The following is a 72089-nucleotide window of genomic DNA, read 5'->3' as shown; positions in this document are numbered from 1 at the left end:
TAATATATTAGTAAGAATACTTGCCTCTCCATATTTGTATTATTTGTATAACTGATGATTACCTACTCATAACATCTTTTTCATTTTTTACTTCGGAATTTAAATAATGAACATTAAAAAATGATTGTTATTCAACATAATTATTTTTCTTGAGTGACATACAGGAATTAAATTGTTTAATTAGACTTTAATATCACCAATTCTATATAAGTAATTGTTAACGGTAAAAAAATATGAGTATTCTATATTTCATAAAAAAACACCTATGTAAAAGATAAATGTGCCTTTATGTAAAAGATAAGTAACAATTACAATTGAGATAAATAATATTATAAGTCGAAAATTGCAATTGCAATCAAAATTCGGTTTTTGGCCGAAACTCAAGTTTGCGGCGAATAAGTTAAATTTTGCGGGAAAATGGAAATTGTGCGACAATTCATTTGTCCATCTACGTCGTAGAATGTCTGTAACTCGGAGATAGCGTGTCGACAGCCAATAGACGTAATAAATGTGATCAGATAACCACTAACGGCTGTTTTCAACTTCGGAACAAATATTAAAGTAGCGATTATGTCTACAATTGAGAAGTAGCATAATAAAGTTAATTATTATGAGCTGCGGCTGTACGTATTTGAGAACTGGTTATTCCGTTTCCATATAAAATAATCTTTACACAAGTAGATATTACTTTTTAGGCAGATAATGCCAAATTTCATGTCACTTTGTCCTTCTGAAATCTGTATATGAAATTTCGCTACTTGTTTTCTGATTCCATTCACTGCTTGAAGTAATCTCAAAAAAAAATTTTTAAAGATGACCTGTTTTTTTGCTCCATACGATTGCCGTATGTGATACGAATACCGTAAATCTGAATACACACAGGCGGATGCAACAAGACCCATACCCAAAAAAATTATACCTACTCAAAAACCTACTACAATTAATTCTGACAACTTAGATGGTTACAACTATGGCATAATTAATGGCAAAAGAAAAAATACAGTGTATATTCATGTATACTGTAATATTAAGAAGTAAAAAGTATGCACATTACCCCAATGCACTCTTGATAATTATAAAGCTGTACCGGATCGTATATTGCTGCTCTTAGTAAGCAATTGAGACGCAGGATCAGGAAGTAATCGTCTGTATACTTGATTGCTTTCAAATGGGACTCCAGTATTGGAAAACGACGCTCCAACATAAACAGCGAAAATAAGTTCTGCAAGATCATTTAGGAGTGAAGCGAGCATTCAGTTCAATTTTATAATGGGTTGCTACTTGGTATACTTTAATGGCAGTGATAGCCTAATGGTTAAGAAACTCGGTGTCTTGATTGAGAAGTCCGAGGTTCAAAGCACGGCACGCACCTTTGATTTTTCAAAGTCATTTATGTGCGTATTATAAATTAATAATCACTTGCGGTGAAGGGAAACATCGTGAGGAAACCTGCATACCTGAGAAACCTTTCAAAAAATGTTTTCAAAGTTATGTGAAGTCTACCAATTCGCACTTGGCCAGCGCGGTGTACTATGGCCTAATCCTTCTCATTTTGAGAGGAGATCCGTGCCCAGAAGTGGGACAGTGAATTTGAGACTGTATTGTATTAAAGAGACAATCTGCTATACAGTTAGAATAATTACCTCAATCGAAATAAAATATTTCTTTAGAGAGTGTGTAAGAAAATATTCATTACAAAAAGTCTTGAATATACCATATTTATTAACCATTCACAACAACCAATAGGCTGAATACTATAGGCTCAAGATTCTATTCATACGAGTTAAGCTGTAAGCTTCGATATTAATAGCAGAAAATAGGAAATAAATGTTTTCAATAGAAAAAAGAACATGCGATCCAACGGAGATATTATCCACACACTTGATTGCTTGCTAACAAACTCCAACATAGATATGAAAACATAGATATGAATAGGGTATATTATTTATATGAATAATGTTGAAGTATGATTATTGCCTATAGATTATAAATAATTGATTACATCTTACATCAATGTAATTTAAAATATATTATATAGATTTTTGTACTCAGTGTAGATATTTATGTTTCTGTTTTTTTTGTGTGTTTATAACGCATCCTAGAGAGGTTATGAGAATGTAAGCACTATATTTTATTTTATTTTCATTTATCTTACAACAAAATGTACAAACATTTCTTTTTAAACACCAGTTACCTAATTTTAAATGTTATATCCTTAACACTTAAAACAACAGAGCTATAAAATTTAATTTGCATTCGAATTCTGAGAGCGAAATTGAAGAGCCTCTGTTACCTTTGTCTTTGCTCCAAACAGCCTATCGACACCGCCATACAAAGCCTTTGTTTAAATAAATACATAAATGCAACAGCTGACGATGGCGTAAAAACAAATTAATACGAGTATGTCCTTGTGCTCTTTCGTCGTCGACTTTACTGTCCCACTGCTGGGCACAGGTCTCGTCAAAGTGAGGGGGATTTAGGTCATAGTCCACTGTGCTACTCAAACCCGAATTGGTAGACATCACACACCTTTTAGAAGATTTTTTAAAACTTTCTGGAGGAGAAATTTCCTAATGATGTGTTCTTACGCCATTATTGCAACTGATAATTCATTTGTAACAGGCATACAACTTTAAAAATTCAAAGTGTGTGCCTGTAGTTTGAACGAAGCAATACTTAATCACTAAACAAACAGAAAGCTGTCATAAAATAAATAAAAAACATAACTTTTCAGACATTGTGACGTTTAAGTTTTTCAGATAATATATTACATGATCAGATAGGCTCTATCATTCATGTCTTGCAAATGATTTATAGCTCATACAAACACATCTATCATGTTGGTGAGCTATTAACAATTAGTATTATATGCGAGGACCCAAGTTGTGTCTTGGATGCCATTAATCTATGTTAAGTGGTTAACAATAATTGATTTTATTTCAATTTTAATCTCATTCTAGAGTTTAAACGACGTCAGGATCAGTTTTAATAATGATATTACTTATGTTGTAAATTTGGAAGATAAATATTTAGTTTTTAAATAAATGTCAATACCGCACGCTGGCATAGTCCACAGAGGACTATGGCCTCAATCCTTCTCAACGTGTGCTCAAGAGTGGGACAGAAATGGGTCAGATAATTTCCCTCTTAACCGTCACCGTAGACTAATTCTTCTCATTCCAAGAAAAATCTACGCAAAGCAATGGAATAGTACTCAATGTATTAAATTAATTTTGAATCTCACAGAAAATAGTTCAAACGTGTCGTTAAACAAACTAAGTGATTATTTGACTGATAAAACGGTGTAGTCTGAAGTAGTTCCAGCTCCACATGTACCATTAGGTTAAGTTTAACATTGTAAAAAACATTTTTTTTAAATGTGTGTTATGGAGTTTCTTTCGCCGCTTCTTCTCCATAACGAAAAACCTTGTGAAGTGGTGGTAGTTGTATTGACATTCAAAAAGTGTTTCGTAAATAACCTATTTTGATTTAAAAAAAATGATTTGATTTGATTTTGTATATTGATGATGATGATACTTCCATCTGTTATTAAAGAAATTATAGAACTAAATGTCCAACAAATAGAGCCCTTTGAATTACTAACACAAGTAGTTGCTAACAAAAGACAAAGCCTCATATATCAAAGAAGATGCACCGAGATAAATAACACTAGTTTATGATACTGAGACACTGTGTATCATCCCGCCACATTCGCCGTCATTTACCATATTGCTCGCTGTGCATAATCACTCATATTTTATACATCGTGTTTTATACGCGACGTATTCGAACTTCAGGGAATAAATTTCGTTATTAATTTACTTGTACGAGACATATTCTGATATATTAACGAAATTAAGGCGGCAAATGAGCATACAATATACGATATGAAATAATCTGGATGCGTAAAAATTTTACTTTTATCCGAAATTACAGAAATTTCTTAATATAGTTTTTTGGGTTCCGTACCTAAAGAATAAAAACTGAACCCTATTACTAAGCATCCGCTGTCTATCCATCTCTCAGCCTGTCACAGGGCTCCATGTCTTGAACCATAATAAATACCTTTAAGATTTTTACAGGGTATTTATAAGGGTGGCCGCTATAACAACAAATAATTTAATTTTTATTAAAAAAAATAAAGATATACCTTAAGTATAAGATATTTGCTTTTACCAGTACATTATTCTCTTCAACTAGTCCTAATGAAAATAATTGTTACACAATTATTTCACCTCTCTTCAAATGCTAAGTGTCCCAATCATTACTGGTACTCGAAACAAAAGTATATTTTTACCAAAGTATTGATCAAATTTACTATTTTCATTTCCTTATAGGTACTACCTGTCTATTGATCGTATCGTAAAAAGCGAAATAAAATAAATCACCGGATTTTTTCAATGTAAACTCCACTTGCCTTTAAAGCGAGCACTCTAGCTTTCGTTCCCACCTTTTCACTTAAAAGTTAAAAACTTTGAACTAATTACTTAATCCGTAGTCCGTTGATTAAGATGCTCCGGAATACTTTTAATGTAACCGAAGCGAGGTAAGCTTCAAAGGAAGGAATAATTTGACTTAATATTTTGAATTTTCAGTAAGAGATAGCTTAGTGGTTAGGAATGCTGCCTCTCATTCGATTGGTCTGAGGTACAAATTCCAGACACGCAAGTCTGACTTTTCAAAGAGATGTGTGTTTTAAAAATTGGTTGAAAGCAAAAATCGTAAAGAAACCTGCAGGCCTACGAGTTCTAAAATATTTTTAAAGGTGTGTAAAGTCTACCATTTCGCACTTGGTCAGTACGGTGGCTTAACTTCCTCTCTAAGAGGAGAAGGAAAAGGGTAGTAATGGGTTGACGACAACAACGAATATTTCGCCAAAATATTGCTTTAATTGTTTATCTCAGATATTTGAATAATGAGGGAGACTCCGAGATTGCCAAAAGCATCACAAACATTTAATTAAATTCAGTTAACTACAGTTAACTACGGATTAAGTCAATTATAAACATAATTAGTATATTAGGTTATGTTTGGCGATCATTAGTTTCACTTGTGTATAAGTGTGCATAGATTTTTTTCCCCGCTAGTTTATTTACAAGGCTATAATTATGATAACAAAATAGAAGTTATTTTTTTACTAAAAGATGAATTAATGAAACTCCGCTTTTCGGTCAATTTCACGCTCAGCTTTGGTACAAATATTTTATTTGGAAGAAATGTATTGAAATATCAATTTAGTAACAGGGCCGGTGATAACCCGCGTGGCGTTGCGGTCCCCACAACGGTTTCACGCAATGGGTTGCGGGTTCGATTCCCGGTCAGACTGAACGATTAATTTAGATTTCTGTACTGTTTATGGGCGTTTGCCGTTTGCAATTCAAAAATCCTTTTTTTTGTTAACGAGGGGAAAACCTTCAAAAGGTAAGGTTCAAAAGGTAAGGTGGTTATGTTGGATATTTAGCATCACTAAAACCCCCCGGTGGCCGTCCTCGGCGCTGCGTAGAGGACTCCGGGATCTCCAATGGAACGCAACTGGAGTCCTCTTGGCGCGTTGCCCCGTCGGGCTTCGCCCAGGTGAGGTTGATGCTCACCACACCGTCTGGTGTGCACGACAGTATGGGACCACACGTCCATCCCGGGGTTGCTGGCCGGGCGGTTAGAGCTCCCACTCTGGCCGTCCGCAACCCCGGAAGCCCCCTTTTAGTCGCCTTTTACGACAGGCAGGGGATACCGTAGCCCTGTTCTGGTCCCGGAACTACAGGGACTTCAAAAATCCTAGTGTGGGTTTAGCTCACACTATTACTCGTAGGAATGTATAAAGCTTTATTTATTAGTTTAGCTTTAACATTTGAGAAAATTTCAAGATATTTCACTTTGTCACGATACAAGCGCATTGCGCAAATATTCAAATTTTCCGACAACAGCGAAACAAACCACGTGCATTAGGTATATATAGAAACTTGTATAAAAATACTTACTCCTAAGTTCTGTAGGCAAGTTATTTCGTAAACTGAACATTGTCTTTGTTCCTATTCAACACATAAAACGACAGTAGTTTTCTAAGAAAATAATTGAATTACCTTCCGTAAATAAGATTAAAGGCTTCGCTTTCTCTAAGTAGTTAGTCTAACTTAAGTATTGTTAAGTTGTCTTTACTTTAATTGGTAACGACTAGTATTTTATTATGATAAACTTAGTAATCTAAGAATATTTTAGTAAATAAGGAGCCGTGGGACTAATCTGTGAGGGTCGTGCTCGTTTTAACACCCAACATAAATTTTACGTGAGATATAAGGTGTGGACGTTGTCGCTAACGCTAATTAATTAAAGGAAGGAATAAGATAAATGGAGAAATATAATAAAGAGTAGAATGAAGAACACCTTTTGTTTCTCACAGTAATATAATTATCATCGCAAAAAAATTCTAAGTCTATGAATATGGTCTTTATGAACAGATGTGCATGAAAATGTATCTTCTCTTCCTTGCTTGGTAGCCTGACTACCATTGGCTACAATCATGAACAACTGGTAGCTGTAGGCAGGTTACGGTGTGACAAAAGTAGCTTGGCGACTATTTAGTAGTTTATGCATCTATACAGGTGAGTAGATAATCGACATAAATTAAAACCGTATTGCTTATTGTTCGCATACAAATTTTACGCCCGGGCGATTGCTCAGTGGCTTAAACAACAAGACAGTAGCCTACGTAACAATTATCCACGCTTAAGTAACTCATGAACTGATGATGAATGAGAAGATGGATTAGGGTATTCCACCTTCTTTGCCGTATTAGACTGGCTTGGTTATGTGTTCAGAAATAGTAATATCTTTACCGACATTTCGTTACTTACACTAATCATACAAACTATTTCAGGAACCCCATCTGCATGCTGAAAGACGAAACAGATTTATTAAAATATTTTTATTCATAGCATATTATTTTCTTTTCATTTCATTCATTCATACATTCGCATATTGTGATTACTTTATTACTTATTTTTTCTAAAGATTCATTAATTAGGTAACTGTGAGGTATAAGTAACCTTACCCTGAAGTACTAAATAGTATAGATATGTTTAAAACCGCTTTAAGCGTAGACTATGTTTAGTATACTTGTCTTGTATTTGGTTGCCACTAGGTCAAGATCTATGCAGTTGTAGCTATAAAGAACGCGCCAAAACACCTCTTATAACTTGGCATACATTGATATTCGTATAAAGCAAAAGCCTTGTTTGACGTCTTAATAAATTATAACCACAAATCAAAATTATAGATAAACATGATAGAATAGTGAATGTAACAAACAAATGAAACAAAATGTAGTATATATTGTATTAATTCAAATCGGAAAAATAAAAATGTACTTCATTAATGAATGTTCGTTTGTTATCACTAAGGGCATATACATAAGTACACAGTGTATAATCATTACTATTTTTTTAATAAATAAGGTTAAAGTTTATAAAAAAGTAACAAAATAGGTGATTTTATAATAAGCCGACGTCTATGCCAGCATTGAAAATATTTTAGCATCCAACAACAACAACAGATCGGCATATTATAGCCGTAGATGCCATTATCCCGCAAAATTAGACATTAAAAACTCAATTTCCGGACAAGTGGCCAATTTTGAATCCAATTCACAGCTAATTAGACTGTTAAGTACAGAGGTTGGAGTCGCTGCTAAAGGGAATGGTCGTGGTAACGGGTAAACGCCGGCCTTATGACTCAAACATCCTTTTCTATGGCGTCCTAGTGACTTCAGTTTTTAATTTTGATGTTTTGTTAGAAGGAAGGGTTACTTAAATATAAACAATATTAAAAAGTATTACCGTTTATTTATGAAAGCAGTGATAGCCTAGTGGTTAAGAAACTGAGCCTCTCGATCGAGGGGTTGCTGTTGTTCGAGCTGTTGGACCTTCACCACTTTTCTAAAAAATAGAAGTAGCACACTTTACATATACTTGAACAGGGGTAATCGCAGTTTAACTAAAAAAAAAATAAGGAATAGGCTCGTAATAAAGCCCTAAATAAAATTGCAATCATAAATTGGTACTCCTTCACATCGTTCAACTGCTCCTTAGCACTTAATAAGTCATATTTGACCATATAATTCAAATCAAAACACAGAATTTAAGATAAACAGGAGAATTTTAGGAATGTTTTTGAGACGTCATTTAAAAACCAGATGAGAACACACCTCGGCGCGTCACTCTCAATATTCAAACATCCGTTCCAATAAAAACGGTAGCCATATTTTCGAAAATATTCGCTCAAATTATATATTCTTCCTTTTAACTTGGCTACATTTGCGCTAAAAGCATTTCGGAGCTTCTTAATCAACGGACTACGAATATTAATTTGATTAGCTAAGAGTTTTTATAACTTTTTAAAAAGTGGAAATGAGATAAGCTCTCTGAGGGTGCGAAAGCTGTAAAAGAAACTTGGGCTTTTGACTTAAAGACGCCATATCTACGTACTTTATTAATGTTGTTGGCTAAGAAATGCGAAAAAGATACGAAATGTAGAATATTCATAGCGGTATCTTATTATTAATAATGCTCTTGAACGTGATTTACATTTCTTATATAAAATGTTCACTTTCTTTAGTTTTTAAACGAAATGTATCGTTTTTGTCAGCATTTATTTATTACACGATAACAAAGGTCTCACCATTTTAAAAAATAAACCATTTTTTCAATTCAAACCGTTCGCTGTCCTTATTTTCAAAACATTCACAAAACAACTTACGAAAACAGTACGAACGTTCCAAACCTACTCTGATATTGAACAGGGTTGCACATGTGAGCAAAAAATAAAGGAAAATACGCCGAGAACTGAAATTGAGAAACGTATTGATGCATACTAGCCTAGTGTTATGAATTTCGGCCTCCGGTCAGATATTCGGGATGAAATCCAAAGATAACATTGCTTTTGCTAGATTTTGTATACGATTAAACGAGTATGCAATTTGCTGTAGTATACTTATGTAATGTAAGACATACACACTATAATCTACCGGACAGTTATCTGCGTAGGTTTGCCTGCACAGTACCCTTAGTATGAGGTTTTACGTTTTTCCAAAAATGACGCTTTTTGGATTTATTTACGTATTTGCCCATACATTTCCAATCAGCGCCTCTAGCAAACTGTATCAGATCTGATTGGAAATGTATGGGAAATATGTAAACAAATACAAAAACAGTTATTTTTGTAAAAACTCATGCTAAGGGTCAACCGCACGTCGGTAGCTTGTATAGGGACGTTCCGATGTACCATACGGGGTTCAGTTCTGTAGCGATGGCATCAATTGAAGAAGATAACGCGCCTTACGGTGGCATAAGAGAGAATTGATTTTGGTCTTAGGCCAGTAGCCTACACAGATTCAAAAAAACTGCACAGGTCTATTCGCACAAGCAGATGAACCTGTGCAGGCGTACATGAATATGTAGACCTCCCCAGGGTACCACAGTGTGTATGGCAGGCACAAGATGGTCTCATAAGTAATTCAACAGACATCCACACAATATCATAAATCGCAATCATTTGCCTACTTGAAACTGGTAATTATTCGCTTTACCAATAACACACCATGTTATTAAAGGTACTAAAAGTCTACTAGACCTTACTTACTGACTCCTTTTATTAACTCTTCGAATCAACTATATCCAACGGTGGAATCGGGATGCTATTTTGTCAAATTGGTCTATTATCTCGAAAGCTGAATCAGCGCTGAAATATAATATTCAAATTCTTAGAGTTGACAGTGTTGTTTTAACCTCCTGGGATCTTTCGTCATATATATATTACATAGAAAAGAAAAAAATGTAACAGCACCATCTGTCAATATTTAGGAGATCTTTTAGTTTTATTCAATAGATAACATGTTGGTCCACCATTTAAAACTGTGATTAGCTGATAGGATGATACTATTTTATTGCATTGTGAATTTTAACCAAACGATGGCGTCACGGTCGGAAACAAGTAGTAAGTGAATTTGAGATTTTTGTTCAAATATCGATGTTTTTATAAAAAATATGTATTTTTATCGTTTATAATAAATCATTTTTACTAAATATGAGTCTGCAATGCTTGTAGGTTACATTAAAAATTATGAAATATCGGATGAAAGTTTTATGTCATACTGGTACCACATGAGTTCCCAATTACTACTGTGAATGGGAGAGTCCCAGTGTAATACTCATATGACATAAACATTTTTCTTTCTCGAACTTCATATTTTAATGTTATTCTTGTTTGTTATTACGAGCTTACGCAATTACGGAATATCCGCTATGCTAGACGACTCAAAGCTAGACTTAACTGATGAAGATGACCTAGAAGACGTAACATTACAATGTCATGATGGCAACAATGACTCGTATTCTGGTTTCTCGAATTAGAATTCGAATTCGGTTTATTGAAGTAGAAAGTTGTGCAGGTTTTGATATTTTTATCGGGTCCTCAATTATAATTAATGGAAGGGGCCATCCTAGAGCCTTAAGGATTTACTTTGGGTGAATCGGCAGTCCGCAAAATTTGCGAAATACTTATATAAGATTAACATTTTTATTGTGTTCATTATTTCACTAATACAAAATTGGAAGACTTTTTGAAAGGAGGTTTTCATATAACGATAACTATTCAACTAAAACAGATTTGCAAAGACCTGCGAGTTTTCTAATGAAAAAAGTGACGGGAATATCGAAATCATTAGCTAGGATAAATAGTTCTCACATGGTGGTTGGACAACAAACACACTGGACTGTGTCATTACACTGAATCTGACAGTAATTCGAGTTCGATTGGCAGTTCGAAGACGAAGACATATTAATAGAAGGCTAAAATAAAACCCATGTCAACCGAAAGTTTCCGTTATCATAAAGTACATAATTTAGTCCATTACTCCAACGTTCCAAATAAATGCAGAAAACCAAAATACAGCAACTACAAGAGCATATTGTATTAAATGCAATATATATTTCAATAAAACATAATTGTTTCTTATAATTTAAAAAAAAAAAAAATTAATCACCAATTTATACTTTTTGTAACCATATTTTGTGTTCAGTTATCAATTGTGTCATAATAAGAACGTACCGCAAATTTATTAAATAGTATTATTTTTACTTTAAAAAAATATTTATATAATCTGTGTACTGTGACTTTATAACGGAACATATTTTAAGTTTATTTGATGACTGTGATATATGTTAGAAAAAATATACAAGACAACAGACTGTTAAGTTTACTGCTGAATGTGATTGTGAGAATCATTTTTTTAAATTGAGTGTGACTGTTTAAAATTATAGATTAAGATATAATTGTACACAACACAGACAGTATTTTTTTACAATACATTTCTCATATTACCAAAATTTTACATTAATATATATGATTAATGTTCTATGTCATATATATATGACACAAATAATAGTTGTAATTGGGAACTCACGTGTTATATATTTGACATTGAGAAAATCCATATTTTCCGACTTACATTTTTTGTTATATTTTTTCCTGTAATTCTGTTACCTATTGTATTGGTCAGGATAAATTTAATTCAAATTCCTAACAACTTTTTTTCCTGGGTCCCAGGAGGTTAAGCTGCTCTTTCAAGAATGGAGTTAAGATGAACTGTTTTGGATGAGAAATTCTAACATCCGATGTATGTATACATATAGATATTTTGTATGGGATTACTGGTCCGAGCTTCGCATTTCACTGGATTCGATAGACAAATTCACTTGTCACTTCACGTTGTCTCCAGAATCGAATCGTAGGTAATGCATCTAGATCGTTTGGAAGGTAGTAGAACCAGTAAAATTTGACACTAGAAATACCACCACCTCACCTATTAAAGTGAAGCAATCCTTACGTTTTAGTAAAATCATGTAGGTTCTGGCTGACTTAAATTTGAGGTGATCAATGATCATCTTGTCCTCTAAAGTACGAAAAACGTATTAAACTTCAACTAGAACCCCTTTCCTTTAATCATGCAATTTGTCCACCCACAGTAGTGATCACTTACTATTAGCGAGACAGCATTCTTGTTCGCTATTTCTATCACAACAATAATTTTGGAATTTCTATTGGTATTATACAAAATAACACTACTGTTATGAAGATGATGAAATGCTTGCAGGCGCATGATCTGGAGAAATGTACGACCGCCATAGCAATATGTCACGGAGCAGTTGTATGTCAGCATGGTACAATGCACATAATACATCGCATATTATTCGAGTGTACCATGCTGACGTCACAGATACGTTGCATGTATCCTCCGGAATGTTTTGATATATGTGAGGTTTCATGTCAACAGTGATAACTTATTTTGTAGCAGAAACTATGTAACTTGTTCTGTACCCTTACCACGATTTTTATGTTTTGAAAAATATGACTGTTTTGGTATTTGTTTACGTGTTTGCCCATATCATTTCCAATCAGCGCCCCTGGCGGATTGTATCAGAACTATAGTGTCAGTAACGTAACATGAAATGTCTAAATTGACAAAATGGCGCTTTATGTTTTGTCTCTCTCTTTGCGAACATATGAGGCAGACAAAAAGACTTGAGCACTTACTTATTGTTACGTTTACTCAGTCTACAGAAGCAAACGGAACAGAATATTGGATTGAGTAAACGTAACGTAAAATTATGAGATTTTTTGAAAACTCATGGTAAGGGTACTGTTTCTAACAACTCCATTGGATTTATATATACCCTTTCTAGACTTACATTCTCACAACGGATTTCCTCTGGGATGAGTGATAAATAATACAATAGAAAGTTTTCAACTAAAAATTAAGTATTTAATAGTTATTAATTGTATACTTTCATGTGTAACATCGGTTTCATATTTTGTGTCGCCGACATTATACGTTATTATGCGACTTTTTACAATCTTCATGTGTGTGTGTGTTATTATAGTACATTGTAATACTTACGTGTATTGTAAAATTTTACTTAATATTAATGCATCAAAATGATATATCTTAAACCTATTTTCTTTTACTTTTCACAAAAATCGAAAAGATATAAACCTAAATGGATAGAAATTAATAATAATTTATAAACAGACTATTACCATAAATAGTAAATGCTAATAAGTAATTACGGTACTAAATTGGTTACTTAATTAGTTTCTATCAATTATTTATCATTTCAATTAAGTACCGTCCGCATTTCTCACTTTGGAAATCAATTAGAAATGAATGAAAATGTTAATAAGTACCTATTAATATTTTATATTTTTTTTAAAGACTTGGAGTAGGACTTTTAGCAATTATAACTAAATAAATAATTGAATAATACATTTCTTTTCGTAAAGATCCAAAATTATTTTACAAGGCTATTATAACAAGACCCTTAATTTAATAATAGAACCCGAGAGAATAGTCTAAAACTAAAAGAGGTTGTAGTTTGTTATACACTGAGTCTGTGTAGAAAACTAAATATTATTTAGTTATAGTTATATCGGTGGATGCCTAGTGGTTTGAAACTCAGGGGTCGGAGGTTCGAATCCTAGGCAATGATTTGTTACTAGTTTCGGGTTGAACGTTTTCTTACTTTAGGTTATTTTAATTCGGCTCTTAACAATTGGCTTACATTTGATCCACTTATTCACCTACTACTCTTATGAATGGAAAAATATTAATGCAGTTACAACTTATATATGTACATAAATTTCAAGCGTAATATTATCCCAGTAGATTTTTCGGAAGTCGCAATGAATATCAAAAAGGGTAATGAAAAATAATATTCACGGAGCGTGAACTATTTGAATCCCAGCCCGACTTAAATAGTGAGCCGGAGAGTCGCGAGCCGAACCGTAAACCCGCTTTTAGGGCTCGTACACACGAACGTACGTACGTACGCAGCGTCGAGGATGGCCATCGGGGGGTTTTAGTGCGGTAAGAATCCCATATAACCCTGCGTCGTTCCCACTACACCGGGTACCTTTTGAGGTTTCCCCTTCGTAAACAAAAAAAAGGACTCGTACACAAAACTGCGATGCGACGTCGCAACGTAAAAATCTGCGAGCTCCCTCGACGTATCGCAAGAACTTGTAAATTAATTCGCATCGCATTCGTTTCGTCACACTTGTTCACGCTATTATTTGTTCGCTCTGAGACAGCGGGGAAGACACAGACCTATATTATTGGGTAGGAAGACGTATACTTTAATGTAAAAAAATGACAGAGTGCTACGTTGATTTTTTTATATTACTGATTGAGGAGCGCCCTGTTTTTTGGAAATCCAAACATAAAATAAATGATATATGATAATTGGATAAACCCAGAGTCTTCTTTGTTATTCTTTCCTGTATCTCCTAAGCAATATCAAAAGTGCACACTTCTTAAAATACGTTCAGTACGGTTGACAGTCGTCGAAGGAATCAGAGTAGCATTACCATGAGTTGGCATAGAAACGCCACTATAGAAATGGTAAATAGAAAACTATTGTCATTTTGCGAGTGAATAACATAACTACTATCGTTACGGTATTTCTTGACAACGTCTGTCAAATTAATGACTCATGGGACCGAATTTGTATGGCAATAGATCATAATGACATTCGCTAGCGATTTGATTTCGATAGGTTTTTTACGTATCGAGTTACGTCACTACGGATTTTAGTTCTACGAGTAACCACCAGAGGCGCTGTACAATTTTTCATACATTTATTTTACGCAGTCGCTAGCGAGTAATACTTTTGTAAACTCATGGTAGTCCTACTGAGACGCCTTGCCGCACGAAATCGTGTCGCGTTGCGAATTCGCATAGCGTCGCATCACAGTTTTGTGTACGAGCCCTAAGGCTTAGCACGCACTACATTTAAACGCATGCGTTTAACCGCATGTCTGAAACCGCAAAAAATGTAACATTGCTTTCTATACAAGTGCACGCACTAGTGACGTTGTTTGTGACTGATTTAAAAAAATTAAATTGTCACACTCCGATCGCGGCGTATCAAGCGCATTTTTTTGTGTCCCATAGTATGGTGGCGCACGCATTGCGTTTAACCGCATTCGGTTTTCATTTCTGGCTCGATGGACGAGTGATAAAACTGACACAACACAAGCTCGCCAGAAATCCATGATGGCACTGAATTAAAATTAAGCCAAAAGCCAGGCGCAGTGCGTGTTCGTATGCGTTTTTGCGTTTTCAGATTCTATTTTGCTCGCATTTAACCGCAGTGCGTGCTATGCCTTAAATAGTGAAGCGGAGTGTCGCGAGCCGAACCGTAAACCCGCTTTTAGGTAAATAAACCGCAGGTCTCCGTCGGCACTTAGACCGCCTAGCCTACAGCCCTCTGTGAATACGTAATGAGCGGCCTTTTATAATTAAAATTACTGTTTATGAAAAAATACGTACGATTCCTTAAATAGAAGCGGTAGAACGTCAAAAACCTTTCCGCGGAATTGAGGTTGAAAACACGTATTCATGTTTTTAGAAGCACGGAAACGGCCAAGTGAGCACCGGGCTCGTGAAATCAGTGCACGTGTAAGAAACCTTTACCACCCATTTGAACTTGTACTCGTACTGTATTTTTTAAGCACCACGAAAAGTGATTATACCGTAGTCGTAATTTTTATTCAGATACTAGGCTACAATATATTTTCAAAATAATTTATAATATGATCATAAAATTCTTTCATTATTATGCTTTAATCATTTACGAGCCCAAAGATAATATTATTTTTAAATTTTAGTATTATTCCATATAGACATTTAAAAATGTTATCAAATAGAACAGGGGTTCCCAAAGTGTGCGCCGCGGCGCCCTGGTGCGCCGTAGAAAGTAAAGAGGGGCGCCGTGAGTCGATCCTCTAATCATTGGACACCAAAAATATTTGGCGTTTTGGTCATCGATTCAAAATGAATATCCAAATTTAACATCCAAAGCATTAAAAAATTTCATTCCGTTTGCAATATCATATCTATGTGAAGCTGGGTTTTCAGGTGTAGCAGTGATAAAGAACAAATATCGCTAAGGATCAATGTGGAGCAAGAAATTAGAGTAGCAGTGTCAAGTGATATTCCCCGCTTTGAAAAACTGTGCGGAGATCACTTAGCTCACCCTTCACATTGACTTGACTGAATAAATATCGTATTTTATTTATCACCCTCAAGTCTTTCTTGTTGTTTTCCGTTTAAATTATTTTATAATAACGTATTGTACAATTTCATATTGTGGTGTTTTAAATTAGTTTCGATCAACCTAAGGTAACTACTATTATTGTAGTTACCTATTTCTTTCGACTGTCTTCTTCAAATAGTTAGCTAGAACAGGGCACAGGGCGCCGTGAAAGAATATTAAACTTGTAACTGCGCCGCGGGTTACAAAAGATTGGGAACCCCTGAAATAGAATATTACGCTGTCTACGCCGTAGAGTGGCTACAACCTTGTCGCTACGGCGTAGTACGACCGCAGTATCTAGACACTAGGCTACGATAATAGTCCCTGTAGTTCCGGGACCAGAATAGGGCTACGGTATCTCCTGCCTGTCGTAAGAGGCGACTAAAAGGGGCTTCCGGGGTTGCGGGTCGTAAGAGTGGGAGCTCGAACCGCCCGGACAGCGACCCCGGGAAGGACGGCGGTATGTGTGGTCGCATACCGTTGTGCACACCAGACGGTGTGGCGAGCGTCACGCTCACCTGGGAGGAGCCCGATGGGGCAACGCGCTAAGAGGACTCCGGTTGCGTTCCTCTGGAGATCCCGGAGTCCTCTACGCAGCGCAGAGGACGGCCACCGGGGGGGTTTTGATGCGGTAAGAATCCCACATGGCCCCGTGCCGCTCCCACGGCACAGGGTGCCTTTTGAAGGTTTCCCCCTCGTAACAAAATAAAATAAAAAGGCTACGATAATAACATAATTATAGTCGATGTCATTTAGATGATAATTATTTTAATACGAATTTAATTGTTACACGAATGGACAGCTGATGGCTTCTATACTGATATCCAATGTATGAAATGATATAATTGAACAATTATGATAAGCTCATAGTTGCGTGTTCTCTACGAAATTTATATGGAAAGTAGTAATTATCGCCGTCACGCGAACTGTTAATTATTTCGCTACACGCACACACATCTCTTTATAAAACTTTTGTCACTTGCGTTTAACCTTGATTTTGTGTGTATACGCGCCCAAAAATAAAATAAATATAACATTTTGATTTTTTAAATTTATGCGATTCGTCATATAAATCTACTTACATCAAATTAATTACGGAAGCTAAATTTAAAACAATAAAACTAAAAAAGGGTTCCATAAATAACACGTTAGCTTTTGTAACCAAACTGTTTTATATTGAGTACCTGCGTGGCGGAGCGGTCACCTTGCCGGTCTCACACGCTGAGGGTCCGGGGTTCAATCCCCGGCCAAACAGATTTCTAAATAATGAATTTAGATATCTGTTTCTGAGTCTGGGTGTTAGTGTATTTGTCTCTGCGTGTGTCCATAGCACCCACGACACAGCGTTTTTTTATTTAACACAAATATAAACAATAAATATACTTTTTATTACAGTAAAAGAAATAATTATTATCTATAATTGAACTATCTCTACACATACAATGGAAATACCAGAACCATATTCTAGATACAGCACTATTCACGTACAACACAATACAAAGTAAATAAACGTGCCTCTATAAACTTTGTCTTATTCGCTTTATATAAAATGTGCATCCATTGTTAGTTAATATCATCCGTTACCTTAAGAACGAATTCCGGTTCATGCTATCTTTGCTCCGGAAATGCAGTGCACTCAGAGAGGAGCTAGACTTATAAATTATTCAAGGAGCGAGACACTTCAAATATAGCAGAGTCACTGCGTTATTTCAGGAACGATGTTGCTGACATTATCATGGTTCAGGGCTCGAGAGGAACGCACAGGTTGTGAGGATCAATGGTTACTATCAACTAGGGTATGGACCTTTTTTTATAATATGAGAGTAGCAGACGAACATGCAGTCCACCTGATGGTAAGTAGCTACTGCCGCCCATGGACATCTGTAATCAACCCCAGATAGGATTAGATATTTCTACTTGAGGTCGGCCACAGATGCGCCGCTACCCCTGAGGACTAAGCTGGAACGCCTCGGAAAAGTCTATCTCCCTTACCACACCCTTCAAACCGGAACACAGCAGCGCCTAACACTGCTGTTATTAGGTAGAAATAGGTGTGGCGGTGGTGCCGCCGGAGTCGAACCACAAAGGGTTCTACCACCTTCAAATACCTAAACCTAATATGGCCTAAACATGGGCTTGTAATAATTGTACAATGGCATACCGATCTGCCAAGTATGTGGTAAAAACCAGTGAACGACCAGGCAAGTATCACTTGGTTTTTTCAGTGGAAGACTTTAGACTGACTTTCATATGACTTTCAGATCCATGGAGGGCATTGACCACTTAACATCATACGGAGATAGATTGTACACTCATTTGGTAATTTTACTATATTATACTTATCATTTCATTATTAATGTTATACTAATGAAGTATATAATTGCACTAACAATTTCGTAGCCAAACAGTAATGTAGATTATAATGATAATAAATTGGTCGTTTCATAATAAATTGTTACTACACAAATTTGGAAGTAACAAGCCGGTTTTATTACTGTTCTAGATTTTGCAACGTAGACAAAGTAATTACTGTAAAGGAAAAAGTATTACCGACTTGTTCCAGCTACGATCCAACGACTTCAGAACAGCTTTATCATTTGAATAAAATATATTGAATTAGTAATTCTTTCAAATGAAATGCTTAAAAAATAGGTCGCATGCAACAAGAAATGGGTTTGGGTTTAGATATTTATTTCTCATTGAGAATTAATGACATTCACTTACATGAGAAAGTTTACAAAAATGTACTATGCTATTACTAAACATAACTATTATTAAATGTAAATATATTTCTTACTTCCATATATTCATAGCAACGATGACTTGGCCTATATATACGTACCTTTTTACGTATGAAATATACGTTTGATTATATCTTCGCTAAAACTATAAATTGTATAAACACAATAGTACAAGTTCCTTACTGCCGATGGCAATTCGGTATTTCAAGCTTGACTGAGAAAATAACAGTCTGAACGTTCTCAGATTTATTTATTTATTTCATCAAATACCGTTCACAGGTTATATTTTTAACATTTATCTGCATTATATATATTTTTGGCCTTAATCGGCATGCAATGATAATAAAGAAACGTTATAATGAACGAAATGTGAATTAAAATACAATAGATTCAATTTATTAATAATAATGTCGTATCACATAATTTATAAAGCAATATGTACTTTATATTGCATCATAACTTCTTTGTGTCTATATGCAGAGCTTTCCCTCATATTCTCTTTAAAAACTGCACATTACAGTCTACTAATGGAAATAAAAATAAATATAAACGAGAGCACTTATCACCCGCTGGGTAAAAACTTCGAATCAGAAAAGTCATACTAACTTTACTCACAATATGTACATCAAACATAAAAATGATTCAGTGACACAAAATAATCACAGACTTAAAAAAATGCTATTATATTTCCAGTGTAAAGCCTTAACGTTTCGCGGGTAAATTAAAATATCTTCGCGTAACAAAATGAACGAAAGTTAAGAAAGATTTTTCAAGATTCTTGTTTTGTAAAGTGGTATTACGACAATAGGTTTATATTTTCTCAACTTTTGTGGGTATTTTTCTTGTCAGCATTAGGAAAGTTGCTAATGAAATAGTCTGAAAGAAGGTGAAATAAGGAATTTAGTATTAACTTATGATATTAGAAGGTGGTAAAATCCTCTTGGTTCGACTATGGAGAAACCATGGCAATTATTTCTGTCTTACAGCAGTATTAAGCGTCTTATGGCTTCAAGTATGTCGTAAAACACACTTAAATGAGGCGTTCCAACTTAGTCCTTAAAGGTAGCAACGCATTAGTGTCCGACCTAAAACATAACTTAACATAAATTTTGAAGTGGTAGAACCCTTTGTGGTTCGACTCCGGCGGCACCACCGCCACACCTATTTCCACCTAATAACAGCAGTGTTAGGCGCTGCTGTGTTCCGGTTTGAAGGGTGTGGTAAGGGAGACAGACTTTTCCGAGGCGATCCAGCTTAGTCATCAGGGGTAGCGGCGCATCTGTGCGAATATTTAATCCTATCTGGGGTTGATTACAGATGTCCATGGGCGGCAGTAGCCACTTACCATCAGGTAGACTGTATGCTTGTCTGCTACTCCTGTGTTATATAAAAAAAAAACTTTTTATTCTGTCTGGAGTTGATGCCATATAACATGGACAGTAGTGGCCACTGTCCATCAAATGCACTTCATTCATTTGCTTCTTCGAATCAAAAAATATCTCTGTAATAACGGCAGACATAATACACGAGGAACTTACACAAAGAAATATACGCATCTTGTAAGAGCATTTCCCCTAAGAGTACTTTATTCTTAAAGCTTTCACCGACCTTCATTACAACGTAAGCTCATTAGTACGTGATACGTCCACAGCATTCCTAGTTAGAATTCAGCGATAATTACTGAAGGTCTGGCAAGTCGCGAGGCACCTTCAAATAAAGCACACATAATTGCAAAGGCGAGTAGTGCGGTATGTGGCGTAGTTATAAGCGTGAGACATAACTTGAACCCGCGCCAAGAGCCCGCAGTCGTCAGTGTTTCACGGTGTTGCGAACGCGAATTCTTTTAGGCTTATGCGCCCCTAGTACCTAGTACTTTGTACCCTAGTACTTTGGGCATACTTCGCAGTAGACTTATAACGAGCTTATTATAATGCTTTTTTTATTGTTTTAATAATAATCGATATCGAGATCGATAGAGAATTCAATTTTATATACCGCCAGTTTAAAAAAATATTCAATTAATTGTAGTAATTCATTAAGTTATTCGTGGGAAAAACACAGAGAAAAGTCCTACAATTGTTTTGCGATTGTTAGTAAATATTTTTATATTAAATTGACAACTAAAAGACTATAATCATATATTATTTTGGTAATGAAATATCTAACCTTAAGAGCGTCTTCATTACAAGAATAAAAATATTGATACACACATCATACATACAACGAAGGAATGCCGCAAAATGAAAACCACATTTAAAGAAAGCACACGTAACCCCATATACAGAGCTGTGGTTTAGTTATTTACCTCGAAACATAAAGGTTTGAGTCAGCGCCAAGAGCGCGCAGTCGTTCACCGCGTTAAGATTACATTGTGGTTATACGCGCCTGGTAACTAAAAGTATTTCGTTCTATATATGTATGGCTTTAACATTGTTTTATATCGCAATGCTGGATACTTGGGTACTCCTCTAATGCAGATTGTATGGAAAATAACCTCTATCACAAATCCACATCAATAAATATCCATAAAACTTTTGATGTGAAACATCTATAGCCGCACGTAAAACCGATTTCTGGCGTGGCGACGCATGCCGTGGCGCCACGCTATACGATTGTATATATATACAGTCTATATGCAGTAGTGTGTACGGTGTGGCGACGCGTCGCCATGCGCAAAAATCGTAATATTTTATTTTATCATTATGACATATTTAGTTCCTATCACAATATGTTCTTTTCTGCATATTACTTTTACAAAATAATGTCGATGTTTCACATCTGCCAGGCGTCCCGTGACGGCTCACATTGTTTTTTTAACATACTTTATAAGTCGATATATTTATATTGTTGCTAACACACCTACTTTTGTGTTTTTATATGTGATCCATACAAACGTAGATCTATCTTGTTCATACGAGTATGTTTCTGTTATGTTAATTGGTCATGCATCCTGAGCACATGTGTAACGAAGCACAAATAGGACTAGCGTCCTATCTAGAGGCGATCACAGAGCGTCTTTAGTGATAGCATCCCTGAGGGCTAACTTAGAAGGCCTCATGTGACTATATCTGCTTTACCACAACCAACAAGCCGAAACATGGTACTGCTTCACTAGTTCAAAAGTGTATAATGTGGAAATAGTATTCTTGGTTGTATCGCGGTTTGGCGGTATGGCGGTTTCAGTGAAAAAAATACTTATTTTAAAAAACTTCCCTTCGTACTTAGATACGCACGTGCAAGTTCATACTTTTAAAATAATTAAAATTCGAATATTAACGGATTATTTTTTCAGAAAAATATCTAAGTAAATCACCTGTGTCTAAAACAATGAGTAGGAACAACGTACGCGTTGAACTTAACGCAAGTGTTCCGCACATTAGCACCGTACACCTCGCTACCTTGTTTGCATAATTACCGCGTGATACTATCTACTGTGTAGCGAGGATGCTTTGATATCTTTTTAAATTGTTTGCGTCTTTTTAAAGTTAGATCGTGAATGGTTTGAGAATCAACGTTTCTGTATTTGGTACTAAAATCAAATGGTAATTTTTTATCGATATACAGAAATAGCGTAACATCAATTACTAGCTTCTTGTTCGCAGGGTTCGTCTTATCAACAAGGTTGCTAGTCAGTTTTTATATGTATATTCTATGATATATTTAAATCTTATCTAAAATTATTTTTGAATTAAATATTGAATTACAATGTTTGTAACAACTTACTTACATAACAAAGGGAAAAGGAGTTTACCTTTTATTATATGATATTGCATAAGATGATAAATATTTTATTCAGAGTTAAACTAAAAACTACAACAAAAGAAATTATTTACAAATTTAAAATCAATCAGATCAATCAATCAAATCAATCAATCAATCAAATCAGAGTTTCAATTATTTATTGTTACACTACTAAGCGTTTTTAAAAAAACCCGCTCAATTACGAATTTCATACGTTCGAACGCATCTAGTCATCAAAACAATGTAAAATCGATGCAATCAGTAAAACGCAAATCGCCGATGCTAAAACAAACATGTTTGCTTGGCCGGTAAAATACTGTCTTGCTTCTAAAGCGATGATTGTTTATCAAAACACGCAATTATAGTATTAAATATGACTTTGTGTAACGCGAGTATTATCGCTTGCCAGACCACCTAGTAATTACCCATTATTTTAAACTGTAACATAATCCACGTTGATTATTGTGCTATTAGAGTCATAATTATACTTCGTATAAAATCGCTTTTAATCTTATATTTGCGCCGTGGGGTCATGAACACCCTGGGTTAATTCAGAATTTTGCATCACTGACATGATTTGGCACGGCTAGCATGAACGCATATATTCATCAAAACCCCATGCCTCATCAATGCAATCGGTAAAACCCAAATCACCGATGCTAAAACAAACATATTTGCCCAGCCGATAAAATACTAATGAAGGTGGTAGAACCCTTTGCGGTTCGACGACGGCGGCACCACCGCCACACCCATTTCTACCTAATAACAGCAGTGTTAGGCGCTGCTGTGTTCCGGTTTGAAGGGTGTGGTAAGGTAGACAGACATTTGCGAGGCGTTCCAGCTTAGTCCTCAGGGGTAGCGGCGCATCTGTGGCCGACCTCATGTAGGAATATCTAATCCTATCTGGGATGTATTACAGATGTCCATGGGCGGCAGTACCCACTTACCATCAGGTGGACAGCATGCTCGTCTGCTACTCCTATATTATAAAAAGTGATGAGTGCTAATAAAAACATGCAATTATAGTATTAAATATTACCTACTTTGTGTAACGCGAGAAATATTGGTGTCAGACCATCTAGTAATTACCCATTATTTTAAACTGTAACATAATCCACGTTGATTATTATTGTTAGAGTAATAATTATACTTAAATTATTAAAAATGGCTTTTAATATAATAGTGTGCCGTGGGGTCATGAACGCCCCGTATATTTTGAATTTTGAGCCTCTGGAATGATTTGACTTTTGCATCCCCTGAGATTTTTTTTTTTAGAAATCATCACTTTAACAATTCGTGACGCTTAAAATATGTCGGCTTATTATAATAACTAAAAGATCTAATATAAAAAATATACAAATATCATAATAATTCTAGTACAGTAAAGTATAATTAATACAACTTTCAAGCATTTTGTTAAACATAACTTAACTACAGTTAAAGACACTAGAACAGAAAGGTACCCCTCGTTTAGTTCGGGGTCAAACTGCTGATACACTTTCATCTAAGATAAGTAACATCCCTTATATAAAATAACTTTCCTTACAACATATTATTGTAAGCCATGCTATTTCTGTCGGTTTTTCCTTTATATCTTTCTTTTCTATTTTTGAGTGCCCTTTGAAAACATTTCACTGTAACAAGAAACGGATGTCCAGTAGGGGACAGCAATAGGTTAAAACACTATAAGAATATATAGATTTGTTTCTACTTACCCTATATGAGTTCGAACTTACTCATAATTGCCATATTTGTTAGCAGGTCTATATTATTATTAAGTAACCTATTAATATTAATTATAGTCAATTTATAACAGCCAAGGATTTAATAATATTTATAATTTACGTACATAGCAAAAATATAATTATAACTATAATACATCATTTCCTTTTTGTCTATTATATCAACTAAAAATAAAATCAACCTAAACACAGTTCGCAAGTTTGTTTACTAAAACGTTCAATTTCAGTGATTTATTGCAAAAGTGTTACGATTTACCATCATATTTCATAAAAAGTTTACAAAGTAATCTTATTAGTTGTTTCAAGAACATTAAGAGAAGTCCGCCCAGGTAACTAAAAGGTGTAAGCTTGAAAGCGCGGTGCGGCCGCCCGCCCACCGGCCTTCAGGGAGGTTGAAGCTTCAGTTAGAACCCGACTGCTGTGGAGTGAGGTCGTGTTGATCGACGTTCCGTGCCATACGCCATCACCGGCGGTTTGCGGTTAACTTTGAAATGATCTCTCGGTTGCAACCCCCAGTGCAGGAAACGCTAGCCAGTGACTAATGAAGTTTCTCCAAATATTGTTCCATTCACAAGTTTGTAACTGTTGCAAAACTTTGAATTTCAACGGCAAGTGATTATGAGATGTGATTTTAACTGAGAACTATTCGTGAGTACTTTTTAACAAACACTTAAATTTTATGTAATGATATTTATATTTTTTATTAACTGTAAATATTCATTTGACCTTAACTGAAGACCTTAGCTGAAAATTTCTATATTTAAATAATTATATTTGTTCATGTTCATTTTTTTTAAATATTAAAGCGGTCATTATAAGGAAGCCTATTAGTTTAGGCCTAGGGTTAAAATATACGCAACATTTCAAGCGATAAATTACCAACCGAAAAAACCTTGAAACTAATTTGAAAGTACACTTTATCTGATCAGAACGGTCTAATTGACCAATTTACATGGCACCGGTTTTTTCCACTTCATTAATCATATTCCTAATGGTAATATTTATTGCCATGAAATATTCGTGTAGCTTTCTAATAGTTGGCGAATTTTCAATAGTTTTACATATCGGTGCGATATTTCATTGGTAGGATCGCCTGTCGAGGACGGACTTTAGTGGAAATCAAATGGGGCGGTAAATTTGTACGTGGAAAATGGAATTTTAAAGTATTCGCTTTCCTTATTTTTGTAAAGGTAGAACTCTTTTTAGTTTGGCTTTGTTGGTAACACTGGTACGCTTATTTTTGCCTACTAAGAACAGTGTTTAATGCTTTTTTTCTGGTTTTAAGGATGTGATAAGAGATACGCACTTATAAGAGACATTCTAACTTATTTTTTAGGGCTCGTGTGAAATGTTCAGTCTTGTAGCTAATCCTCATTGTTCAAGTGCTTTGAGTATGAATATCTTTATTTTGCTTTTACTCTTGTATATTTCGAAATGATATGGACCTATCGGTACGATTAAAGTTGTATTGACTGTATTTTTCGCGGTACTACTGCACTAATCTGCACAACCTGGATTAATCAAAAAACTTATTCCTAATGGATAGCAATACATGTGTAAGCGACCTCATACAGGGCTCTTATACCTGGGAGTTGGTAATAAATGTACTATTATTTTACCCGTTACGTATTATGTAATGTACTGTTCTTTTACCCGTTTATATAAAAATACAACAATTACGTGCGAAAAATTGTAGATATTTACGGCCCATTAGGCACTCAACTGTAGGCGGTATTGGAGAGCCGTGAGAATTTTTGAGTAGCTTGCCGGTAATGCCGTAGGTACAATACTTTGCCAATAATGTAAGAATGTATATGCGCCTTTACTTTAATTCTATCCTGGTTACATTTTATCGAAAACCTCGATTTTTAGTTCTATTTTGTAACCTGAATGTAGGTACAAAAACTTTTGTACCATACATTAATGTTTTATATCATTTTTACCGACTGCGATTAGTTATATTTTTCTAGCGTATATATGTATATATAGATTAACGTATGTATGTCTGTCTTTGACATGCCTTCATTTATTCGATGCCTATGTCTTGACCCTAGGGTTTTACACTATTATAAAGTACATACACATATTTATTAATGAGAACGAATTCTATGTCAGGGCTTTGCACTCACGATATAAAATACATAAATTTGAATTTGTCACTAAAATACTGCTCTAAAATATTAAAATACTCTAACAATTTCATATCACAAGTAGATAATCGAAGTTCTTGTCGATACAGAAACCATTAATTATGTGGAATACCAATTAATCAAAGGAAAGTTCAATGTCATTTTCATTCCTATAGCTACTTTGTCTCTTTAATAGGTGTTCATAAGTCATTTACATGATATATTTATGATATTTCACGAAAGTTGAATATTAAAACACACTGAGTTTTATGGCCCAATTACTTTAAAAAGCTTTCGCTGTAAAATGATGTAAACTTTATTTTACGATTTTGAACATAAAAATTTATTTCATTATTATTGAAACATAATGTTTGTATTCAGTTCAAATTAATGCAGCTATAAAGGCATTTATAAGGCGGGATAGCGTTTGAAACTTGGCCTCTGAATAGAGGGATCCGAGGTTCGAATCCAGGCACGCAACCCTGATTTTTAGTGCCATGTGCCTACCATTATTTATTACCTCTTGAAGAAAAACATCTTGAAACTGAGAGTTCCCTAGAAATAGTTCTTAAAAGTGTGTGAAATGTACCAATTTTCATTCATCGTAATCCTTCTCATTTTGAGAAAGTCGTGCCCAGTACAATAATGGGATGACGACCTCATTTTGAAATAGTCGTAATACCCCAGTACCCTTAGTATGAGTTTTTATACTTTTACAAAAACGACTGTTTTTGTATTTGCTTACGTATTTCCCAAATATTTCCAATCAGTTCTAATACAGTCCGCTAAGGGCGCTGAATGGAAATGTAAGAGCAAATACGTAAACAAATACAAAAACAGTCATTTTTGTAAAAACGTCAAAAGTCATACTAAGGGTACAGGAAAACAGTAATGAGATGAAGACAATATAGGCGTTTTAGTATAATTAATTTAAAGAATAAGTATTAAATTGTACAACATTGTGTATACATGGAGTAGGTTCGTTATGGCTTGTTTATTCTACCTCGCGCTCCATCCTACAACGCCTTAGGCCATGTCGCTTTTGAGTTGTACAGCAGCCCTATTGTAATTTACACTGAAAAAATAAAGCACGCAAGCCTTTACAGAATGTAACAAGACAAACGTTATTTTAAAATGGGTCAGGAATATCCAGTCATCTATATTGTTTGATTAAACTGTTTGTTACAAAAATGCAATTAAGCAAATTATTATTGTAACCGTGAAGTAAATATTTATTTATTTATATTGGTTTTACACAATGTCGGCCCATTATTTATTCTGTATTTGAGTTGCAATAGAATTTGTGTTTTATTTGAAACCGAAAATGCGTTAGCTCTAAAAATATCTAAATTGAAACATTAGTTGTAGTATTAGTCTTTATTATCAAACTTTCCGCATTACTGTAGTGCAACTAACAGCAGTGCATATTATATTACACTAGGTTTTGTCCGCAACTTCGTACTGACGTAAAACTATAAAAAATGCCGGTTTTTGAAACAGACTTTTATTCCTTATTTCGCCCATTCAGGAGGTGATTCAATAAGGCGGAAACAGGTGTTTTATTACATATATATCCAACTAGAAAGCTAATTATTGATATTAATAAAGTGTGTGTAATAAAGTTGATAAAGAGTGTTTGAAATCGGCAGATCTACACAAATTTTCAATCCTTATTTACCCTTAGCGGTAAAATAACGAAAAATTGTACATAATATAAGTGTCTACTTACATAAAAAAACCTGTTATCTAAATTTCATAGTTGTAGCTTCAGTGGTAGAGACTCTGTGATGATTAGTCGTACCATTTCGCTCTTATACATAGATTTCGCATATTATCCTATAACCAATTCACCGCTATCTCTATTTCTATAGAACTGAATAACTAAATAGAGCGAAGCATCTGCAAAGAAAAAGTAGAGCGGAAAGATAGATTGTTTTTTCCTCGAACACATTTATTGTCATCATAATCGTTATTATGAATGTATAATGCCGTGCCTTCACAACTTACGGATGCGAGGCTTGTCTAAGACAAACCTAAACCTAAAGTTTAAGCGTTGGAGGCCAAATTAATTCAATGAAATTATTTATGTCAATTGGAAGGCCTTGTGAAATTACCTGACGAAAAAAATCACTATGACGAGTTATATTTGAGAAAGGCATATCTATGGTTAGGTTTGAACGGCTTCCATTTCCGTAAGAGACACCGTTTGTCATAGTTTGGACGTGTCACGAGGAAAAGAATGTGTCAAATAGTGATATGTGGGAACAGACAGAAGGCTAAAAAGATGATTGGACCGCGTGAAAAATGATATGTGTAAGGGAGTCGAGATGACGGCTAATAGGACGGAATAGAACGGGAAAACATATTGCGACCCGAAATTAATTGCGAATGGGACAGGAAAGTAATGATTATAACATAGTGTTTTTTGTGTTACACAAGTGCATATAACGAAGAAGTAATCAAGCAATGCTTGATGTAATGCAGCATGCAATGTGCGCTATCAGTGTAACCAAATCCAGGTAAAAAATAAACTATATTTTACGATTGGAGTAGCAACGAGCTTGCAGTTCACCTGATGCTGAGTGGTCACTGCCGTCCATGGATATCTCTAACACATAGAGAACTAGTTCTTCTAGAAGTCAATCACAGATACATTGCCATTATTGAGAACTAAGATTGTAACCTCTTAGATAAATTTACTAGCATTGATAACCTCGGACCTATACAACATATACGGGACGGTCGTAACTCCCCGAATTCAAGATTATCATGGATACTAATAAATTTAGACAAATGTAAAGCATAAGAAATCATGTGTCTATTGAAGTTCCTTATTATGCCTTTCAAAGCAGAAAGTAGCAGCACTTTGAACCACTGTTACATAGTACATGATGATATAGTATCTATATGTGGTGGTGTATATCATCTCGTCAATTGTAATATTTTACCGTTTCCACTGTTATTTTATGATCATCATAAACCCAATATTGTCCCACTGCTGGGCACGGGTCTCCTCATAAAATAAGAAGCATTAGGCCATAGTCCACCGTGCTGGCCAAGTGCGTAGTGGTAAACTTCACATACTTTTTTTAAGATTTTTCAGGCATGCAGGTCTTCACGATGCTTTCCTTCACCGTTTAAGCAAGTGATAATTAATTTCTTTTTATGTTTCATTTTATGATACTGAGTAGAAATATCACTTGAAACTCGGATTATACGATGTTGATACAAGGTTTGATCGAAACTGCATAGTGTTTGTTGATCTTATGTTATGAGTCGTGCTCTATCTACGTTGAAGCTTCTCATCAGATACTGCCCAATGTAAAGCTTATTAACAAGAGTTTTTAAAAAAATCATCACAGAAATTGGGTGAAACGTAATAGTGGTTTAGTTATCATAAAAAAAACTCTCACACATATTATAGCATCATATTGGGATTTTCTGTACTGGTATAGTAGTTATGTGCATATTGTGTTTATAACAGCGACTTACAAAAGTGTAAAATACTTGAATTGATTATGTTTTAAATTTGAACCAGTCCAAGATTCGAATCTGTGACCTTTATCACAATTAACTGTCGGTTATCATGACTTGTTTTGTTTTTATAAAATGACAGTAACAAACAAACGTATGAACTGCCTGTTGGTTAAGACAACCGCAACCCAAGGACATCTGTTAACCCCAGATAGGATGAGAGTCCTAGCTAAGGCCACATATGCATTAACTACCGCTTAGGATTATTGGATTTTACCGTTCACAAAATGCTCAATTTCAAATTTTAAATGAATAAACCTGAGAGTCCTAGCTAAGGCCACATATGCATTAACTACCGCTTAGGATTATTGGATTTTACCGTTCACAAAATGCTCAATTTCAAATTTTAAATGAATAAACCATAAACCATTTTCCCCTGACAGTGCCATCGGGCATTTCAAGTCTACCGCTCGGTTAAAATCTTTTCAAACTTGTTACCGCTTCGGTTAAGTTAAAATAATTTCTTACTCTTTTTCGTCGTAACCACTTCGTTTACGGTCGCTTTCATCTTTTAATTTCTTTCTCACTTCACTTTTTGTACGCCGCTCTCGTCCCCTAATGTTTCAATTACCTACCAACCAACCGCGTAAATAAAAAAGAATTTAATAAATCGTGAAAAGGGTTTTTCGATGCAAGTCGCGATTTTCTTGTTTAGTATTTAATCGTTTGCATAAACTGTCAAATAAACCTTTTCAATTGCTTTTTTGTGATAGTGAAGCAGATGAGCTTATAGTCAAACTAGTAATAGTAACTTTCGGTTGACATAATCTATAATACAACCAAATAGAATTATCTGGGGTCGATACTGATGTATCTATTGCCTCCCTTGCAAACTAAATTGGAATACCTACGGCGTCAAAATATTATACAAACGAATGTTATTAATAAAACCGATAAAACGAAATTTTAAAAACAATGAATGCTGCATTTTACTAGAGACAATTTTAGCGACTGTATTCCGGCTATTATAAAAGAGTCACTAAATTAAATGCAGAATTGTGAAAAACATTTCTTTAATTAGTTTCATGAACGAAACGAAAAAGACGTGAATAATGGTACGGACTGATTTTAGAAAGAATTCACTACACTAGAGCAAAAAAATACGAAACCTACTAGAATCCTATATTGATTATGCCTTTGGCGCAGCTGTTCCCGTAACAATTTGAAGGTTCCGAATTCGACCTCCGGCCAGGCTATCGTTCAGATCTACGATAGATAGATCTGAATGATAAATTTAAGACATCTGTGTTGAGTCCAGGTAAATACCTAAACCTACCCATACTTAAATATTTACCCATTTGTTTTAGGTAAAATAGGATCCATCACATACTGAGCCCTATTTTGGGGTTGATAATGTAAAAAATGTAAATTATCTATAACCACATATTTTTTGTCGACTACGAAACTTTTTAACAACCTTGTATTGACATACAATTTCTTTTTATTTCTTCATTGAAGCGGATTGTCCGTCGTCAACAGGACGTCATAAAACTCCAAGTGATTTTAAACAAAGATTTCCCAAGATGCTGCCATGAAGCGCACATTTCCTAAGACTTCCTGTTTGTCTTTCCGTTCCTTTAATCTGCAGAAGATAAAACATTCAAGATGCCAAATCGGAATTCAGGATTGGTTAATATTTAACGAACACTGTCTCTACAAGGACGGCTCACAAACCGAACGGAGACAAAGGTTATTTTATCAACCGTATCCAAAGATTAGAAACTGAAATTTGTATGACTGGAGGATACAGGTTTCTATTAATGATAAATCGAACAATCTGTTTTCCTTTATTGCTTGTATGTTCAGACATCCGATGATTGAGAAATATTTAGTAGATATATAGTGTAAATACATAAATATGCATGTCGAATTTATTGTAAGTGACTAAAATTAAAGTTCTATAGCATGTTTTTATAATAGTAATATTAAAATAAACTGATTGTGTTACCGTAACATTTCAAAGCAAAAACTTTAGTGTCGTTTAAAGATTTTTCTTGATTTTTATTTACGTAAAAGTAGACGCTATCTTTTTAAATTTGCAATAACAGTAAATAAATTTCCATAAATAGTTTATCTATATTTTTTAATTATTTCAACTTCATTCTCGACAATTATTTATTTTATGATGCTGTCCTGTTAATAAATATTTACTATATATTAAAAGTAAACAAATACTGTATCAACCAAAAAAAGGAAATATTAAATATTTAACTAAAGTTCGATCCAACGTTTTGTCCCAAGAAAATGTTTAGATCCTTATCCTTAAAAACCTACTTACTCTAATAAATTAGATCCTTCTTTGTGTTCGATCCATCTTATTTCCTTGTCTTTGACGTAACATTTTTGTGACGAATAGTGATACATTAGTGATTTAAATTTAGATCTGAGACCTTCACTCGAGGTTAAGACCTTATACGAGGCTCTCATCTTAACGAGATAAACATTTAAACGCAAAGTATTAATCTTTTTTTCGACACGTCCAACAGTGTTTATTTAAAGCTAGAACAAAACATATATATTGAAAGTGGTAGAACCCTTTGCGGTTCGATTCGGAAGGCACCACCGCCACATCTATATCTCCCTAATTATTGCAGTGCTAAGCGCTCCCGTGTTCTGGTTTCATGACGAGGTTTCTCGAGGCATACCTTTAGCCCTTAGTCCTCAGGGGTAGCATTTGCGGCCGATCTCAGGTAGGAATTTAATTTTATCTGGGATTATAAATGTTCATGGGTTTACAGAAGCCACTTCCTACAAGTGGACTGCATGTCTGTCTGCTACCTCTATATTATAAAAAATCAATACATACAGGTAGGTATATAAATTTTTATGATAAAATATAGAACAGACAGATATTGTGTTAAACAATTCGCGATCTTAAGGAACTCACGCCGTGATTCCCCAACGGAACGATTTTCTTTTGCCTCATTGAGGAAGCAATTCTAGTAAGTTTATACTTGAGACTTAATTTCACAATCAATAATTATTATCATAAATATACGATAATATTATATACGATATATATAATACGATACATATTTGTATACGATGGCATTATACTATATTTTATTGAGAACAGGAATTAAATTAAATTGCGGAGTTTGAAACTCTGCTTCTCAATCATGAGTTCAAGGTTGAAGCCCTAATCACTTCCGATTATGTGGGTATTGGATATTAATTATCATTTTGAATTTTAAAAAAACAATGTGAGCCGTCACGGGACGCCTGGCAGATGTGAAACATCGACATTATTTTGTAAAAGTAATATGCAGAAAAGAACATATTGTGATAGGAACTAAATATGTCATAATGATAAAATAAAATATTACGATTTTTGCGCATGGCGACGCGTCGCCACACCGTACACACTACTGCATATAGACTGTATACATATACCATCGTATAGCGTGGCGACGCGTCGCCACGGCATGCGTCGGCACGCCAGAAATCGGTTTTACGTGCGGCTATAGATGTTACACATCAAAAATCTTTTTTCTCAAGTTCTAATTCACCCGTAGCCAACGCAGTGCTCTAGGCCACTCGAACAGGAGACTCACACACAACAGTGGGACAGAAATGTATTGACAACAAGCTTATATTATCGAGTTTCAGTTCAATTAACGCTTCGTGTCGGCTTTTCTACAAGGAAACCCACTGCGTCCGTTACTATTAAATTGGATAAAGATAATGTTGCCACGTTTATCTTTTTAAGTAGATGCTTACAATGGGCCGAGCGCTGTAACTTATTTTGAAAAACAACTCTGTTGCAACTCCCATTTTTCCGGCCGCCAACCTTGGCGAGCGTCCAATCTTTATTTTAGAGAATACGATAAAGCACCTTGGTAATAGCAAATAAAGTATACATAAGATAGAATAGATTGCGGTTTTTATTTAGACATTGGTTTTATTGCTTTTTTTAGCGGACTACAGACGGTATTGTTTTTCGAGCGTGTGTTTGTTTGTATGTCTTATTCTATAGCACGCTCTTAACGGATTTAACATAATATATGAAATGTCGTTGACATAAGGTACATTTTAAGCGGTCGGGCTTATCGCTTTTATAATAACTATTATTATTCAAATTTTAAACCGATGGAATATATATAATTGAAGGATTTTAATTGAAAATCTAAAAGCAATTTATATTCAGTCGTCTTGATGTATTTTTCTTTCTTCTTCTCAAAAGCAGATCTTTTATAATATAATGCTTTAAGATGTATTAGTATATTTTAGTAAAATACTTGACAGAAAAACTATGATGAGAATCTTAAAATTGAAGTAAATTTTACCAAAAGATTGAAATTGGGACAAAACGTCTGAATAGCTAAAGCGTTAATATTAAAATGGTTTTTCATGAAAAACACTCTATTTTTAACATTTCTGTCGCTTTTATGAAAAGTGTTCGTTCAATATGCTAACAATTTTTATCAGTTATAGTCGCGGATGTCATCGAACACGCAATATTGCTACGCGGAATCGATTTCAAAAGTTGACTTCGGGCGATATTCGCAATTTCGAAGTACCCGGTACAGATCACGTTATTTTTTATTCTGTCAACACATTTCAATTCATAAGTGAAATGAAAAGCAGGTATATTTTCGTTTTAAAAGATTTTTAGTGTTTCAGCTTAATGACAAAGGTTCTATACCCAAATGCCAGAAAAAATAATCTGCCAAGTATGTTAGAGACTTAAAACAAATTACAATTCTGTTTTAGAGCAGTTGGTTTTAAGTTGATATAATCAATGTGAACCAACCGGGAGGTATTACCGCAATACCTATTTATTCACTATTTATTATTATTCATTTATTTCACACATTCCACCAAAATGCTATTCTTGCATTTCCGCGGAATGTGTGAATTCCATATGGCGCGACCATTTTAGTCAGTAGCAGCAACGCAATTGTGCCGAATTTTATGTAGGACTCTGATCCTATCTGGGGTTGATTACAAATGTCCTTAACCGGCAGTAGCCACTTATTACCAGATTGAGAGCATGCTTGTTTGCTTCTACAATAAATATATTGAAGTTGATTCCTAAAAGACGTATATCAATAATATCATATCATGTTAGGAGTGATGGTAAGAGTAAGAAACTTTAATTGTCAAATGCGGATATTAACTAAAAGTGGAGGTAAAAAAATGCGCTATAGATCGTCTACTGGGTAGTTATTTTACGATCTTTGTAAAGAACTCTGCCAGTTTTGTTGCTCAATGGCGTTTGAATTGTGTTTTTGTTAATTTATTTACAAAAGTTAAGGTTCTCGGCTTATAAAAAGTTGGTTTAATATTATATGTTGGTTATATTTTCCTGACGACATTCCTAACAATATTATAACTTGATACATACTGAGTTGTTAAGTAATAAGCACGAGTATATTAAGCTCATTTGCTATATCGATATCCATTATTTGGCGAATTAATTAGATGGAAATGTTACCAGATATGCCTGAAACTTAATACGAGTAGGCTAATACCGAGTTAGTCGCCTTACAAATGACCAGAAACATACTCATAAGTGCAGTCAGATTTAATTTATTTTAGTATAGTTCGATATATACGCTATATTACGCTATTATTTTGCCGAAATTAGTATTAAATTCTCATCAATTAAAAGTCATTGAACAATACAATGGCCATGTCTATTATCTTCTATTATACAATTATTACTCACAATAACCAACAGACATATATAACTGAATGCTATGATGTAAACTTTTAAAAGAATTCGCACAATAGGACTTCGCAGTTTTTTTTTTGCGTATATATCTGTCAAAGGAATTCATCAAATTATTTGTTTTTCTTTTTTATATTGAAAGAAATAGCAAAAGAGAAGCAATCTCTCCGGAGTCGAAGTACAAAGGTTTCTACTACCTTCAACCAACCTTCTATTGCCCATTTCTAATGATAATATTCATCTTATTTTACATTTTCGTTAGAAGGTTAACACTAAACTATTCTTTTGCTTTTTATTTAGTTTATTCAACGAACGATGCATAAAAACTGTAATGTAAATATCTTATAACTGTAAACTTAACTGTCAGTTAATTTAATTGTAATATGAATAGAAATATTCAACCCAAAATAAACATTTCATTTCTATTATAAGGCCGTTTAAATGTTTACTTTCATCTTACCAAAAACACGAACATGTTGGAGTAATTTATGAAAAGTTCTTTGCTTACAAATCTAAAACATTCATCGGGTAAGAAACATTTATGAGTAGGTTTGTTTTCTCCTTTCTTTAGAAATGTCATTATGTTGAAAGCAGTTGTGTAAACGAGTTTTTAATGATGATATTTTGAGTTAATTAATTCATTAAAAACTAACCATATGGGTACATAAAATATTTTTATAATGAATGAATGAATCTGTTGGCAAATTATTTGAGTGAATGCTGGCCCATCGCCTTGCGACGAAAAGGTTGGCACATTTGGACAATATTAAAAAGAATTATCGTATATGCAAATTAAATGTGAGAACTACTTAAACCATCTTATTTACTTCAGGCAGTGTAGTATAGATATGCTTTAATCCTTCTCGTAAGAAATTTAATAGATATGTCGATATCGGTGTGTCGTGTAAGTACGACGACATACGACACACACACGACACCGTGGTATTTGTACTAGCAATAGAAAATATTGACGATCATAATAGGTTTAATTATGGACTTACCACACTGAAGTAATAACTAATGAAATAATAACTGAAGTAAGTAGAACTAATACTATTATATTACAGTGTTATAGTAGGTTCCACTGTACTACTACTGGAAGTTAACCTCTACCTACGCAACTACGTAGCTCCTATCTAATAGGACCTAGAACTCAAGTTTATTCTATGTTAAACTAACATTAAGAGTAATTGCGGTCGTGCTTAACACAAACAACACGAGCAGTGTACGTTATTATATAGTTACACAGGTACACAGTAAGTTGCTTGAAATTCATTAACGTTTAAAAATAATATTGTATACATAGATTAGTAAAGATTACTCACTCCTAACAAGAAAATGTACCCAGTTTTAAGAATTGAAATAGTCGCGTAAAAAAGTTTTGCCACGTCTCTGTGCTAAAATGTCCCTAAAATATTTGAAATAATAATTTATTTATTATGTAAATTATGCAGTATTAGTTATTTATTCGTAAATTTTCTCTAAAAATGTTTTTATTTGTCAAGAATTCAAAAAAAGAACTTACTAATAAGCCGTTTGTGGCTTCATTCAATTTTAAGGCGGCAAAGTATCTTTACTAATCTTTGATTGTATATATAGTTGTAAATGCCTTTGGGTCTAACGTCAAGAGACAGCCTGTACTCTATATTCTTATTAGATTCTCTAGTTTATCATCATTAAGCCAGTAGTATTTAATGGTGTACCTAATGGTGTACCCTCGGCCGACAGTCGACTTATCACAAATAACTTCTTCATAGAACTCTCAACCAAGTAAGTAAGTTCGCTGTTTTTCTTCGCTTCGAAAGGATTGCTAATTCTTACTAAAACGTATAAAATACAGTGTTGCGCTTCCAGAATAATACTAATAAAACTAAAATTAAACATACAACACTAAAATTATAGCAAGATAGCATTCGCTACAATATGCTATACACTTTGATGTTATAATTTACACGAACGAAGTCGCGAGCAAAAGCTTATACATTAAAAAATATTAATAATTAATAATAAATTTAAATATTAATAATAAATAATACTTACTTATACATTAAATACGCCATCCGCAACCCCTAATTATTAAAGCAAAGTATAAAGTTATCGCAAAACAACGTGATTGTACAAACAACTACAAATAAAACACCACACAAAGTTTGCATGTGAAGCCGACGTAATGAGCTGTTTATACTTCACAACTAAGGAGATCGTAGCTAAGTCGCAGATGTGAACAGTGGCCGTTTCAAACTTCCAGAGTTGGGCCAAAGTTCGCTCTTTGATGAATGACCTTACTTCTGATTTGCAGATCCTTGTGATTACAGCCGTAAAGCAATTTCCGTGTGAATGAATCGTGATTCAATTAATGTTCTCGTCATTGTCGGTACAATTACGCGCAGTTTCTGTAACATTAACGATATTGTTATGTAACTTTGTTTCATACGTAATAAGTGTACGTGACGTGTGGTGTAATGTGATGTGTTACGATTCACTTTTACATTTCTTTTTGGAGTTTATTGGAGTTTACTCCTTAAGAAACGATTTGAGTTATAAGGCCCGGTACGGAAATTTTATGAGGAGTAAAATCAAGTGTAACACGAAAAGTTGAGGCGTAACGGAAACCAAAATATGAATCAAGAGTGCTTTTATTAATTTAAAATACAGTAAGTTCAAATCCCATATGAAAGTAATTATTACAATAAAAATAATTAGCAATATATAAAACATTAAAACGTCATTAACTAATTTGTTTACATTTTTGCATAAATTAAGTTATAGGTTTGATCATTTATAAACACTGTGAAAAATATGAACATTGGCGCCATAATATGATTAACAATCTTTTATGAACGTTTTTAAAGAAGAGTAACATATAAAATCAGTAAGCAATTGAATAAGATATAATATTAGCAAAATAAGTTTTTAACATAAAGAGGCTTTTGTAAGTTACTGATATATTAATTTAACTTATAAAAATGGATGCATTATTGATCAGCACCATCTATCAACGATAAACGGGCAAAATCAAAACAGTATTATTTAATATTTATTACAGAATTATTGCTAATGAATTATGTTCAAAATAAGTTATATAAAATTAGCAATACGTTTTAAATGAATTCTAGAATTATAAAACATTCAGAAACAATCCAAATTACATATAATAACATGTTTATTGAGTCTCATATAAATTTCATCCGTAAATTGCAACAAGGATATTTTATAGATGGCAAAGAAATTATAATTATTAAGTTTTAAGTTATAAAACGTTTAACATTGTTTGAAATATAAATAATTATATTATATTAAAATTTACTTTAATATAAACAATTATATTAAGTTACCATTATAATATTTGGAACCAAAATACATAGATTGATAAACTTGCAAACTTACAATTTATAAAACTTGCCACTAGATGGCGCTATTTTTTATTATTTTGTAACATACTTTATGTAATACGCATTATTGAAGTAATCATAGATTAGTAAAGATACTTCGCCGCCTTGAAATTGAATGAAGCCACAAATGGCTTATTTTAGTAAGTTCTTTTTTTGAATCCTTGACAAATAAAAACATTTTTAGAGAAAATTTACGAATAAATAACTAATTTACGTAATAATTACGTAATTTACTTAATAAATAAATAATTATTTCAAATATTTTAGGGACATTTTAGCACGGAGACGTGGCAAAACTTTTTTACGCAACTATTTCAATTCTCAAAACTGGGTACATTTTCTTGTTAGGCGTGAGTAATCTTTACTAATCTATGGAAGTAATATAAATAATCCGAATAATTACAGATATATGTTTGTTTCTCTTATCATTTTAGCAGATGCGTTCATTTACCTACCCTTTTTTCTATTCGATATATATCATAATTATCATTCGTAAGGAGTAAACTCCAATCGTGCGTCGTAGCTGACACACACACACTTTTTTTTAATATGTGCCTATACTTGTAGATTCAATTGAAATGCCATAGCTGTCAAGTCTATTACATAGCAGCTGTAATACCGTTGTCTTGTAGTGTGAAGGTTTCTCCTTTAACGACTAGCGTGACGGAGCGGTGCGGTTCTGGGTTCAATCCCCGCCCAGACAGATATGTAAATTATAAAACATTACTTTTATGGGTCTAAGGATTCGGGTATTCCTCTATGTAAGTATCCACGGAATCCACGATACAGTGAATCCTAACATAGGCCTGTGACATTAATGCGTCTACTACTTCGTCATCTTCTGATTTGCAGATCCTTGTGATTACAGCCGTAAAGCAATTTCCGTGTGAATGAATCGTGATTCAATTAATGTTCTCGTCATTCTAGGTACAATTACGCGCAGTTCCTGTAACATTAACGATATTGTTATGTAACTTTGTTTCATACGTAATAAGTGTACGTGACGTGTGGTGTAATGTGATGTTTTACGATTCACTTTTACATTTTTTGAATATGTGTCATATTCCTGTGGATCCAATTGAAATGACATAGCTGTCTATTCTATTACATAGCAGTAGTAATACCGTTCTCTTGTACGCACGGTAATTTTTGTATAGGTAAGCCTGTGGCTGTAGAAAGCGTCTGATTTCTCATCATCTTCTTATTTGCAGATTACTGTGATTATCGTGCCGTAGAGCAATTTACATATGAATGAATCGTAATTCAATTAATGTTCTCGTCATTGTAGTTACAATTACACCCATTTACTATAACATTAGCGATATTGTTATGTAACTTTGTTTTACGCGAATATTACACGATCAATTTACATATTTAGCGTGACGTAAGCACAGTATTATTATTTTACTAGTTATACATTCAACTGTAATAAATGTCAAGTAGTAATTCTTAGCGATTCGATAGAATGGCCGTCACAACCACGTCTGTTATATTATAACAGCAGCACTATATTGTCTCGCAGTTTCAAGGTTACTCCTAATTTGTAGGTCCCTGTGGTACAATGGATTACATGACGAACATAATATAATTTAAAACATTTAATTAAAAATAATGTTACTAGAAATATTTAACATTAAATCTGTATTTTGTATATTTTTATAGATTGATACAGAATTCATAGCAAAAGTATATCCAAAAATGAAATGTAGCTACAATACCTAAGCTACAATTTATGTATATTATGGTCATTCCCTGGTCTTGGGTGTCTCGTAACTGGAATTGGTAGGAATTCCGGTTAACAACCGCCATTCGGAAGTTTGTAAACCGCTCAGTAGATATTCAACAAAGTTTAACGAGTGTTACCTAATTATAACAACAAAGTTATAATAACTAAAGGGACCGACTATTTAACGGACACTCCAAAGCATGGAAAGTTTGCCAGGATCTCTCACGATATGATCAAGGTATTGCCGTACTGGAGATTTTTTATAAGACTAAAGTAAATTACCATCATGCAATCCACCTAATAGAAAGCCGTCACGACCCACGAACATCTGCGATCAACTTCATATTTAAAATTTCTAACAGAAACCTGTATTGCTTGTGTCATTGAAAGACGTGTGGAATGAAGTCTTTATCATGACTGTCTAATACTAAGCTTAACCTAACTTATATAACTATGAGACTTACTCACATTATACCTCCAGGGGTGATGGAAAAAATATGTTTTTACGTTAAAAAAACACACACACACACACACAAAAAAAATAGAAAATAACAGTGAGGATGATGTAATATTCGTTAAAACTGTAAACATAAAACGTACATTTTTATGTAGATTTTTTTTGTAACTACATGTAGATGTTATATTACTAACTTAGTTATAAAAGTCAAATCCGACAATAGAAAACGTTAAGTCAATCAATTTTACACATTTACGTTACGCTAACGTTTTATGCGTTTTGCTGCTTACACACACTACAAACCAATCACACATACGTTTCCACTCTCAGGGATTAAGATAGTTATAACACATGTAAGTTAACTAAAATACTTTAAGCCACCCCTTACACTACTGCCGGATTACTTACATAATACTTTGTGATTTTGATTTATATAAATTACTCATCCATTCATCAGCAAAACAAGATAAGAGTGTAATTTACAGTTCATTAAGTCACTAAAGTTCTTCGCATACCTGTGAGGATAGTGTGGAAACATCACAGACTTATATTTTTTGTAAAACATTGGCCTACGTTCTTAAACCAAGGTGATAATGATACGCATGACTTTGCGTTATCACGCGACAAAATTCACACAACTACACTATCTCTCCTTGTAAACAGTAATTTATTATGAATTTAAAATATCTGAAGAATATTATCTCTACGAGCCCGCTACGGAATAGCTACGAAAATACTACGGCGTAGATGTGACTACGCTGCACCAAGACGGCAGGTTACAAAATATGTAAATTTAAATGTATGTCATGCATACTTCCCACGATATTTTTCTTTGATGTACGAGCGTACCGGGGTCTATAAAAGATGTTGGTATACAAGATAGAAACCAATTTAGATAAAATGTATGTAGTTGTATTTTATTTCACTTTATTTTGAACGAATTTAGATTCAACTACATAAGTGTAAGCTTTACGCGAAACTTCTATAAACTACTTTGTTGTTGTGGTAAATATTGAATCAAAAATCTAGTAAGGTTTAGAAAGAATTATGGGAAGTTCATAAGAGAAAAATAATATAAATAGACGATGCAAATTAAAATAAAATCGTTAGATGATTGTTTTAGACCAGTGTTACATTATATTACAGTTAAAATTTAAAATTCGGATTCTGTTATTCCAACTGAATTCAATCACGAGTTATTTCTTTTATTTTAATATCTTTACACTACTTTCTATTCCATTTATTCACTTCTACAAAATATTCCCTCACAAATTGAAATTATATAATCAATAACTCCAACAAGAAAAGTGGCTGACAACGTGACAGCAAAGCCAATTTTAGCGACAGCCTAAATCGTTGAATGCCATATTAAAATGTATGGAGATGATTGATTAATATAATCTTTGAAATACAAAATGGTGTACTTAAAGCAATTATGTATATTTCTTCCGATTTTTCTTTTCTTATTCTTCTAAAGGTAATCAATATGGCGTTTTCATATAGATACGTAGTTCTTACTTTATAAATATTCTCATTAACACGATTTTCATATAAATAATTTACAAGATTTTTAACCACCTTAAAAAAGTGGGTTACGTGTTATATCATTATGTATATTTGTTTGTATGTCTGTAATGTATGTTTGTTTGTTAAATATAATTGATACAATTTGGATGGATGTTTCATCAAGACAATTGTTTACATATATTGCTTTATATGTAAAACATAGGTGTGAAACCTTAACAAAATCACCAAACATACCAGTTTTACTCAATAAAACCTTATAGTAACCTTATAACATTTAGTGTAATTTATTTATGTCGTAATAATGAAAATGTTAAACTTAAGAATCTGTTAATCATATAAGCATTACGGCTGTAATTCAATTTTTTTCTGCAATAATTGGTATCAAGATACAGTATTAATATTGGCGTTATGTTAACACTATTGTTAGTAAGATTGAAATATAAACAACAGTTACATACTAGCCCTTATTCCCGCCTAGGGAATAAGTTTTGGAGTAAAAACTTCTTTAGCGGCTTTGTGCACTGTTTGTGATGGGTAAATAATGTTAATCTCGCGTCAGGTCACATGACCTGATCGAAAATTCGTAAGACTATCATGTTTGTGTACGATAGCGCAATAAATGCATATTGAATTTTACCACATAAATGATAGTAATTTTATACTGATAATTGAACCAATTCGAGCAAAATTATTTTTTCCTAACCATTCCAAAATATCAAAAATGCACAACATTAATATTCAAGTTTTCACTTCTATCGGCACTCCTGAAGTACCTACAACCCGTTGAATTTTTTCTCTTTACTAATGATGGAGTTTTAATTTGTATAAAAATCGGCATCGTAACTCTATTAAGTATTTCTCGCTAATTCATATAGTTTCGGAATTCGAAATCTAAGCCCACTTAACAGTCACCCTGTATATTGTCTCCTTTAAAACCTGTTACAATCTTGCAGTGATGGTGTTTGGCGATGGTAGCGTGCGGCGAGCGCTGCGGTCGGCGGCGCTGGCTGTCTGCGTGCTGGTGGGCGCGCTGGCCCCTGAAAGGCTGGAGCCGTGCGCCAACAGCCCCTTGTGCTCGTGTCGCGCCGCGCACATGTCCTGTACCGCGGTGCCGCTTCATAGGTTCCCAGGTGACGTTATATGAATATTTTCGATAATAAAAGTACAAGTTTTTATCATATAGGAATGGTAGACGAGCATGTAGTCCACCTGATGATTTGACCACCCGCGTGGCGGTGCATCACCGGTCTGATGTGCGGAGAGTACTGGGTTTCGATTTCCGGCCAGACAGATTTCTAAATGATGAATTTAGGTTTTTGGGTCTGGGTGTTTGTGTATTTGTCTCTGTATGTATCCATAACACCCATAATACAGGGAATCCTAGTATGAGGCTGTGAGTGTAGAGAACCTCAATAGGTTCTCTACACTCACAGCCTCATACTAGGATACAGCCTCATACTACAGTGAGGAAAAAAGTTAGCCAATGCTACTGCCACTTATGGAGATCTGTAATCAATCCCAGATGAGATTAGAATACCTGACACCTTACCTGAGGTGTGCCAAAGATGCGCCGCTACCCCTGAGGGCTAAGCTTTAATGCCTCAGAAATGTATGTCTCTCTTACCGCACCCTTCAAACCAGAACACAACAGCGTTTAACACTGCTGTTATAAGGCAGAAATAGGTGTGGTGGTGGTGCCGACAGAGTTTAACCACAGAGGGTTCTACCACCTCCATTACAGTAAACATGCAAATGATTTAATAATAAGCTGTCATTGTAGTCTATAGACTGTTGTTAATACTCAATCTATCCAAACTTTATCTTTTATCTACCGAAGATTGAAAATTAACAATTTCTATTATAAAGTATTTGTCTCTTCTTCAGTCCATTTTTGGTAGGCAAAACATTAGATAGATCGTTTATGAATAACGGTCGTTATTGGAAATAAGTATAGACTTATCCATAAAGTTATCTATAATAAACACGCAAAAAATATTACTCTAGAGTTAGATCGGTAACAGGTGCGTTATGAAATCCATATTTTATGATATTGGCTCCAGTTTTTGCAAGCCAAATTGCGACAAAAAGATTGCCCAAAAATTGTGCTTAACATTTAGAATTTAAAAGTGAGATTTTTTTGTAAATTAATACAGCCATGACAAAAATTCAACTCATATCTGATCCATCCATGTTTTACTACTTTTACAAAACGTAATCTCGAAGCTTTTTAATATTTCGTATTGTTTACGGCGAAAATTAAATTAAAATTGAAAATTAAAAGTTGTGTAAATATAGTTGTAACGGTGTAAATATAGTATTCTTAAAATTGATGGATGCCCAGCTGTGCGTCTAGATATAGTAGTACTACTTAATTAACTTTTGAACTTAATATTATGATAATAGACGTACAGTCAGCTTCAAAAGTAGATGAACAGGTTTCAAATTTACCTATACATTCAAGCGCATATAAGTAACTAAACACAACTAGTACTTTAAGTAGATGATAATCGTACAGTTGTAAAAGTAGATGATCACGATACACTACAGTGGCCAAAGCGGCTGAACAATGACATATCATATTAGTGACGGAACTCAGTTTGCATATACGGTGTTCAGCTTCTTTTGACGCATTAGTGTTCATCTAATTTTGACGTTTTACGATACTCATCTAATTATGATGCAAGAGTTATTTAGCTACTTACGAACGTTTGGGTGTATAGCTATTTTTGGAATTTTGATGAGCTCATCGAACACTGAAGCTGACTGTACATCTCCGTACAGTACACATCGCAAACCAGCTCAATTATTACAAGGCGTTAGCTTATAGCAATATTGCCTCCCGAATAAACTTGTTTACGCTGGAAAATTCGAGAGCCATCAGAGTAAACAATTAGGCGGTCGCGACCTGAATAATACGGATTGTTTTGATTGTATCAGCGAAGCATCATGTTGGAGTCAATATTTAAAGGAGAAACTAAATAGAGGAGCTGGAAAATTAATATTGTAGTACGTAACAAGTGAAAACAGTGGCTTTTGAAGGCTATATTTATTTTACAAAACATCCAAATTCTACAATATGTTTTTAAAACGATTTTTTAGCTCATGGTTACAGTGCTAAAATATATTTGTAAGTATGTAGTTCTGTAATACGAACTTACATATTGTCTTAATTATGAAGTGGCGATCTTAGTCGACGGGGGCGGCAATGTGTCTGTGATCAGCTTCAGGTACCTGTACACATACCATGAGTTTTTACGTTTTGACAAATATGACAAATATGTTTTGGTATTTGTTTATGTCTTTGCCCATACAATTTCCAATCAGCGCCCCTAGCGGATTGTATCAGAACTATAGTGTCAGTAACGTAACATTAAATGTCTAAATTGACAAAAAGACGCTTCATGTTTTGTCTCTTTTTTTTGCGAACATGTGAGGCAGACAGAAAGACTTGAGCACTTACTTATTGTTACGTTTACTCAGTCTACTGAAGCAAACGGAACAGAATAATGGATTAAGTAAACGTAACGTAAAATTGTGGGATGTTTTGAAAGCTCATGGTGAGGGTACTGTTCTATATAGCGTTGGTTATAGAGGTCCATGATCGGTGTGTTCACTTCAATCATCAAATGGACATACTCGTTTTGCTTCGATCGAACTAAAGACAATGAATGCATTTATGGAACTGGATTCCATTATATGTAGTGTAAACTTATTAAAATTTTAAATATGAGAATTGAAAAGGGATAGTTCAGGCTAATTTTAGTGATAATGAAAGTCCATTTATGGTATTGGATTTCATTATAAATATATACAGAAAACTTTTTAAATTTCGAGTATAGATGAAATTTGAAATTGATAGTACAGGATCGCTATCCAAATTTGTCCATCAGCGCTTGTAAAATACATGCAGTGTGGAGCATCAATCATTTCGCTGCTATCAACAAAATTATTTAGTGTGCAACAGAGCGCGGCTCGAACAAACGAACTAAATTATATTGTATTAGGATCAGTTAACAAATGGCTTTCGATCCGAGTATAGCAAATAAAACATGATGCTACCTAACATGAGTCGGTATGCAAAATATTTGAATTTTGACATTAAGTAAATGTTACAAAAATATAACTATTTCACTTGGCACTTCCCATTATTTGGCATAGTTCTCCTCTCAAGTGAGAGGTGTTCAGCTTTAGTCTACCGCGTTGGTCAAGTGCGTTTTCGTAGAATTAAAAACATATTTCATATGACTTAGAACATTTCTTCGTGATTTCCTTCACCGTTTAATCATTTGATAATTAATTTCCAATACGCACATAGCTTTTAAAAACCGAAGAAGCGTTCTGTTATTCGAATTTCGTACCCCCTGATTGAACGGAAATATACACTTAGACAGACCACATACGTACACGAATATTTGCCGCCCATCATGGTAACTAACGGTAATAGCCTGTTATTATACCATTGGTATATGCAGATCTTATCTAAGAACTATATTAAAAGAATCATAGTTGATCGCGCTGGGCATGTGAAGATTAAGACACTTAATACGAGTATACGGCAAGAAATCCTCACGTATGCAAAGGCCGTAATGATATTTCTGTTATTATCTATCACACTAAAGGATATATTTATCATTGAACATTATAATAATGAGCCACTGGAATATGGTGCACGTGATCTCCGCGGGAATGTCGCATAGAAAATAATTTTAGTTGTATTGTCATCTTTGTTATTTATTATTATTACTTTTTGTTTCTTATTTTTAATTATAATAAATTTTACTAACATAGGTTTTTAAGTACAATGTAAATACTAACAAAATATGGACTATGTCTGAATTAAATGGAAATAAATAAATAAATAAAATATAAACGGAGCGGTAGATTCGACCAGGGAATACCAATTTGCGAGGAAAAAAGTTATTCACCTACACGAACATCTATTTATAACTATGCAAAAAACCTACGAATTTAAAACAGAAAAGATACACTCATTATACTTTACCCTACTTCCAAAATCGATTTTGTCTCACAGCGCAATTTATTTTCAGATTGGCCACGAATAGAATTGCAGCACCTGGACATAAGTATGTCAAACCTTGAAGTGATATCGGAGAGCGCGCTGGACGGGCTCCGACTGCAAACCTTAGTTTTAGTCGCGAATAAATTGCATTACATAGAAGTGCATGCTTTTAGGTAGGTATATATATTTTTCTCTTATAACTATCCTTTATGATTATTTGTCAAAAGATAGCTTTAGATCTATAATATATAATGACAAGTCTCGTGTTTCTTTATGGCATAAGTGTTATATCACAGAGACGACCCTTAAATTAGCAAATGCCTAAGTAAGCTAAAATTGAAAAACCATATATAAAAACAAATATGTGACGCAAAACACAGCTAATTGGAGCTAGTACACGAGTGACAGTTCATGTCGTGACGTCGTTGACGATTGCTAACTGTCACTGACGACAGTCGACGAAAAAATCGACGGTCGCTGAGGACAGGCGTCAACAATCAACGACAGTTGTTTAAAGATGCTATCGTATTTTAGCTCCCTATTTGGGACTTCTTACACTGACAGGATCACTTTTCGAACTAGAACGCAAAACACACTGCTGCTATAACACAAAATAGATATTACCACGATACTCGAAAGATTGTTAAATATATGTAAGTAGTACTCAAATCTGAAAGAATATATATACAGTAACATTACTTTAGACCTCCAACACGATGTTTTATAATTATAAGAATAAGTTATTAATTTCCATGATTAAGATCTATATTTCTTTCAGTTCAATGGCAAGTACTCTGGCCTCTTTGGATCTCGGTTACAACGAATTTACTGATCTTCCACATCAGGGCCTAAAAGACTTAAAAGTTTTAAATTGGTTAAATCTACAAAAGTAAGTACATTTACTTAAATATGTAAAGTAATATTGTTTTTATCATTGTAAGTTTAATATTGTAAAGTAATAAGTTGACAACTAAATTCCCAACAAATAAGATTTATTTTTCGACACAAATTAAGGACTGATTACGTAATGTAATCTATCTCATATCTCTTTGGTAGAAATAACTCCGTTTCGGCGAAAAAGTCAATTAACCGAATTGCTTATTTGGCATCAATTCAACGAAACATCGAACATTGACATTCCACTTCAGTGATCTGAGATTTAACCTAATTTAACTCCAACAAAATAATATCATAAAGGGAAAACAAAACCACATAAGTATTTAATATAATATTTAAAATATTAGGCCACAAATATTATTGATAATATTCAAAGTTTTCGTATTAAAAGAATGTCGGGAATTTAGATGCCAAGTACCAAAAATTTTAAAACAGCACAGTAATTCTAAATTATTTTATTTCAGCAATTTTATTGCACACATCGACCCAGAAAGTAAATGGCATTATTTAGAAGAAACTTTAACTAGCTTATCGCTAAGTAACAACCAAATAACTTATTTGAGATCAAAAGCTCTCACGTCTCTTAATCATCTGCTACAATTAGATTTGGAGGGAAACTATCTCCGAAGTATCAGTTCAGATTCCTTACCATCTTCATTAACAGTCCTTAAGTTATCCAATAACTTCCTACATGAACTATCCTGTGATCTTATATTTAATCTTCCTAGAATACAAGTCATACATTTACGTCACAATTTAATTACGTTCGACGCAAATTCTACCTGTACAAATAATAAAACGAAAAAGTTAGAGAAATTAGATCTAAGCAACAATAAAATAAACGACTCTTCAGAAATCCTACTTTTCCGAGAAGTCCAAATTAGACAAATAATTCTAGACCTCAACGAATTAACCTTCATTCCGAAAGTTCTATTCTCGAACAATAGAATAGAGAGGCTTTCGATATCGTACAACAAGCTGGCCTCGATACACCGAGACGTGTTTCTAAGTTTGAAAAATTCACTAGAGCATTTAGAAGTGGAGCACAACAAATTGTCTCACTTGCCGGATAGCATAGCTCAAGTCGTGCGCCTCCGACATTTATCTCTGGCTTACAACCAGTTGGAGGAATCTCCGCTACTCCCCGGACGGATTCAAACTCTCTCGCTTGCGGGGAATTTTTTAACGACCATTCCATCTGCACTCCAAACACTCGAACCTGGCTCCATTCGTTATCTCGACTTAAGTTACAACAGGATATCTAATTTGTTACCCAACGATTTCCGAGACTGGTCCACTTCGCTCGGAACTATTAACTTGAGAGGTAACAGGATTGCACAGATTTATAAGAACGTTTTCCCAGCGACCATGCCAGTAAAGGAGATTAATTTGAGCTTCAACGACTTGTACCACGTACACCCACAAGCTTTTTCGAACTTGACTGGCTCCCTCCACGTATTGGAATTCTCATCGACGCTCTTCAGCGGTTATTTCCCCTTCGAAATAAATGAGGGGCTCGAAAATCTCAATTGGCTCTCGTTTGATAATAATGATTTTCATATTCTCCGACTGAATGATATTGCGACGTTTCCTTATCTGAAATATTTGAATTTAGACTATAATAGGATTGTAGATATAGTTATAGACTACGAACATAACGTAACATTATCGCTAAGTAATATTAGAGTTTCGTACAATTTTATAAGTTTTATACGCAGTAAAACCTTTTCACATATGCCCGAATTAAGGAATTTAGATTTATCTTATAACCGAATCAACAACTTGACTAAACACAGTTTTACCAGCTTACCAAACTTGAGATATTTATCTCTCGCGGGGAACATAATCGATTCGATGGAAACGGAAACGTTTGCTAATTTACCAAAACTCGAGATACTCGAACTTCAAGGAAACAACTTAACATATTTGTCTCTTAACTCGTTAAGTAATGTTTCTAATAGATACGTAACATTTACGTTAAATGTAAGTAGGAATAATATTAGATATATCGAAGGAGATTCTGAAATTCCTGTTAATATTTTTGATGGTTCGTATAATGACTTTTACGATGTGCCAAATAATCTGTTTACTGCCGTGCAATCCTCAGTACGGCAAATTATTTTATCTCACAACAAAATAACGCATATTTCAAACGATGTTTTTGGAGAGTCAGCTTTTTTAGAAATACTAGATTTACATAAAAATAGCATAAGTATTATTAAAAGAAAGTCATTTACAGACCTTATATCTCTGCAAATATTAGATATTTCATACAATGCTATTCCTCAATTATCTGTAGAACAATTTTGTAATCTAAGTAAATTAAGGTATTTAAAAATGGACCACAATAATATAAAATTACTTCCTAGGGACATATTTAAAAACACTATTATAGAGCATCTAGATTTAAGTTATAATGATATATCATTATTTCCCGTTACGGCTTTTTCACAAATTGGATTTACACTCAGATATCTAGACTTATCGCATAATCGAATTGAATATTTGGATAGCAATATATTTCGTAACACTCAGTTTTTATTAAATGTAAATTTGGGTCATAATTTATTGACTGTGTTATCCGATAATACGTTTTCGAGTCTCGGGGGTCTCAGCCGCTTGGACTTAAGCTTTAATTCTATTAAAGCAAACTTTAAGGAGCTGTTCCACAACCTCCCAAACTTGAGGCATTTGAATCTTGCAAATGTAAGTTTAAAGTCAGTGCCTTATCTACCTTTGACAAACTTAACGAGCCTCAATATGACTTGTAATTACATTAACAGTTTTAAGGAGACTGATGTTAAACGTCTAGAGAACCTTCGCCACTTAGACCTTAGCCATAATCGAGTTACCTCTATCGTGCCAAAGATGTGGGTTCACTTAAAGAATTTAAACATTCTAGACCTCTCGTACAATCCTATAGTAAGAATTTCGCCAAATAGTTTCAAAGGCTTAAGCAATTTATCTCATTTAAATCTGAATGGACTCAAGTATTTAGATATAGTCGATCAAGATTCCTTCCGTCCCTTGATATCTCTGCGATCGCTTCACCTACAGACATGGTCTACCATCAACCATTCCACGTTCCGCCTTTCCAACATCACCTCATCTCTCCCGTCTCTGTATAAATTAGTAATTCAATGGACGACCGAGGTTATGGATGATCAGTTACATGGCATCGACGCGAGGAAAATTCGCTACTTAGAGATAAAAGGAGCGAGCCTGCAACGGATATCCGATGACGCGTTCGAACCGTTCGCCGGGAGCCAAGAAATATTCATTAGAATAACTAAAACATCAGTAACGAAATTGCCGACCTCGTTCATGAAGCATCTCGGCCAAGTTCCGCAATTAGGCGTCGACATTAGCTATAATCAAATAACAAGACTTAATCCGGCGATATTCTACCCCAATTTTACGAGTTGGAGTCACGTCGCAACAAAATTGCTGTCAGGTATGTGTTCTGTCGTAATTAATGTACATAATTATTTCATCGCATATTCGCATATATTTACAAAGATTGTATCGCGTTGCTGTTCTAATTTGCACTTGTTAATATGAATACATTTGCGTGTGACTACATCACAATGAGAAGTTATCACATTTGTGTTATGGAATACTAAAACGATTACATAATAGGTAAAATATTCAGACACACTTGAATGAGTTTATATTATTTGTTCTAATAAAGACAGTGGAGAAACAAACACGTCAAGCTAACACTCACATGCTTTAGCTCATTATGTCCTGACATTGAGGAGCCTTCAAGACATTAGAATTAAAAATTTACCGACCACCCGTGCCAGCGAGAGTAATGCCTCGCACGTCTAATTAAAATTAAATGAGCCACTTTGTCGAGAGTCTCTACCTAGTGTTTTAATTCTTAATACATATCGTTGTAATTTTGCAGCGCTGTTTCGTATGTCATTATAGCGGTGTTGTTTATTCATTTGTTTGTGTGCAGGCGGGTTAATTCTGACGGGGAATCCGCTGCGGTGTGAGTGCGAGCTCGCTTGGCTCGGTGCGTGGCTTCGTCGCTGGCTGCAAGAAAATGAAGCGGGTGGCGAGCTGCGTCGCGCAGTACGAAGCGCCACTTGTAAAGATCCTTCCGGAAAACGAGTGCAGCTTCTTCAACTAAGGGCCGACGAGGCCGAGTGTCACGCGAGCGCCCTCTCGAGTGACGCTCAACCGAACTACACTAACTTGGTATACACTATTACAATTTCTCTCTGGACGCTACTCCTCAGGTGATAAAACTAACCGAAGCGATCATAGTTCCCATTAGGTTAAATGTAAATATTATAACTTCACTCAACTTTAACTATATAAAGTTTGCAATTTACGAGACTGTAGTGAACGCGGAAGGGAGAAGCAATATAACTACTTGTTTAGAATGTATCTATAGCAATTTAATATTTAGGTAAGATACTAAAATAGTAATTTTTAGTTTGTTAATAATTTGAATCAGTAAAATCTATACTAACCCTGTAAATGGTTTGAATTATTACTTTTTAAGCTAAAAGTGTATCCGCCTGAAAATGTCACTTCATTTTAAAAGCCCTCGTTTTCTCATTTAAAATTACTCAAAAACTGTAAAATTCTAACCTGCTTCTAAATTCATTAAGGTAGTTTTAATTTGAAACGTAACGAAGTTATTTCCAAATTTATCTATGTAGCCATAGATTTCCTATTTGTGCTTATCTAGTTTTTCAAAAATGTGTAAATTTCGAATATCAACTTAAAATAACCAAAAATTATATAATAACAAATTTGAGTATATTATAGTAAAAAGCAGTTACTCTTCATAATACACGTATTATCTATTGTACTTACTAAATAAATGTTTTGTTTTAACTTTCGTTTTGCCCATTTATACTTTACCGTCCACATTTTCAAGTTTTATTGTGAACTACCATAATTATTCTAAAAAACAGTCATAGATGACTGTTTTTCTGAATTCCGCTTCTGGTATGCTAATATTATTCTGTAACAATATATTATGCTTAACTGATGTAGAGTGATGAATATTTATAACAACTATTCACAACAATTATGTTATGAATATACACATAGCACACATATACATGGCATGCATATATGTGCTAATAAATTATGCAGGTAGAACATAGATTAGTAAAGATTACTCACTCCTAACAAGAAAATGTACCCAGTTTTGAGAATTGAAATAGTTGCGTAAAAAAGTTTTGCCACGTCTCCGTGATAAATGTCCCTAATATATTTGAAATAATTATTTATTTATTATGTAAATTACGCAGTATTAGTTATTTATTCGTAAGTTTTCTCTAGAAATGTTTTTATTTGTCAAGAATTAAAAAAAAGAACTTACTAATAAGCCGTTTGTGGCTCCATTCAATTACAAGGCGGCGAAGTATCTTTACTAATCTATGAGGTAGAAGATTTATAACCTCGTTTATGATGTAGACAAAAAATAAATAGATTCCTATAGTACATACATTCATTGGTATTACAAAAGTTAAATTGATACATAATGCCCAGTCTAGGAAAGTCATCAGCGCGCAGTCTATGCCAAATAATCGGGTGTCTTCTGTTCAAATTAAAATAGCTGAAACATACCTAGTACTACTACATCAGTTTACATTTGTAAAGATGACTGTCTCGGGCAGGCGGCGGCCGGCCGAGCCGCCTCGTATCATGAGGCAAACTGAAAACCAGAGCTGAGGGTAGGTGTTTTTAACCGCTCATGGCATAATTCTGAGTTTGTTCCCTTTCGTGATTGTTGCAGCGCATAATATTTTAATAGCACTAGGTAATTATAACCTTCTTTGTTTTGCTTATTCCCTTTTGATTGTATTGTTAACTTTCTTTTTTATTTTTATTTTTGTTTTTGTGTTGTCCTTTTTTTCCTCAATTTATTTTTTGATTTGTATCTTTGTATATTTAGTTTTTTATCATTGTATATTTAGTTTTAAAATTGTACTGTGTGCTGCAATTGTCTTAAATAAATGATATTATTATTATTATATTACTTGACGTTAAGCGGGTTGTGACATTTGCGTCAAAAAATAATAAACAAAACTAAATACACTTCCCATCACTCCTCACTCTTCATAAAGTAAAAGTGTGTTTTAGTTGACTTTTTTTTGTTTGATTATGACTATTTATAAACGTACTAGGAGTCTATTTTATTATTAGTCTACAATTAGTAACAAGAATATTACGAAGGTATCCATAGTAGTATAATCCTAATACATTATTATTTTGTATAGAAACATATTTATGTTAACGGGCCCAAGACATTATCGGATCCGATAATTTGAAAGGCTTTCGTGGGGACAGCACATAAAGGTCCCTTCGAGACACTTCAGTATATTGAGTTAGTATTATACCAACAGTATGATAGATGTATAAAAATGTTATTATATTAAAACGACATTTACTACAGAGTTATGTATATAAGAACACAAAAATACTTAAACCTATTGGCTGTAAAAAAAATTTTATATATAGGAGTACAGACTGGACATTGTCAGGATTTTCATACAAAAGCTTTCGTTTTCGTTTTACACTAACACCTCAAATTGACGGTTGACATATATTTCAAGTTATTAAGGTAATAACTTTGTCGATAACATTTTTCCTACCCATGTCCGCTCTGTAGTTACTATATAGTTGAATATTTTTGGCTATAAATGATAATCAGCTTATTGTTTTATTATTATTTTACTTATGTATATCATCGGAATTACCCATTGTTCGCAAAAGCTTTGAAGTAGAATTACACGGATTAAAATGTAGTTATCGAGGCATTTATTAACTGTATATATTACTTTATGGTAAAATATATTTACAATAGTTACTCTGTAAATATGTACAAAGTAAATATTTTTTTAAAATAAACAATTTGTTTCATTTAAAATTTTACCTTTATAAAATTTTAATTTTATATTATGCTGTGAAATAAATACTGCATCTATTTAAAATGGGATTAGTAGCAGTTTAAATAATAAATAACGAAGGTGGTAGAACCCTTTGTGGTTCGACTCTGGCCGCACCACCGCCACACCGTTTTCTGCCTAATAACGGCAGTGTTAGGCGCTGCTGTGTTCTGATTTGAAGGGTGTGGTAAGGGAGACATACTTTTCCGAGGCGTTCCAGCTTAGTCCTCAGGGGTAGCGGCGCATCTGTGGTCGACCTCAGGTAAGAATATCTAATACTATCTAGGGTTGATTTCAGATGTCTATGGGTGGCAGTAGCCACTTACCATCAGGTGGACTGCATGTCCGTCTGCTACTCCTATATTATGAGAAAATAATAAATAAATAAATATTGTAAAACAGATTTTTTATCTATAACTCAAAGATCTCAAGGTTTTCTCGTGTTATTTTACTTCGCCGTTAAAGCAAGTGACAAAAGGTAAATAGGTATTTGTAACACGCATACAACTTTGAAATATTAGCAATGTGTGCCTGGGATTCGAAACCTGAACTTTTACGAGGACGTTTTAAAAAATTGCATATATTTAAATAATTGGCCAAGTACGAGCCGAACTCGCACATGGAGAGTTCCGTACCACCAACATATTCATATTTTTTTTTTATTATTTTTTATTAAAGCAGCCACTGAAGTTAATACAATGTGAAAATTTGAACTGTCCATCGATTACGGTTCAATAGATAAAGCGAAAAAGTTGAGAAATAGCGGCTTTATGTATAGCGACCCCCATTTATTTAATTTATTTTTTTATTTTTAGTATTTGTTGTTATAGCGGCCGTCATTATGTATCATCTGTAAACATTTCAAGTGTCTATCTATTACGGTTCCAGAGATAGAGCCCTGTGACAGACGGACAGACAGCGAAGTCTTAGTAATAGGGTACCGTTTTTACCCTTTAGGTACGGAACCCTAATAACTATTGATCATAACTTTTAAATAATAAGATTGTTATAAATTAACATGATACTATGTTATTAGTACAATAAATTATTTGTATCACCATTTTGGCAGTCTGTGTATTACCAGAACTTCACTAAAGTTATTTTCGTACTGGGATATCGATCGTGGTTTCCGTCAGTCAGCGATATATCTGATTCTGCACTAATTAAAATTGCTATGTGGTTATTTTCATCATGCTTACTTATTGATCGTAGCTAGTAGCTAGATACTTACACATTCTCCACAATTTAAACGTATGTACAAAATTGTACAACGCTCTGTATGACAACTTAACTACAAGAGAAGTCTATCTTATTGATGGAAAAGTTCTATCTCATTGTCCTATGATAAAATTTGTGTAACATCTCTACTACAATTGAACTAAGAACAATTTTAAAAACTATTTATTTCCTTTTTATCCAAATTTTGATGTTGTACAGAACATTAATAACATAGTACTGCTAAATATAAAATAATGTGAATAAATCATACATCACTAAAACCGGATATTTACCCAATGGGCCTTAGTAGTTTATTTTTACAGTATAATATTTATTTACTTACAGAAATTATTTAATAAATAGTACACCAAAATAATAATGCTTTCAAACAGTGCTCCTTGACTTGGAACTTTTAATTCGGATTCCTGGTAATTCAAATAATGATTCAGTGTTAATTTTTCACAGGAAATTATTTTCCGATTCAATGGGAATTAATCGCTAACGGCTACCGGCAAGGTGGATGATAAACGCCCGAGAGGCTGAAGTCCACTAAGATGACCATCTTAGTGGACTTCAGCCTCTCGGGCGTTGTAGATGTAGTCCACAAAGATGATCCGTGCGACACTCGACAGAAACCTTTTTTTCGTACGGAAACCCTTCATGGGTTCCTCTCGGCTGCGGGGGCAGTGGAGAGGATATTCCTGACTCTTACCGGCTAAACCCCACGGTGTTCCTCTGGGTGCCCTTTATCGGGACCACGGATATGCTAATAGCACTCGTGGAACCTGCACGAGGCTCATCACGTGGCAAAGGATAGACGTAGATGGCGCGACATCATCCATAGTAAAATGACTCTTTTACGGGGAGATCACGACCCTCAGTAATGAGGAAAATAACGCGAGGAGAGGGAATAAATCGGAATATCGTTAACTAACACATTAAATTCCCGTTGCTTTGATGCATCGACCCGCGGTTAGTACGGCGGCTGCTAATGCGTCGGAATTAATTTGAGTGGTCGGCTTCGCCGGCGGTGACAAATCATTGCAGGGGTGTTTAATTTTTTATTTAAAATTCAGATTTTTTCTATTTACCCGTAATAGCTTGTAATATGTATCGCCAAACGAATAATTATGACTTGTAAGGTGTATTAGGCAACACTCACATTTTTTTATTTATGTCTATATAAATACATATGTATTTATATCGATCGTAATGATGTCATTAATGTCTACTTTTTAATCATTCCACTGCCCTTAGTATCACGTTTCAGTAAAATACGACATGATGCTTAATGACCAAAAAACATAATTACTCATACATACTGTCAATAGTGTAATACTAGTAACAGTAGTAGATTAGCTGAATGGTAGATACCATTCCTCTAAGTTTTCTCGTCATCTTGTATAACACTTCCTACGCCTTGATACTTAGTATCATTGGTGGTTATGGTCATACGAAAAAGATTTTTTTTATAAACAACTAGACACGCAAAATATAGATTAGAAGATTACATTATTGGTAGATACCACCTTCATTCCTGGTCATTCTTAGATACATTACAGGTTTATGATACCACCCACAGGCCTGTAAATAATAGCGCTCCTAGCGGACTGTATCAGAACTGATGGGAAATGTATGGGAAATACGTAAACAAATACAAAAACAGTCATTTTTGTAAATCGTAAAAACTCATACTAAGGGTACTTTATATCACCACTCCCTTCAAGATTTGACTTGACATCTTGTATAACACTGCCTGTGCCATGATAAAAAAGTCACTCTATTGTGGTCCATTGTGGACTATTGTGACCACTACGCCACGAGATTAAAAAAGTAAATAATACAATTACTATAACTAATTGTAAAACATTAATACTTGCTAAACAAAGACATTCCGCTTCCAACCTGAATCAATGTCACATCGAGTTTCACATGTAAAGATGTATCCCCAGACGGGCATAAATCTTCCCTCTTGACTCATGTACAGTGGAAACTAAAGTACATTTTCTAAGATTTTCTGAAACAAAGCACATTGTTTATACTGGCTCGATATGTCTCGAGATTGAACTTAAGTCAAAGATATTCAAGTTTTGTAGTTCTATTTAAATGTATTATAGGTGCAGTAATTAAGAAGAAATTACGATATCAGACCGATATTTTCTCATTATCAATATATGCTTAGGTTCGATCTTTAATCAGTTATCATAGATTAGTAAAGATTACTCACTCCTAACAAGAAAATGTACCCAGTTTTAAGAATTGAAACAGTTGCGTAAAAAATTTTTGCCACGTCTCCGTGCTAAAATGTCCCTAAAATATTTGAAATTATTATTATAAATTATTTAATTATCATGAAAATTACGCAGTATTAATTATATGTTCGTAAATTTTCTCTAAAAATGTTTTTATTTGTCAAGAATTCAAAAAAAGAACTTACTATAATAAGCCATCTCTATGTCAGTTATCTAAATCTAAAATAATTAATTTAGATTTGTCATACCTATAAGAAACCATGGGGAAGTTTACAGTAAGTGTATATAGCGACATCGTGTTTATTTTAATTGACTTGAAAAATGCTAGAACCAGTGTATTTCAACCAATGGGTACCACCGCCACACTGATTTATAGCGTTAAGCATTTCTACTTTGGTGAAATGGCGTAGATACCGGCTGAATTACACACTGAGTCGCACAACAAAGAGTTCTACCACAGAAGGTGGTAGCACTCTTTGTGGTTCGACTCCGGCGGCACCACCGCCACACCTATTTCTGCCTAATAACAGCAGTGTTAGGTGCTGCTGTGTTCCGTTTGAAGGGTGTGGTAAGGGAGAAATACTTTTCCGAGGCGTTCCTGCTTAGTTCTCAGGGGTAGCGGCGCATCTGGTCCCACCTCAGGTAGGAATATCTAATCCTATCTGGGTTTGATTACAGATGTCTATGGGCGGCAGTAGCCACTTAAAATCAGGTGGACTGCATGCTCGTCTGCTACCCCTATATTATAAAAATAAACATAAGGAGAGTTTTTTAGTCCTTGTCAGTAACAACAAAAGAACTGGATAATTAAAAAGAAATGTAAAAAGATCACATAAATCATTGTGTCCAGGCCTTACGACTTAAACCTAAGCAGATTACATGTAACTCAAACGTACTAACTGCTAATTACATAAAAGTAATTACGTTGATTAGCTCCTCTAAAAGAACCCTGTGTTTTGTATCAATTTGTTTAGTCACAATGCTTACGAAAAAGGTTTCAGAGCTCAAAAGAACTGTAATCAAGTAAATAGAGGGTTGTAATGAAAAACATGTGAACCGTACGTCTGTCCATAAAGAAAATTCTAATGATTTGCAAATGAGTTATATTTTTCATTTTACTGTTGATGTTTTGTTTCTTTAAGTACATTTTTTTATTAAAAATATATGTTCACATAAACTTGAAGAACTTTTTTGTTATGACTTTTTTTAGTTAAAACTTAAATAAAGCATGCTTCCACCTGATAAGGTGTGGTTACCGCGATCCATACGCAGCTGTGACCAATGCCATATGTATTAAAGATACAACTTGAAGTCGATTATAGACATGCTGCTGCGGTAGTATCTTTTATACCATACCACCATCTTTAAAATCTTATATTAACTATTGCAAACAGCTACATACATATAAATTCCACACTATAATATCATATCAGTAAGGATGTAAAGGCATACATATATAGTTTTAAAATAGGTTAAACATAAACATATTTTAAATTATCTAGTTTTCAATTAAAACCAGGGATAACCAACGTTTTAAAGTTAACAGCAATTACCCGACAAATTCTATGCGGTCATGCTTAAGCCTCAGCGCTGGCATACACCGGCATACATTCATGTATATTCCAACTTTGCAACTGTAACGCTTCTATTACCGCTTACTTAATTAAAACCACACGTGTACGTTGTGGTCACGACGATTAGCGACGTACAATGAGATAATACTGCGGTGTTTGTGAATTGACAGCCGTAAGACAAGGTAAATAGCTCGAATTACCGCCGGTATAGACGTATTGGCTTTGTTGCTAAGCCTGATATCAATACCAGGCATTTACTAACTCAATAATTCTAAATAGAAATAAAATTTATTTTAGAAACTTTGTCCAATAGCTTTAGTAGATTTTATTGAATTGTGCTTAAAATATAAGTATTATGTTTTGAACTTTGTTTATTTTTGCCCAATTACTTTTTATGCACCTACTAGCTGACCCGGCAAACGTTGTGTTGCCATATACATAAAAAAATGTTAAGGGTGAACAACCCTTATCACTTTTATGAAAAATAGATAGTAGCCGATTCTCAAACCTACGGAATATGCATATAAAATTTGGTGAAAAACGGAAAAGTCGCTTCGGAGGAGTACAGTAACTAACATTGTGATACGAGAATTGTTTATATAAGATAATGTACAAACTTAAATATATGTATGTATCGCGAAATGCAATCATTGAATTTTGTCATATAAATATACCTGTAGGTATATCTAGTAAGTCTGGTATATGCAAAAAGTCCTTAGTATATGTAAAGTAGTCCCTCCTTAGCACTAAGTTCGAGCCTATGTAAGATATTTATTTTCCTATGTACTCGAAATTGAACACGTTATTTCATTAAAAATTTTTAGTTTTGAGCAGAAAAAGTCTACGTCTTTAAATACGTCAATAGAAATCACTGCAATGTAAAGAGCTTTTCATTTATGACAAAAGTTAAGTGGACTCCGATATTAATAATTAACTTGTGAACTTTAAAACCGGGCTCACTTCAATAGTTGCACTTTGGAAAGTAATTTCTTGCATAATTAGTTATAGTTCAAACACAATCGATTCTAAATTAGAATTTACACAATTGATTTTTAAATGAGAATTTAGTTTTTATTTTCTTTATAGTACCTATGAAATGAATAGTATAAAAAAATAATACGAGAATACATAGTAACGCTCTTGCTGACCCTGATTGGAACGCCACGTTTTAGCGTGGTACGAGTAACACATGAACAGGAAAAATACAAGCAACAGTACCCTTAATATGAGTTTTTAAGTTTTGACAGAAATGACTGTTTTTGTTTTTGTTTACGTATTTCCCACATATTTCCAATCAGTTCTGATACAATCCGCTAGGAGCGCTGATTGGAAATGTATGGGAAATACGTAAACAAATACCAAAACAGTATTTTTTGTAAAAACCTAAAAACTCGTACTAAGAGTACAGTTCACGTCGACGATTAATTGTAGCTGACATCGATCGCTAACGGTTGCTGGCGACGAGCCTCTACAGGCGGAGATCGCCGGCGAGCGTTGAACTCGCAAACAGTGTTCTATCACCGTTCACTGACGTAAGGGGGCAACTATCGGCGACAGTCGCTGGCGGTCGCCGACAACAGGTAGCAACAATCAACGGTCGACGGCGTGTGTCACTCGTCTACCTCCTTTAAAGTTTCTACTTCACTCCACCGTTTAAAACAGCTTTATAAATGTACACTAAGATATGTAAACCTATAAAATTGTTCAACATCAAATAAGCAATTAATCATGTACCTTACATCTAAAGTTTTTTATGATCAAATACGTAATTAGCAATAGGACTTATATAAGAAAAAGATACATACAGCCGAACACAGAAACTCTTCCTTTTTAAAGTCTGTTAAAAATGGGAATTCATATTATAAAGATGCTCAGGTTCATACTTCTTATTTGAAAGGTGGTAGAACCCTTTGTGGTTCGACTCCGGCGGCACCACCGCCACACCTATTTCTATCTAATAACAGCAGTGTTAGGCGCTGTTGTGTTCCGGTTTGAAGGGTGTGGTAAGGGAGACAGACTTTTCCGAGGCGTTCCAGCTTAGTCCTCAGGGGTAGCGGCGCATCTGTGGCCGACCTCAGGTAGGAATATCTAATCCTATCTGTGGTTGATTACAGATGTCCATGGGCGGCAGTAGCCATCAAGTGGACTCCATGCTCGTCTGCTACTCTTATATTACAAAAAAAAAAAAAAACAAATCAGATATAACAAAATGGGAATCTTACCCAAACGCCGATTTATGCAACCGTAACAAAATTTGATGAGTTTCACGCAAAACTTGTTACTAGAGACATTTTCTTGGAACCTAATTAGTTTGCGTCTAAAAAGATTAGCGGCAGATGGCGCTCATTACGCTTACATTACTACCGCTGTAATTACAAACGTGATATATCTCGCGGATGACGGCAGCTTAACGCGAAGCCTCTAATGCGTAGATTGAATTGAAATATTCCCTTGAACGTTCATGTAAGCATTCAACTGTGCCTGATTTCGATTAGGATGTATACCGTATATATACGAGTATTTTTTAAGATACTCAGATACATGGTAGCAATAGACCGGATATGAGGAGAAAGTGTTATCAATGAGTTATTACCAATTGGTAATAAGTTGGTATGAAATGTATGTCAAACGTCAGGCAATGCAATGGAGCGAAATGAAAATTTTTGTATGTAACTTTTGGTAATATAGCGGACTTTGGCCTTATACAATCACTTTGCGTGTTGCCAGAATTAGCAACAATATTTTTTATTATTTTTAGCGTTAGAACTTTAATGCAAATTCCAATCGGAAAGCAAATTTTAACTGCCTCATATTAGTATGAATGAGATCAGAATTTTAGACGCAAAAATAACCCCGGTTGCTTTAATTTCAACCCGTTCAAAATTCAGTTTGAGGGACTGTCCTCTCGTGACATATGCCCGAATGGAAAGGAAGTTTGTTTAAAATCACCGTCAAAAATACATGCAGATTTTGCTGTCACTGTTTCTATTTATAATGCTGCCAAAATTAACCAAACCGTATACAGTTTATTAACTTTCTAATAAAATTGTTATCATTTAGATCGGTAAGAACTGGTTGTTGAAATTATTTTAAGTTAAATATTGCTTACAGTGATGAATAGAGAAGCATATGCGCATTTATTTTTTTATGTCCTCTATTAACATAATACAATTTTTATACATTTTTGGAAGACTTTTAAACAATGCATTTGTAATTATATGTTTGCCATCTAAATATATATAACTCAAAGATGACTGACTGACATAGGAATCTATCAACGCACAGCCCAAACCACTGGACGGATCGGGCTGAAATTTGGCATGCAGGTAGATGTTATGACGTAGGCATTCGCAAAGAAAGGATTTTGATCAATTCTACCCCCAAGGGGATAAAATAGGGGAGGAAAATTACATCGTAACGCGAGCGAAGCCGCGGGCAAAAGCTCGTGTTACATATGCTGTGTTACTAATTGAATAAGGTAACTAACTCAAATAACGAAATGTATATTTTGATGATTTTATGTGCACAGTATTCGGAGAAACAAACTATTGAAAGAGTATTCTGCGCTACGCTTATTAATGAAATGCTAAATTCCGAGACTGACATGACCTAAATATATGGCTGGACTATTAATCCGATATCTATTAAGCCTGAATATATCACTGGACCATTAATCCGATTTCTATTTAGTAATTATAATGAAAAGCCATCCTTTTCCCCAAGCCTTACAAGCTACCGTATAGACAATAATACTTTCCCGAGAAACGTGAATCGTTTCGCCATTGTTGAATTCAATTCATTGGACAATAACCGTTTGAAAGGCACTACGTGTCCCGCCGCTCCAAGGGAACGTGTCTACGTCCCACACCCAACTGATACAATTTATGACTGTGCCGAAATTTAACTTAGAAACTGAGACAATTTCGCTGATCTATGCCGAACTCGAGAACCGGTAATAACGGAAACGGTCTTGTAATACCATTCCATTTGCGTAACTATATGTAGTTACATATTATCAAGTATATGGCAATAAGATTTAATTTCTTTATATGATTGATATGCAAATGTGCGTACAGGTCACGTGATAGTAAATAATCAAGGCGTCCATAAAGCCCTGTAATCGTCTCCAGTCAAATCAACGTATATCAGTGGACCATTAACCCGATTTACTATTTAGTAACTATAATGAAAAGTCATCCTTTTCCCCCATAAAGGCTTGCAAGCTTCCATACAGACAATGATACTTTTGCCATTGTTAAATTCATTTCATTGGACAATAACCGTTTGAAAGGCACTACGTGTCCCGCCGCTCCAAGGGAACGTGTCTACGTCCCGCACGCAACTGATACAATTTATGACTGTGCCGAAATTTAACTTAGAAACTGAGACAATTTCGCTGATCTATGCCGAACTCGAGAACCGGTAATAACGGAAACGGTCTTGTGACGTCATTCGATTTGTGTAACTAAATGAAGTTATGACGATGTGTTGTGTAAAGAGGTTTATTATTTTATACGTTGAAGAAGCAAATGAATGTGCGGTCCACCTCATTATAATTGGTCGATGCCGACTATAAATAAGCACTTGTAACCAACTTCATATAGAACTGACATTCTACTTGAAAAAAATATTAAACAGCGTTGCCACACCTGTACCCCTACCAGGAGTTTTTACGTTTCGACAAATATGACTGTTTTGGTATTTGTTTACGTATGGGCCAATACGATTTCCTAGTTCTGCCACAATCCGCTAGGGGCGCTGATTGGAATTTGTATGGGCAAATACGTAAACAAATACCAAAACAGTCATATTTGTCGAAACGTAAAAACTCCTGGTAAGGATACTGAGCACTAATATGGATGCCGTATATGTAAGTTAGCGGCATTCGTTTGTGACGGAATTATGATTACATTTATGTATACAGTTTACAGTAGTATAGTTTATAAAAAAAATGAACAATACGGTATACGGTAAGCCGCGTAAACATATTTTGAAAAGCTTTAGAAATAATGTGTTTTTTAAAAGGTTTTATAGTAGTTATTTATGTTTAGGTAGCAATATTTATACAGATTCTCACACCATAACATTTTTGAGTACGATATTATCAAAAGCGACATTAATTATGTTTAGTTAGAAAAACATAGAAAAGTCAGCTAATAACTCGCATTTAGTTTAAAACAACAATGCTAGATACTTAAATAAAGCAGACGGTGGGTAGTCACAACAAAGTGAAAACTCTAAATATTTTCCTTTACTGAATTCCGGCGCAGCGGAGGCGTGTGCGGTGACCCGAAAATCTACTCGCACTTCAAATAGTCATACAGTGCTCAAATATCTACAATATTTGTTTAAAGTCGAAATAAAGGCACTTAAAAATCAAGAAGTAAAGTCGAAATCCAAGTTTTGCTGTAGCAATAGTAAACGAGTTTGCAGTTTACCTGATGGTAAGGGAAAAAAATGGCCCTGTAGTTCCGGGATCAGAAAAGGGCTACGATATCCTCTGCCTGTCGTAAGAGGCGACTAAAAGGAGGCTTTCGGGGTTGCGGGCAGCAAGAGTGGGAGCTTCAACCGCCCGGCTAGCGACCCCGGGAAGAACGATGGTATGTGTGAACTCATACCATCGTGCGTTCCACAAGGAGTGGCGAGCTTCGTAATCATCTGGGCGTAGCTCGACAGGGCGCTAAGAGGACTCCGTTTGCGTTCCTTTGGAGATCCCGGAGTACTCTACGCAGCGCTGAGGACGGTCACCGGGGGGGTTTTAGTGCGGTAAAAGTCCCACATAACCCGTCGTCACTCCCAAGACATCGGGTACCTTTTGATCCTTGGTACCTCGTCAACAAAAAAAGAAAAGGGAAAATTGACTATGCATGTTTTTTGTTATACAACTTGTCAACAAGCGTGCTGTCCATCTGATGGAAGTGAAAACTGCCAACTAGATAGGATTACAGAAATGTGTTTGTTAAGCTGTAATTGTTTTGCTATCCCCAAGAACTTAGTAGGAACGCCTCGTATTAGTGTATCTCCCTTAGAAAAAATAGCAGCGCTTGACAATGATGTTATAGGACAGAAATAAGTATAGCGGTGGTGCCTCCAGAGACGACTCACAAAGAATCCTACCATATTTAAACATTCGCCACAATAAAAAATCAATTGATAAAACCAGATGCAAAAACTGTGGTCATAATTCAATTAAGTCCAATAGTGCTAATTAGTTACCGAATAAATACTATAAATATAGTTACATAAACAAACCATAACTACCAATCAAGCGTAATACCGCAGTCAATGGAACTAATACCCATATAAGTATAATTCCCAGTTTACCCACCGGCTCGGAACGAGTTTAGTCATGCGGCAATATTATTTAGCATAATTTCGATTCCGATATTATATGTAATAATAGCTCTGTACCAGTGTTTTTCAAACTGTGGGTCGCGATCCCCTAGGGGCGCTACGCTTCTATGGAATATCGTGACGATTTACCGAGAAAAAAATATAAAAACAACATAAAATTCAAAAAGACATTCTTACTAAAACATTTACTTTAAAATGTTTATTATAATAAAACATGTTTGGCTACGTAATCGCTGTAGAAATATCTGTTATTAATTATATCTGTTAGGTAATTATACGTTGAAGCGCTAATCAATTATTATTTATAAAAAAAATACGGACCATATTGGTAACATAACAGAATGCAGGTTAGAAACAACGAATATTAAGGGGTCGCAAAATATATTTACACGCTAAATGGGTTGTGTCATAGAAAATATTGAGAAACACTGGTCTTCATGAACGATTTACAATGAAAATGGACAAGGACCATGAGTTATACTTAGGTCACCGCTCAGCCATTAATTTAGATATCACCAGATCATAGGTTACGGACTCTACGAACATAAATCATAATTGTATAAGTGAATGTAAATTTCTGGTGGTACAATCCTTTGTAGGTTTGAGTGTAGGTGAAAATGTTAGGTCGAAAACTAGGACATATGTTGTTATGCCCAGAAAAAAAATGTTATTCTGTGACATAAGAATACTTTATTGTTTTTTAGGTAATTTCGAAAAGAAAGCATTTAGGTAATATTTTTTTTTAATGTATTCATGTATTGTAGCAAAGCTGTTGTAAGGAGTTTAATATACACTTAAGCAGCGGTGAGATGTTCTAATGTGGTGAAATGCAGTGACAGATGGCCGAGGAAATGTGACGTGAGGCGGGTGGAGAGAGATGATTGACTTTTGGTTACAAGTCAATGCTATCATTAACATATATTTAGTATATATATCTTTCTCTATTTCTTTTATTGAGATACACTCAAGAAGTATAGCGTCATTGGTTATAGTATTGTCAAGGAATATAGAGTTAATGTCGCGAAATATGCTAAATATTGTCTACAAAGTATAACCATTAAAAAGTATTTAAGACGAGTCTTTAACACTGTTACATAATGCTATATTTTCTACAATACAGTATAAAGACAAATTCTATTATAATTTCACTGTCCTACAACATAGGTTCCCGCTACAAAGCGTATGTTTCAGGTCCGAAGGGTGTAAGCCACTAAAGTAATTACAAGTAGACTTCACAGGGCTTATAACTAGATTCACAGGGGACTGTAATATAATTCAGAATTCGTGTGCGGCTTGCCATGGCTACATATTCGTTTCTATTTTATTCATGACGACGATGAATTAGGCTTACTTTATTTCTTACATTATATATAGTATTTACTTACTTTAATATTTAAGAAAATTAATGCTTACAACATTTTAATATTTGTAAAGCGTTTTATTGCGAATCATAAAGCTGTACTTTTGCTGAGTAGCTTAATCTAAAGCTCTATTACGCATTTTTTTTTGGTAAAATAAAAGAGATAATAATAAAATATTGTTTTCCTTAGCGTTTACATACAAATGTGTTTGTGAGAAATAAAATTGTTTGCACTCAAAAAAATGATATGAATATCGTTACACCCAATAACACCACCTACGTCAATTTCCTCACTATGTTTTCCTTTACCATTAAAGCAAGTAGTAGTTTATTTACAATACGCACATACTTGACTGTCTGATTGAGAAGCAGAGTTTCAATTCGGTTGCTAGATGTAGACTACACTGCACCAAATGTACAATACCAAATATGTCCAATCGCTCTACTTATCATTAGTATTGTTACTATAGCATACCTACTTCGTCTAGGGTTAAACGTGTGATATGCGTGTGCAACCAACGAACTCCCAGCGGATGTGGAGCGACTGGCACGTTACAATTACATTCCACATACGTTCCCAGAATCTGCAACAGCTACAGTCTGACTGTCACTCAATAAGACAACTATACGTATCGGCTTATACATGTCTCGTCGACAGACAGGACATAGTCAGAGACAAAGATATAAAATAAACGATTATACTGCAGAATTTGCCGTGTTAGTTCCATAAGCACACACGCATAACCAAATCCTACAACAGAAATTTAAATATAGTCATTGTTTAGAATAATCCTGACCAAAAATCGCACATATCGAAAACATATTAAGTGGCAAACTTTCTTTTAAACGCTTTCTGCACTCACAGCCCCACACTAGGATTTCCTGTATAGTGCACGCCATGGACACATACAAAGACGAATACATAAACACCCAGTCCCAGAACATGTAAATCAATTCATTATTCGTATATCTGTTTGACCAGGGATCGAACCCGGAACGTTTGCGCGTCAGACCGGTATGGTGACCGCTCCGCCGTCGTTAACTTTTTATTAAATTAAAAAGTAAGTACTAAATATCTCAAAATATATTATTACATTACCCTCCACATTCAAGTAAAATACAACAGGGTTTCATTGCCATAGAATTCAAAAATTAAGTTAAGTTATAAATATAATAAAAAAAAAAACTAAAGTACACGCTTTTATAGAAATCAAACTAAAAAATATAAAATAAACTTAGAAAAATTTTAATGAAAAATTGTATTAACAACAAAAAAAGATACGTTTAATTGTAAAAAAAAGCGTGGGGTGCACACTCTCGGTAATTATAAATATTTTACTGACAGACATGAGCCGAAGGACCAACACTTTAATATTTTCGAAAGCACCATCCATCCATCCATCCATCAGCCTTTTGAGGTCCACTGCTGGACAAAGGCCTCCCCTAATTGGCGACACTCCAACCGGTCCCATGCCCTTTGAAGCCACTCGAGGACCTTCCTTCCCCACCGGTTATCGGTCCTCCGAGCGATGTGGCCGGCCCATTGCCACTTCAGCCTGCTAATTTTGAGAGCTATGTCGGTAAGCTTAGTTCGTCTACGGATTTCATCGTTGCGAATCATGTCTCGTAGCGAAATACCAAGCATAGCCCTCTCCATAGCACGCTGAGCGACTCTGAGCTTTCGAACTAGGCCTACAGTAAACGACCACGTTTCGGCGCCGTATGTCATCACTGGCAACACACATTGCTCGAATAATTTCGACTTCAGGCACTGAGGAATTTTGGACGAGAAGATACTCCGTAATTTCCCGAACGCAGCCCAGCCAAGTTGGATTCTTTGAGTGACCTCCCTCTCAAAGTTGGACTTACCCATCCGGATCGTTTGTCCCAGGTAAATGTACTCGTCAACAACTTCGAGAGGAGTGCCATCAACAACTACCGGTACGGGTGTGACATGGACATTTGGCATGATTTTCGTCTTGTCCATGTTCATCTTAAGACCCACCCGTTGTGAGGCACTATTGAGGTCTCCTAGCATTTTACTGAGGTCCCTCAGCGAATCTGCCAAGATGACTATATCATCGGCAAATCGAAGGTGTGTGAGGTGTTCGCCATTGATGTTAACGCCAAGACCTTTCCACTCCATCAGCTTGAACACATCTTCCAACGCAGCGGTAAACAGCTTCGGCGATACGACATCGCCCTGTCTAACTCCCCGCTGCAATTGGATAGGGTTCGTCCTCTGATCGTGTACTCGGTCTGACATGGTAGCGGCTTTGTATACACACTTCAACACCTCGATGTACCTATAGTCGATCTGGCATCGCTGAAGGGACTCCAGCACCGCCCAGGTCTCGATAGAATCGAAGGCTTTCTCATAGTTCACATAGGCAACACATAGCGGCAGATTTTACTCCTCGGTCTTCTGTATAATCTGCCGGAGCGTGTCTATGTGGTCCATGGTGCTGTAGCCTTTTCGGAATCCGGCTTGTTCGGTAGGCTGGAAGTCGTCAAGCCTGCGTGCAATACGGTTAGTGAGGACCCTCGAAAAGAGCTTATAAACATGGCTCAGAAGCGCACCATTGCGCTTCTGAGCCATGTTTATAAGCCTGTAGTTCTTCAATAGGGTTTTATCGCCCTTTTTGAACAGTACCACTACGCTTCTGCTCCACGCTTCCGGGGTAGTTCCGCTATTGATCACGGAATCGAACAACTTTTTGAGCGCCACTAGTACGGGTTTTCCGCCAGCTTTTAGCAGCTCTGTTGTGATTCCGTCATCTCCCGGTGCCTTGTTGGTTTTAAGCTGTTTGAGAGCCCCTCTAATCTCGTACAGGCTGACTTCCGGGAGGTCCTCGGTGTAGTGTCGGGTCAGCTTAGCACGTTTGTCGTTCACAGTCTTACGGGCTGGAACACGTGCAGAAGTAAACAGCTGTCCGTAGTAATTCTCGATCTCCCTCAGAACTTCGGGCTTAGACGAAACTATGGTGCCCGACTCGGTCTTCAACCTCGTCAACAGACTCTGCCCAATGCACAGATCTCTTGCGAACACTTTAGAGCCTCGGTTTCGCTCAATAGCGTCTTTTACGCGATTAGCGTTATAAGAACGCCAATCGCGTCGCCTACCTTGGGAGATCTGTTTATTAAGCAGCCTGTATTTCGACATTGAGGTTGGAGACTGCACACACAGTTCTCGTCTCTCCCGCATAAGACCGAGAGTATGCTCTGAGAGAACTCGAGGCCTACCAATGGAGTGGGCCTTGAAGTACTTAGACCCTACCTCGTGGACAGTTGCTACAACCTGGGTGTTAATATCGTCCACGAAAACGCAAGAATCGAGGCACGCGAAACGGTTTCGTAACTCAATCTGAAAGCCTTCGGAGCCCTGGATTTGGACAGATGTTGGGCGGAGCGTAGACTTCATCAGGCGTGACCGTTCGAGCTTAACGTTGATATTTAATGTACATCTTACCATCCGGTGATCACTTCCGGTTTTCATCCTGTTGATCACAGAGACATCATTAAATATGTGCCGTTTGTCTGCCAAAATGAAGTCTATCTCGTTCTTGACGGTACCATCGGGACTTATCCAAGTCCACTTTCGCTGTGCCTTCTTCTTGTAGAAGGAGTTCATCATAAAGAAGTCTTCCCTCTCCAAGAAGTTGGCAAGCAAGTGGCCTCGGTGGTTCCGT

At 34.9% G+C, this 72089-nt stretch overlaps 1 protein-coding gene across 1 annotated transcript; it reads left to right on the top strand.

Moving 5' to 3' along the window:
* The first annotated feature begins 24790 nt into the window (after positions 1-24790).
* Positions 24791-53472, top strand: LOC140744380 (uncharacterized). Its single transcript, XM_073075948.1, has 6 exons — positions 24791-25017; positions 43762-43938; positions 47857-48001; positions 48607-48717; positions 49190-52179; positions 52690-53472. The coding sequence occupies exons 2-6, from the start codon at positions 43764-43766 to the stop codon at positions 52974-52976; spliced, it is 3708 nt and encodes a 1235-aa protein (XP_072932049.1). The 5' UTR covers positions 24791-25017; positions 43762-43763; the 3' UTR covers positions 52977-53472.
* Positions 53473-72089: the final 18617 nt, after the last annotated feature.

The sequence above is a fragment of the Epargyreus clarus genome, unplaced genomic scaffold (genome assembly GCF_041222505.1).
Source record: "Epargyreus clarus isolate Ecla_fem2 unplaced genomic scaffold, WU_Ecla_fem_2.2 ptg000008l, whole genome shotgun sequence".
Taxonomy (NCBI): Eukaryota; Metazoa; Arthropoda; class Insecta; order Lepidoptera; family Hesperiidae; genus Epargyreus; species Epargyreus clarus.
Note: the sequence above shows the minus strand (reverse complement) of the source record. Positions and strands in the feature narration are given on the sequence as shown.

Bases quoted from the DNA above. Each gene is read 5' to 3' on its own strand.
- LOC140744380 (XM_073075948.1), top strand. From the start codon at position 43,764: ATGGTGTTTGGCGATGGTAGCGTGCGGCGAGCGCTGCGGTCGGCGGCG. The intron at 43,939-47,856 runs GTGACGTTATAT...ATTTATTTTCAG, and splicing joins GCCGCTTCATAGGTTCCCAG to ATTGGCCACGAATAGAATTG. The intron at 48,002-48,606 runs GTAGGTATATAT...TATTTCTTTCAG, and splicing joins ATAGAAGTGCATGCTTTTAG to TTCAATGGCAAGTACTCTGG.